Here is a 61,668-nt window from a genome sequence, read left to right as displayed (position 1 = left end):
TTGTTAGTGCTGAGTCATTAGGAAGCTTTAAGAGAAGATTAGACAAATTTCTGGATGGAGATGGTAGGTGGAAATAGATAGGTACCTATTTCATACAGGGACTGCCACGTGTAGGCCTGATGGCTTCTTGCAGCTTCACTTATTTTCTTATGTTTATATGTTCTTTTTATAGGAACAAACACATCCCTAAATGACTCAGAGAAGACTACCCCATAACCAAGGCAGCTCTGTACTCTCTACAACCGGACTTATTCACAGCTGAGCTCATTTAATTTCCAATTCCAATCACTGCTCATCCACAGAAACCCTGCTGTAAACAGATCGACGCGCCACCTTTGAATCCCCTTCCCTGCAGGTTGTGTTTACACTCTGAAGGAAACTGAAACTGAACATGAAACCATTTTTATAATTCAAGCTATAGACATTACTGAGTCATTCAATTTTTTTCTATTTATTTACTTAATTACTTCTTTATCCACTATTAATCATTTCATTTATTCATCATTTAATTGATTCGTTATTCATTGCTTAAAATATTCATTTATTTCTCTTTTGTGTGTAACATTTTCATTTTACAAAATGTCAAGTTAGCAGTGTTCCATCTCCACGAACACCTTAATTCATTCGTGACGGCATTAAGGAAAGAGAATATTGCACGTTATTCTCAGCATTCAGTATAGCTTTATTTTGCTTTCAGATCAAAAAGATTTTTTAACTAGTGGCGGTCACCGGTGGCGGCCACCAATGGTGTCATGTAAAAGGAATCTCCGGAAGGGACATAGAACCACTGCAACATCCGGATTTTACAGTTTCCGACCCAAATTTCCTTCAAGTACTTTTTTTTCTTTTTCTTTGACCAACACGAAGGGAGGATGAAAAGCTGGGTAAACTATGCACTAACTGTCCCAGCCCAGATTCTAACCGGTGTCTGGAGATTTGTAGCGAGACACGCTACATCACTGCACCGTGGAGAAACAAGTAAAGTGTTAATTGGAAGAACGATTACAACTCTTGCAGGTGGGATCTTATACTTCATATATATATATATATATATATATATATATATATATATATATATATATATATATATATATATATATATATATATATATATATATATATATATATATATATATATATATATATATATATATATATATATATATATATATATATATATATATATATATATATATATATATATATATACACACACACACACACACACACACACACACAGTGAGACATCAATTACCGAACGCCTCTTTTTCCGAACAAATCGGTTTTCGAACATAATTTTAAGCTCGTTATTGCTTCGGTTGCGATACCATAATTCGGTTTTTTAACAAGTTACTTGATTTTAAATATTAAAAACATAGCAAAAGCTGCCATTCATAACTAATTTATGGTTTCTATAAATATTTACTTCATTTTTATATATCTGGATTAGGAACACAAAGTGTAAGGCAATAATTCAATCTTTAAAATAAGGTTAATGTGATCCCGTTGAAAAGCCTCGATCTAAACAAACAGTTTTCAGCTCTCAGGAGTAATTCCGAGCCTCTTGTGGCTCTCTCAATGACCCCCCCAACGCCATCACTACTGCACAATTGCATTTTCCAGTAGTTTTTTTTTTTTTCCAGCAACAAAATATCTAAGTGTTATGATCACTTCATTTCGGCGGTGAGTAGGTTGTTCTTCTCTATGTCCCTCTGTAAGGCTTCCCTCACTAGGCTGATGAGAAAGAGAATACCTGCACGGTCTAAACAGTATCTTCAGATGAGTTCTTTGTCACTAACTTCATTCAATACAGCCTATCTGGATAAATAATTTGTGAGCTGGAGATGTTGTGAAGTAGCCATCTTGGGTGAGGGAGCGTCTGTCACAGACCATTAAGACGGGTAGGCTGATGTCTGGGTACGGATTAATTCATTTTACATTGATTGCTATAAGGAAAATAGTTTCTGTTTCGAACATTTCGGATTTCGAACGGTATTCAGAAACGAATTAAGTTCCATAACGGAGGTTCCAGTGTGTGTGTGTGTGTGTGTGTGTGTGTGTATATATATATATATATATATATATATATATATATATATATATATATATATATATATATATATATATATATATATATATATATATATATCCAAAGCAAGTATTTCCAGTTAATCTGCGTACCGCAGACTGGTCATCTTGCCACCCTTACATAATAAAATTAATAAAATATTGTCTGGATCAGTGGTTCTTAACCTAGGTTCGATCGAACCTCAGGGGTTCGGTCAGTCTCAGGCCTGAGGCTTGGTTCATTTTGTGCACTGTTTTACTTTTCTAACTACAAAGGATTTGATTAATGCATGTATGAAACTCACGGGCTTCAGTACCCCCAACAAGGTTAAGAACCACTGGCCTAGATAGAACTCAGAGCGAGCTAGAAAGCAGCATGAATCGCGCAATGCCACTTTTTTTTTTTTTCCTTGAGTTTTTCAGCCGTGTGTTGTCGCTTCTCATTGTGTCCGCAGGATTTTTTGTACGGGAAGGACTAAATAAAAGAAATTCTACATATACGTGCGACTTTATAATTTATCAAAATACACACACTTTTGCTCAACGTTTAGTGATGATATTTCAAGTTTGGAGTGGGGAGAACCTCTCCCCCTTGCTTCCTCTCCGTACGTCTACAATCGTCGTAATAACTTTAAGTGCCAGACTATCTTCTAAAAAAAAACAGCTTGTAGTAGCAAAGAAATTATCCTAGTTTCTAAACGTGTTTACTAGCCCATGCTGTAAATGGAAGCAACTTAATACATTAATCTCTCTCTCTCTCTCTCTCTCTCTCTCTCTCTCTCTCTCTCTCTCTCTCTCTCTCTCTCTCTCTCTCTCTTAGTTTATACTATTATATTAGTCTATTTCCATTTTTTTTTTATTTACCCTTTCAAAGGTTAAGATACATTGCTGTGAGCAATCTCAGCAAGTTGAAATATGTCAATAGTACTTCATTAACAGTGCTTCTTAGTCACAGATATGGAAAGATCTTGATTAATGGCAACATTATAACCATGAGTAACATTAGACAGTCGGCAGAATATAGTGTTACGAAACATTCTACTCTGTAATTTAGCGATGTATTCCTTAATGAGCCTTGTTATCATTATGACTGTGAAACCAAAAGAGAGACTATAGTAGTGATTGCTCCATTATGATCAGCAAAATATGCGTGAGTTAGCGACGAAAATAATGATGAAAACGATCTCAAACAGCTGTTCCTCATCAATCGACATTCCTGCTCTTGATCATGTGACCTATGTATTTCATTTTATTATATATATATATATATATATATATATATATATATATATATATATATATATATATATATATATATATATATATATATATATATATATATATATATATATATATATATATATATTCTCAACTTTTTCTTTTCCTTCTTCTGGTGAAACTCCTTCAGTAACCATGTCTGTTAACTTTAGTGATGGACACTATTTTGGTTAAAGCCATACAGTTACAGATGCAACAGCAACACATGTCTCGTTGTTTATATAACAAGACCCTGGCTGGAATCAGTTGAATACAAGCACCCTCTTGTAATCTGAGGTAAATGTCATGGGAGGCTGAGAAACCTTTTCCTCGAGGCATTTGGGTAACCTTCAAGAATGCGTAAGTTACGTGCTGAATGGCAGTGGCAAGTGCCGACTTGCAATGCGGGTTTCTCTCTCTTTCTGGATCCGCTTCATATATTCACGTTCTTTTCTTTGGCTTGTCTTTATAACTTTATTTTGGTTCACCAACGGATAGTAAATGGTAGTAAATGATATGCTGATTAAAAATACACCATATAATAGTGTGCCTGAAATTGAGTTTTTGTTATAAGCCAAAGAATGACTTGAAAATGTTTGTGCAATGTTTATTTTCGTATCAACTTTTATGTACCTGAACATAAAAATTAATTAATTAATTAATTTAAAAAAATACAGGTACCATCTAACAGTTCTGAATCTGGAAAAAAAAAAAATAAAAAATCTAATAATTCTGAATCTAAAAGTTTAGACTTCTGAGAAAATGGGAAGGAAGACTGGTAGTTACTTTTTAATGTCAAATTGCAGGCACTGAAAAAGGAGACTTGGATTTGCAGGCTACAATTTGGAATTAACTGATACCTACATGGCATTACAACACTTTTGTCAATTTCTCTGTAAAAGAATTCTTTCAACCAAGGACTGTCCAGCTGATCACACTAAGGAATTAATTGTTAAGTCTACAGTTGTTCACCTATACATAAATAGGTGTAAGTGTGGATGATACAAAATTATTTGACCTGAACAATAATGGAAAGAATAAATAAATAAGTAAATACAAGGTTAAAATTCAGGGAAATTAATAAAGGCCGTGAGGAGTAATGATCATGAAGTACAAGGTGTTTCATCACTGCAACATGAAAAGGAACAAAATCTCATTTCATAGAGTTGTGTCATCCAGGCTACCACTGTCTACTTTCCCAGAGTTTCTTCAACTATTTACCATTTACCTAATCTCCATCAATTAAAGATGAACCAATTAGATTATGCAAGATGTTTTCAAACCTGGCATTAAACTAAAGCAGAGGATAAAAACTTATCTGCTAAAGCCATTTCACCAGATGCACTACTAGTGTTGGAATAACAACAGTATTAACACAAATGAGATGTTATAACAGCAGTATAGCCTTTCCATAAAAAGTTACCATAATACTGGTCATCACTGTGTTCGTTTTACATTCCCACCCAACAAATATGACAGTAACAACAATCATTTTACTCCACAGCATATTCATTATCAAAAAATATCATCCCACAAAGTTAACCAACACAGTATCCTAACATAATCCCTCCCAGAACTTAACTAGACAGTGGCATGGATTTCAATTACCAATCACCCACTCACAGAGGTACCCATAGTATTATCTACATTATAATACTGAATGAGTGTCACTACAGTAAGTCACCGGAATACACAACCAAATCTAGTGCCACAAAGCAAGACTGATGTTACTGCATGAATTCTGACTGACCATATCTATATGTAATAAAAAAAAATTGGTAAATTTTTAGATTTACACCATAATCCTCTTATCCCCCTAACCTAGCTGGGGGATACTAATCTATCCTAACCTAACTTGGCCAGTGAGGGGGTGTGCCCCCCAGGAACCTCTCTCGGGGATACTAATGTAACCTAAACTAACCTAACCTAGGCACCTCCCCTAGATTCCCAATAGGGATACTTTTATTATTATTATTAAACATAACGGAGAAGGCAGAGTGGGACGAGCGCAAGCGCTATAAGTTGCCAGATGACAACCCCCACCCACCTTGACTGTAGAAAGAAGAAAGGAAAAGCAATTAGCACAATAGTAGGATGAAATCAGAGCAGGAGGAGAAAATAGGTTAAACAATTATAAAGAACGCCTCAACGAACTGAGAATTATTAAAACTCACAAAAAAATTCAACAAAAAAAATCAACAATTCTGACTTATTTAATATATGTCAGACAACACGAGTAAATGTAGTATAACTACTTAAAACTTGATGGTCTAAAATCACAGGTATAGTTACATAATTTATCACCGGTATAGCTGCAAAAGCAACCAGAGTTTAATTGACTAGACTCTTCAAGATTTTGTTCGAAGCAGACTTGAATTTTTGCACATCACTCGCAGTGCATGTGCCCTCGTCAAGCATGTTCCAAAGTCTTACAGCACAAGGAACAAAGCTTCGCTGAAACTGACTGGTGTGACACCTAACCTGCTGTAAGCAGCGCGCATGTGAATTTGACGCAAGTCAAAGTCTAATCTAACCTATCCTACAGGATCGGGTCTAGGGAGATTTTGGGAAAGTGCCCATGTCTATTTAAAAAATAACTATTGATTTCTCACGGAAACTCAAAGATAGTTTCTTAGAATCCAGTAAGGCATGCATAAATCACATTCTTTTCTTTCTTGAAATATACAAACTTACTTAAATACTAACTTTCAATTTCCATAAAAGCTACTGATCCTCAATTGCATATCACAAGGGACAACACCTTCAGTAAGAAAAGTCAAGATCCCACATTTGCATGCATAAACTCTCTCTCTCTCTCTCTCTCTCTCTCTCTCTCTCTCTCTCTCTCTCTCTCTCTCTCTCTCTCTCTCTCTCTCTCTCTCTCAATAAAATCTACCTCTATATCTATATCTGATGCCTGTTCTCAAGACCTCCCCAAAAACAGCCATGACAGAACTCCATTTAAAATCAGTTCTACTATTCCCTCCTTTTACGTTCTAATCCTCTTATTCTTCTTTTACCCCTTTCTTTTGCATACTCCATCATTTTGTCCCATTTCGCTGGAGGTTATCATCTTTTATCCTACACAACTATCTGACTCACTTTCTGCCACTCTTTCCATGTGGTCAAATAACTTATACCATAAATGAAATGGAAAAAGCTGCATTGAAAAGTATGAGCAAGAAATTCAGAATGCTTCACCATGGGCACATCAATAATTCTGGAAACATTCACTGTAAAAAATAAGTAAATAAATAAATACAACAATGAGTACATACAACACAAGAAATGTCCTTAACATCATGACATGAAAACATCATCACAGCAACATACTGTTCATCAATACAACCACATCCACCTTTAAAAAATAAATATCCTTTGATTATTGCAAGGACTGACAACATTGCTCACTACTTATCCACTACTTTGTGCTCTTAGCTCTTAGTCACTACCACTATACCTAGCTTGAACAGAAAGCTAAAGGAGATCATGCAAGCATCACAAATATGGAAACATGACTAGCTGACATAACTACAAACAAAATAAATGACAAATAGAATAAATGTATGAAACTTCACAAATGAGCAATATCAAATTTTATTTCTACTCTCACTAACACTGAACTTGAAAAATTATCCTGCCTCTAACCTAACACTCATGGTACTGAGAACAGCATGACATACTCTTAATACCTTTCACATATGGTTTGAAAAAAAAAATACATAACAAAAAATAAATAAATACATAAATAAGACATCCTATTGTCATCATAAAATTCAATGAAAATTCTTATTCGCTCAACAAGACTACCACATCATTCATGATATGCATGTAGACCAGTTACAAAGACAGAAGTGAATCTTTAAACCAACAAAAGCCAAACTTCAACATCCATTATGCCTCATGCATGCATATATATATATATATATATATATATATATATATATATATATATATATATATATATATATATATATATATATATATATATATATATATATATATATATGAGGGTAAATATGTTAGCTAATTTTACAGACTAGTTCCTTAAGAGCTACCTGTTATCCCATCCTTGTATGAGTAGAGTAAATAAACATATCATGAACACAACAACCATCAAGAAATATTACCTTTTCCTATCAGCTGTGCAAGAGCCTCCACCAGGGCCCAGCTATGTGGGAGGTGGTAACCCACAACTGACCTTGTCCAGCAGCACTTGCCTCCCTCCTTGCAAAAGTCAGATCTACATAAAAAAAGTCAGTACTACGTCTAGATTCAGTCTCACTGAAAATAAACAAAAATTATAATGGTTACACATCAGTGACAATAAAAACATTGAGACACGAATGCTTGAGTAAAAAAATATCACAAAAACACCAACATTAAAAAATTATCCAATTCATTGGCTTACTGATTGTCTGTAGTTAGTCTGTAAAGATGATGGAATGTTTGCATGTGGTTTTTACTACAGGCTATTACTTATTATTAATGCAATAATACACCATGAGATCCTTTAGATTCTCGTGAATCCTAAAAACTTACACCAGTAATAATAATGGGCAGTAATGAATGTTTTTTTTTTTTACTTTTAAACATTTGAAGCAGACTGTGCATTGTGTTTTTTTTAATATCAGCATGAAATGAAGCTTAGGAATTGTCATGTTTGTCAATTTTTCAGTAAATGGCTTACATAAAAGTATTAATTACTGCACACTTCAAAGTTGTAGTACTGAACATATTAAATTATATTAGGCCTATTTTTTTCTATATACAAGATCTCAAGCATGCCAGATGTTGCTTCTGCTCTCCGTCCCGCCAGACAAAGATCAGTGCTGGCACGTACACACTCTGGCTACTTCCAGAGAGCTTGACGTGCCTGGTTGGTGGAGGCTCGGGGATGTCAAGACATGGGAGTTGCAAGGTTCCCCAAAATTTCCTTCTTGACCTGAAAGAAGTCACATAAAGCAGAGTCAATAATGTCATAAACATATATGTATACTTTTTTTTACAATAATTTAAATATGGGTAACAGGTAAAGTAATCCCATCACTTACATATACTTTAGTTCTTCATTAACTGTTTATTAACTAGTGAGAATGAGTTTGCCTCTAGATGTCAGTGAATATTATTCATGCTTTCATTACAGGTATTTTTCTTTGTAAAGAAATGGAATCAAGATATGTGCATCTACTATGCATTTCCTGCCAATATGAGTCATGAAAGAGGCAGAAAAAATCTGCCACAGCTCTCAATTTTGTTTATTTCTTTATAAAACTTTGTCACAGAAGTTGAGGTGGACTAGAACATATGAATATTTTTAATATTTCAAATTTGGAAGAAATTTGCATGTGAACATACTTTTAAGTAATGAAATTTTCATTACCACAGCAGAGCACAAAATATGCAAACTGCAGATGAGGCATACACACCAAATGTTAAACTAATAAAAAATATGCCAACATAACTTCCACTGCTAAATTATCATAAAAACATTTATAAATAATAAATATTGTTAACTTAAAGCAATATTACACAGAAAACATTCCCTTGAGAAACATTAGCCTTCCTTTAATTTGCTAATGGATGAATTTAGCAAGGAAATCCCTGCTTAAGAAAATCATCTTTGCTTGTGCTTCCACCTCTAGGTGCAGCATTATCTTAGTTGTGACTGGAGGACCAATTGTTCCAAAAAATAACTTTGGGATCCAGCAATTGTTATGGTCACAATGTCTAAAGCACTGTTCTTCAGGTCAGGGACTGGATCATCACCAAAGGCCTCTCATGGATTATTATTCCTGCCTTTTGATATACATTTGATTATTTTTGTGATGTGATCAGGAGATGCATTAAAAAGATGGCAAGTGGTGTAAAAAAAAATGTACAGGCAAGGATTATGCCACATTCTCTTAAGATCAGCCTAAAAAGAAAATGGCATTTGTCACTGAAACAAAAGAAATTTATCTAAATAGATGGAAAAGATTTGTAGTGAGCTTGGGACCCAATGATTGTCATGGTTCCAATGTTTCAGGTGCTGTACTTTGCTCTTCAAGTCATTTTTGTCATGGTTCCAATGTCTCAGGTGCTGTAGTTTGCTCTTCAAGTCAGAGATTTATTCCCCAGCATGAGCTTCTCACAACAAAATCATCCCACCTTCAAATCAATTTCTCAATGTTTCTAGGAAATGCCCATGAGATCATTACATCTTGTGGTATTGTTTACTATAGTATTCATTTTATTCATTTATGTGACTGATCTACTGTTACTGTGCAAATGGCAACTTCAATGAAGGAGTTTTTCTTTATTTATTGAATAAGTATTCTCTTTCTCTCTCTACTAACCCTGAGGGGAGCACAGGAGAGCCAAGAACGTCCTGTTAGCATTTCTCCAACATGGGTCCAAGTGTTGGTGTCAGGGTTGTAGCACTCAATGGTGTCATGGAAGTGCTCCCATCCATCCTCACCACCAAGGATGTACAGCTTGCCATCCACAACAGCCACACCTGTGAGGGTAAAGAGCACTGTGACATTTTCTCAGTTTAATGCAACTGTTTCAATCTATGAAATACATAACAAAGTAAGTTGTTTAGAGTCACCTGATTCATATGTAAAATTACTGGCATTCCAATCAATCCTATATGTCTTACATTGCATATTACACAGGCTAATATACAATTCAAACAGATGATGCACAAAAGATATTGTCATAATGTAAGAAAAATCCATCAGCATATAAAAATAAAGACAGGACAATGAAAGTTGAGCTCAAGTCATGATACAAAGGCATAAATATACATACATCCATACAGATATAGATGGAATACTATTATGAGAAATAAGAAGTCAATTATTGTAAAATCCTGCAAAATTATTTGAGTAAGATATGTAAATGGATCAAGAAATAATAAATTGAATGTATGCAAGTGTCAAGTAATGGAAATTAGAGAGGGTTAAAAGCAACCTAAAAGAACATGTTAGACTGGAAATGGAGATAACAAAGGCGCATGAAGAGAATACCTGGGAGAAGTAATACTGGACAGTCTGCTACAAGAAAAGCACACAATGAAAATATTCAGACACATACATGATATTAAGAAATACTGGAGCTACATTTCAATACATGAACAGAAATAGACAGAAAATAATTATGAAAGATCAGAACTAATGGAATATGCTACAAATGTGAGCAAAAATACTCAAAAATGTCAACTGTCATAGCAAAATACTAGAGCTATAATAACTAATTTAAGAAAAATGTAAAGAGAAATTTTGCAACAATGAAACAATGAGAGAGAGAGAGAGAGAGAGATGATCTAGCATTGTTACATCACTCTTTGGATTGGATTTGAGTGCTCCAGTTTTGAGCCAGTTTTGAGCATTCCATTCTCAAAGCACGAACCAAAGGTGGGCAGTAGTGACACTAATCCACTAACACCTACTGACAAAGCTAACTATACTGTCACCAGCTTAGCTTTTCTGCTGGCTTTGAAAACTGTTAGCTGATCCATTAGCTGCCAATAACTTGTTCACCTAACAGCTGTTCCTCTAACAGTCTTCAACAAACACAACTAAATTGCAGTAAATAAAACTTGAATGTCCAGGAAAGTTGCAAACCTAAAAATAATGATACATATTTATTCCTGTATACTGTGTGCATGTCATGTCTGCAGCTGAGGATACTGCTTATTCAATTGATTAATTTAGTTTTATATTGTTTTTGATAAACATGTTAACTAACATTTTGCCAGTTTTCCTTCAAAATCAATCTTACCAAAATTCTGTCCATAACCATAAAATATATTTTTCACTAACTGATTTTTCAGACAAGAATGAAATCAAAATGTTGCTGTCAATCCCACCACAAATACATGAGTATGTCACCCTTTTCTTCGTACATGGCCTGAGTTCTTACTTTTTTCTTTTTAATAAGTAAAGTACTGTTTCTTTATTATGGATGAAATTGTGGGAATATTTTAATTAAGAAAATATTGAGAATGAGATGATGACAAGTCTCGATCTGTTGAGGCTTTCATCAGCCATGATGTGTTACACTCTTCATGTTACTCAAACTCTCTCTAGATAATTAAATCTCATTATATAAAGTATCTTTGTTTTTAAAAGAATTCCATATCATCATTTACATGCTTTGTAATAACCTCCTTATCATTATAATCATCCCACTGTACTTTAGTCTGGGTGCTCACTGCTCAGGCAGTTGGCTATGGTTCAATCCAGATTAATCATCAATCATTATTTTTTTGCTGGATGTGATAGTTTTCACATCTTGAAAACTTCCCATCTGAGGTATAACATTCAATGCAACTCCCTACCTCTGTTCTTAGGGATTTTGGAGCCAAAAACAAACTATCTTATAAAATAACAGTTAACCATTTGCAATTATCATTAACTTCAGCTAATTTCTTTAGCAATTTATCACATTACTGGCATCAAAGTTAAAGTTTTGTGGTGGTGGATTTATAGATGTTAAAGCTAATTTTAGTCTAGCATGCTCACCTCTCCCATAAACAGAGTAAAGTAGAGTTGGTAAAAAAAGGAGATTGATAGCCAGAAGCTTGCTCTATTAACATCTAACATCTTCCTCAACCTTCCATGAATTGGTACATGATAAGTGGTTTGGTAACAATTTACAAATTTTTGAGGAGAATATAAAAAATAAATATTGAGACTATTGTTAAAGAAGGAAGAGAATGTGAATACACACAAGATAAAAAAAATCATTAATTATTTTTTTTAAAATCTAACAAAAGGGAAATGCTTGAATAACACAAGAAAAATAGTTTCCAATAGAAATGTAGAAATTTATAAAAGTAAGAAGAGTAGGTAGCATCAGAAAAGAATATGCTTCTATTAAGTGGCTGGATAAATATTGATATGGAGATGGGATCCCATGAGTCTGTCTCAGTCTTTGTAAAATACAAGATAAACACACCACATTGAATACAAACCTGGTCTATAGCGGCGCTCACACATGCTTGCCACAGTCTCCCATGTCTTGGTTCTCGGGTCAAACTTCTCCACTTTGTTTGTGTTCTCTGTGGAGGCATGCCATCCTCCTGTGCAAACAAAAAGTTATGATGGAGAGATATTGTCATGATACAAAATGCAACAATAATGTACAGACAATAACATTACTACAATCAATTTTGACAAAAATACAGAATGGAGACTATATTCCTTAGTGTTAAACTTTTATATGAATAAGAAATCTACATAATGCCATTCTTTCAAATACATAACAAATACAGAACACAGGCTGTAATAGAGACCTACCAAATATGTTCTATATTTCTTATCATATCTATTAACCCTAAAGAACTATCTAGGGCGTGAGACACCTGGGGCTAGTGAAGTCACACTGATCACGTGATGTTCCCATGTGACAACTGCCCTGTACTTTTCAATACCTTCAGTGTTTCACAAGCTCAGACAAAGGTGAGTCACGTTTCTCTGCTGCGCGCACTGGTTTTTTCCATAAATTACCATTCACGTGCCTTAAGCCCGAGTTTACCGCTCCCGTTTTATTTACAGATCGGGTTTCTGACACCCTAGCTTAGCTGAATTAGTCTCTGAGAGTAGAGCTAATCCATCTGGAAGAAAAACTACAAAAGAAGAAGGAAATGTGCAGTTTAGTTTTTTTAATTAATATTTTTTCTAAATTTTGTCTTTTTTTTTCAATTTTCATACTTATTTTTTTTATAATTAATAGAAATTGTAATTAAGGGAAAAAGTAATAAATAATAGGTCTAGGTATTAGTTATATACTAAAAAATTAAGTGTGTTAATATCTACTTTAATAAATCTGTGTACACTTATCCCCCAGCTATAGCGGGTTTTGCTAACGCGGTCTAAAGCTATCACGGGAACAATAAAAAACACATTAAATGGGCTAACGCGAATCCTAGTGGAGCTATCGCGGCCCATGAGTCGTTATATGTCCAGGATGTTCACGTGACAGCTACGTCATATTTCTTGGCCAGATTCGCTTGCTAATTGGCTGAATTTGACTGACATATTAGGCCGTGATTGGCTTGCACACTCCCGCTTCCTTATCCAGCCACTCTCCCGCTCCCCCATCCCTCTAGTCCCTCCCGCCACAGTTGACTGAGTGGCACGTGCCGTGCTGAATTTCAAGGTCACGCGCGTGTATCTCGGGACAATGGCCTCTACTCCCCCTCCTGGCCACCCAGGGAGATCGCTACCACCCAACCCGACCCAGCGAAAGGCAACAGCGGCGCCTGGGAAAGAAATCAAGAAGAGGAAGAACCTTACATATGCTGTGAAATATGAGATAGTGAAATTGATCGAGAGTGGACAAAGTAAAAGTTCAGTGGGCGCTAAGTTCGGCATCAACGAGTCTACAGTGAGAGGTATTTACCTTAAGAAGGACCACATTAAGGCACATATGAACCTCACTAGTGATAGTGCTGGACATAATGCTGGACATAATGTGTGTTGTATGTATCTACTTCAAGGTACCAAAATGTGAATGGTATCTATAAATCATGGTGAGATGAGAGAAAAAAAAAGGTGCCAATATGTTGAATTGTGTTGCTACTCTGGCGGGCCACGAACAATTTTTTTTTTTCCTATGTATTCTTAACAATGGCTATCGCGTTTTTAGCTATCACGGCGATGTTAAGGGACCAATTTCTCGCGATAGCTGGGGGTTGAGTGTACTTGGTATGGTTTTTCAATTTTCCAAAATGCAAGTGAAAAACCTGATTTTAATGATAGTGTAACTGGGAAACAAGTTTAGTGATCTAGGGTTAATACTGAGTGAATCTCCATGAACTAGGTTCTCATCAATATGACTGTATCTTGAATCTTTCAAGTAATTTCTTTTAATTATCAGTATAAATTAAGCTACATGTTCTCCATCTTCATATATGATTATTTCTTAAAATCTATTTCATGTTTACATCAGATGTCCTTCATGTAGATTATATATATATTTCTTTTTATTTCCTTTTCATATCCATACTAAAATTTTCTCTTCAGACAATTTAATCTAAAGTTCTGATAGTCTCCTCTACATTACCATACCTCAAACCTTTCCTTTCCTTTCATTCCTACAAAGAACAAGTAATGCATTGCCCCAATCCCTGGAGAATGTAGAACAGCAGCATGACCCTAGTCCTTCCTTCAAGAGGCTCACCAATGATGTAGATAAGGCCATGGAGCACTGCTGCTGCTGACCCACTGCGGGGAATGATCATGTGGGGCAGTTGCTCCCATGTGTCTGTGTGGGGATCATACATCTGGTGGGGAGACGGCAAGACAAAAGCTGTCACATAAATACTCTAAAGGAAAACAGAAAGTAAACAGAGAGAGAGAGAGAGAGAGAGAGAGAGAGAGAGAGACCATATGAGGGTAAGGTTAAGTCCACTGATTATTTGATGTTACATAGACTGCCATCAGCAGACTTAATCAACAGATAGATCCTACAAAAATGACAGCTTCATGCAGAATTAAGATAAATTTAGACATGAACATATGACCAATATCAATTTGCCATGAACATATCCTTCCTACTGTGATTGTGGCAGGTTGCTCATCTTTTTGGTTATGTAAACATCCATTCACTGACCTACCTGGACACACTCAGTGCCATCTCCGTCTTCCAAAATGGCACCTCCACACACATATAGTTTGCCCTGGCATGCTGCAATGGCAGGGGAAGTGAGGCCAAGCTCCATGGAGGCTACAGGTCTCCAGGCATTGGTACGTGGGTCATAACGCTCCACATCAGTCAGGCGGTTGGAGCCATCCCATCCACCCACAGCATACACATAACCATCCAGTGTTGCTAGCCCTGCACAAAATGATCAAGTGATTGAAGAAAATAATTATTACTTACTGCAGGTGAAGTTGAAGTGCTATCTTCATGCTGCTACTTCCAAAATTTAACAGCAGACACTACATCATTCAATAAAAGAAAAGGCTTATTGTTATTCATAACCTTTAAAGTGGTGTCTACATTACTGCATTCAATATCTCAGTAGCCACTACCTCTCACTATCTGCAAAGTTGTCTCACTCAATCATCTATCAAAAAGAATTTCAAGGACATCCACCAGCTGAAAAATTATCCTAGCCTGTTTATAACCAGGGATTAAATGTACAAAAAACAAATGTAATAATGACATTCAAATTATAAAATAATTCAGTATAGGGACACAAACCAAAACCAATGTGGCCTTGGTGATCATCTTGGCCTGATCTATAATGCATATGGATTCACATTCACCCTGTGATTTCTATCATGATTTCAAATTGCAGCCACAATTCATCAGACATTTAGACAAATTTTTCAAGTCTTCCCATGATGTTTCATAACTGGACATGACATTCAGAGAGGTTGATGTAATGAATATACATCAAAACATTCACAAACAAACTTTTATCATATGACAGCTTGAGTTTTTGCAAACTAATCATTCATATCTTGTTTCATTTACCTATTTCTATCAAGTTACTATTTTGTTTTCCTGTAGATCTTTTTTTTTTCCTATTTTCTTTTAATTGCCAAGTTCTTGAACCAGAAACCAGTTACCAATATACAAAAACTAAAAAATATTAAGAGGTAAACATCAATTTGGAATCTTGACAACATTCTCTTTTCTCTACTGACACCATCCATGTCCTACAGCAGGACTTCTTACCCAATTCAGACCTAGGCCGGGACATGGGAGCCAAGTCATGCCATTCATCCAGCACAGGGTCATAACGACACAGGCAGCGAGTCACAGTGCCATCAGGAAACTCTCCTCCCGCCAGGTAGAGAACATTCTCTCCAGACACTACCAATCCATGTTTGCTGTAGGGATAAGAAGTGAATGAGAGAGAGAGAGAGAGAGAGAGAGAGAGAGAGAGAGAGAGAGAGAGAGAGAGAGAGAGAGAGAGAGAGAGAGAGAGAGAGAGAGAGAGAGAGAGAGAGAGAGAGAGAGAGAGAGAGAGAGAGAGAGAGAGAGTGCAAGTGGGAGGGCATATTTACCCATTTATATTTACATAACTGACTTACACTAAAAAGCAATGCACATACTGTTCTGTCTTCATATCTTCAAGATATCCATTAATATCCTGGTTGGCTTTAAATTTTTTTCTGTACTCCTGGCATTGACTATTTTTGCATCTAAATTGCTCAAGGCTTTAATATTTCTCTGAGCAGAAGTGTAGCTCCTGACATTTCTATAAACAGGGACTCTCAATTTCTTGCCAAGTTATCTTGAGTCTCAAACAAATTATCTCTATCAATCTTCTCCAATTCTTTTATATTCTTTAAATTGCTATAAAATCTCTTTCTTTTTTCTAATGCTGGAAGCTTCAGTCTTGATAATCTTTCCTCATATGAAACACCTCTCAGGCTTGTGACCATCTTGGTTGCTGTTCTTTCTACTTTTTAATGTTCCTTATTTTCTACTTTGTGTCCATCATACAATTTTGAACAAATCACTGAAACAAAGTTTTCTAGTTACCTTATCTAACCAAGTGAATGCCATTTTCACTGATCTCAGTAGGTTGTAAGTCTCCCTGGTGATCCTATTTAAATATTTCTTGGGTAATTCTTCCACTTTGCCTTCATATTCCACTGATTTCTTTTCATATAACGTTAGTTTTTTATGCAGATCGTCATATTCACCTTTCCACACCCCCTTCTCAGTGATCAAAGTTTCAACCACACCCCCTTCTCGGTGATCAAAGTTTCAATCGTCTTCTCCATCTTGTCAAATCTATCCTTCATTTCCTTCATTTCGGTCTCCAGTGTGATAATTCTCATCATTGCTTCCCCAAACCTTCAGTCCTCTTCCCCCAAATCCTGAGAAGTCTCTCTGTCTCGCCTTCGGGACAGTCCCCATTGGTGTAAACAACATAGTGGGGACTGAAGTAGCCCCCTCTTCACCGCTCATTATAACAATTTAACTGCTTTCTACAAAACACTTTTGAAGACGGGACAGCATCGAGTAAAACCAGTGTGAACTCTCACCTCTGTATTTCCATTAGGGCAGCTCTCAGCGACATAGATGGCTGGATTTTTATGAGCACCTGTTTGTGCTGACTTCTCTGTCTGCCATGACAGTGTGTGTGTGTGTGTGTGTGTGTGTGTGTGTGTGTGTGTGTGTGTGTGTGTGTGTGTGTGTGTGTGTGTGTGTGTGTGTGTGTGTGTTTACCAAGTTGTGTTTTATGGGAGGGGAGCAATCTCATAGTATCCCATCTCTATATCTACCCAGTTTGGTCTTAAACACATGGACAGTTACAGCACTGACAACATCTTCACTGAGTTCATTCCATTTGTTCACACTTCTGTGAGGAAAACTATACTTCTTGATGTCTCTTCTACAGTTAACTTTCTTCAACTTCTTACTGTGTCCCCTTGTACTCTGTGTGTCTAAAGTTATAAAACATTCTTTGTCCACATTTTCCATACCACTTATCATTCTATAGACGTCTATTAAATACCCTCTCTCTCTCCTATTTTCAAGGGTAGGAATTTCCAACATTCTTAATCTCTTCATAGGTCAACTTACTCAACTCCAGAAGCATCTTAGTGACTGCTCTTTTTACTCTTTCTAATTTTATAATATTTCTCTTTGTATGAGACAACACCACTGCTGCATTTTCCAATCTTGGTCTTATCATGGAAATCAAAAACTTTTTTATCATTCCTTCATCCAAATATGAGAATGCCATTCTTACTCTTTTTAACAAATTCATCATCTCTCCAGTAATTTTATGAATGTGTCTGTCTGGAGTCAAATTTTCAGTAACTGTTACTCCCAAATCCACTTCCTCTTTTGATTTCTATAACTCCACACCATCCATCTCATAATGATATTGTATTCTTTTCTTACTCTTACCAAACTCCATTACTTTACATTTACTTAAATTGAATTCCATTTGCCAAGATTTACTCGATCTCTTTATCTCATTTAAATCATCTTGCAGTACCATACAGTCATTTACATTTTCTACCCTTCTCATCAGCTAAGCATCATCTGCAAGTAAGTTCATATAACTATCTATTTCTTCATTCATGTCATTCACATATATTACAAACATTATCGGTCCCGACTAGTAACTATTGGTGCTGTGGGATACCACTAGTTACTTTCAGCCAAGATGAATTTTGGTCTTGTATTACAGTTCTCATCTCTCTATCATCCATCCACTCCAGCAGTCTTCCTCCAATTTTTCCATAATTTTTTATCTTCCATAGCAATCTTCAGTGTGGTACTTTATCAAACGCTTTCTTCAAGTCTAAGTAGACACCATCCACCTATCTGTCTCCCTCCTGAATAATATCGACTACCCTTGAATAAAAGGACAGTAAGTTCATGGAGGATTATCTTCCCCTCCTAAATTAAATTCAAATTGACAATTTACCAAAACTTTATCTCTTTCCAAATGTTCCATCCATCTTTCCTTTATTGTTCTTTCACATAGTTTTCCTACAACACTAGTCAAGGACACTGGTCTATGATTTAGTGGGTTTTCCTTATTTCCTCCTTTGAATATTGGTGTAATATTTGCTCTCTTCCAATCTTTTGGTACTCTACCCTGTGATAGTGGTCACCACTAGACTGAATTTTATCAGCCAGTTGTTCTCTACATTCCTTCAATATCCAGTTTGATACTCAATCTGGACCAGATGCTTTATTTATATCAAGTTCTTCCATCATCTTAAATATTTCCTCATAACTGAATGGAACTGTACTTAGTATATTTCTCACCAACTTATCCCTTCCATCATCAAACTCCCCTTCCACAGTAAATACCAATCTGAAACTACTGTTAATAACCTCTGCCATGTCCTGTGCATCCTCATAGATTTTTCCTCCAACTTTCAATCTTGATACACTTTCCTCTCTTTTTCACCTTCCCATTAATATGTCTAAAGAACAGTTTGGGTTCATTTATACACTTATCTATTATATCTCTTTCACAGTTTCTTCTCTCCATTCTTATTATCTCAACATACTTGTTTCTAGCATCAATATATTCCTCCCACCTGCTCTCAGTTTTCATAAGGAAGCTTTGTTATTCAAGAAAAAATAATATTCTTTAATCTAAACAATAAACAGGAGAAAATGGGAAGCTTGGTGACCCACCTGACAGCAAAGGGAAGGCATGAGAGGCTCCTCCAGCTATGGGCGAGTGGATCAAAACATTCCACTGAACGAAGGACTAGTTTATTGTCCTCCCCACCCACTGCCACAATCACCTCCAACAAAAACACAAGTTAATACAAATGAAAACAAAGACACACTACTACCCTGCAGTAATTCTTTTCCCTATCTTTGCAAAAGATCAGTCAATAACAATTACATTGCATTTTTTGTAAAATTTATCTTTAGTTTCTCATATTCTCCATTTATTACCAACAGATGGTGGACAGAGATTATGGGAGGAACTCATACTGTGGTGGTGTTAGTGTTTCGTCGATGGCGTGTCCTTGGTGAGATGAGTTGGTGGCGGCGGTCTGGAAGGAGATGGTAGAGCCGAGCTTCCTCCACAATGATTCTGCACTCGGGGGATGTCCGCACTGCAGTCTCTCCTTCCACAACATCCACTAAAAAATAAGGGCTTACCAATGCCAGCCGAACACACTCCAGGATCTGCAGGGAATATGCAAAGGGTATATTTCTATTCTGCATTCATCTCCTGAAAGCCATCCCCCCTCCTGCAGTGAGCATCAGTGAACATTGTTTACAATATGCAATTTATCTTCAGTCTCAACTCAGAATCCTACAAAAATAGGTAACACAGTCTTTAAGCTATGAAAATTAGCATTTTTTCTGGAATATGGGAAAAATTAATCTTATAAATACAAAGGAATGAATGATAAGCTAAACACAGAAAATAATCAACTCCATGAAGACAAAATGAAAAATAAGCTTATACACTGGAAGGAAATAGGACAAAAAATCAAAGAAAATCACAAATGACAAGATTCAAGCACATTCAATAGTCACATCAAGAAATTCCAAGACACTTTCAAAAATAAAAACTGATCCTGCCCTGCATGACTTTCCCAGTTGTGTTTATGGTGCATCACTATCAGACATGCTTATTTTATTTCTCCATGAATGTTCACTTCTTGACCAATGTTTTTCCAAGGAAAATTAAAGTTACCTTGTGAAAGATGGAGGAGCGAGTGGCATAGGAGTGGTGGAGCCATGTGGTGGCAGCATCATACACATACTCTTCCCTCTCCACTTCCAGCTCATCTGATGACAAGATCTCAACCACCTTCTCTATAGGCAGACTGAGCCACTCTTCCCCAGTCATGACTTGGGTGAAGTTCCTGATGGAAAATACAAAATCACATTCTCAGTAACAAGGCAACTTAGCATCTCTTTGACCAGAAGAAATTTCTAAGCAATGATGCTGATACAATAGCCTATGAAGTGATTTTGGTGATCAAGATCCCTTTCCCAATGGATGAATTTACTTATTCATTATTAATACAATTATTTCTCAAACAGTATAGTGGTACTGACAAGCATCCATAGGGATGCAGCTAATCCCTCTAAGGAAAACATGAAAAAGAGACATGATTATGTTAAGTAGGTATTTATGCATTATTAAAAAGAGGATAGGGAATGTGCATCATGTAGCACACAGGTGCATTAAATCAGTAAAACAAATTAAATATGCTATGAGAGGTATGAACTCAATGCTCAATTGAGTTTCTTTAGCCTCTCATCCTGTGGCAGGTCATTCATGTACTACCTACTATATCTTCATTATTCCCAATTTTATCTACACTGATAATAAAAAAAGAATACTACAAATAGCAGGAAAAGCAGAGCTGGTATAACCTTAAAGTATAAGCTTTGGCCTTCTTTGTTAAGTCATGGCAAGCATGGGCCTCAGCAAAGCAGTGGATGCCCACACAGTTAGTGGCATCAATGTGGCGTTCAAGGAACCTGCAGCAAGCATCCCTCACTGCCACCACCTCCAACAAATTGGAGGCACTCAAAAGGGCCTGTGAGGAAAGAAGAAAGTTTTCTTCTTGAAGCACTTATTTATCACATCTGAAGCATGATACAGACCATCACTGACATTACACATACATGTAAATTCAATACACACCCGCACCTGCACCTAACACATATTTAAGGATCTTCAGGATGAAAAGAAACAGGCCTAAATAGTATCTAATTGTCTTGATACTAAAGAAACACATACATTTCCAACTCTAAAGAAATATGTACTCTCACAGCAATTATTTCTTTTACTTCAGTTTTTTTTTTTTTTTTTCTGCTGTGATCCTAAGTAAAAGGGCCTAAAAACTTATCTTAGGATTTCACAATTACTTGGTCTCAATGTCTAAGGTACTGTACTTTATACCTCTATATCAGAGGTTCAGTCCCTGGTAAATGCACCTCTCATGGCTAAAAAATCTATCCCATCTTCAGATCATTTCTTAGTGTTCCTATAACACTGTAAATCATGATACTCTAATCATCTATTTCGTAGCACAACTCATATATATCTTCAATGTCCTCTCATTACACTGGATGACTGAATAAAGGGAAATCAAGACATGAGAATAAAGAGAAGGAGGGTAAGTTTTCCACTCACCTGTACATTGGCCTCAGTAATGGTGATGGTGGAGGTGTATGCATAGTCAAGCAGCAGTGCCACCATGCCTGCCTCCACACCACTCAGAGTGATGTGTTCCTGCTGAGACTCAGCAAGGTTGCTCAAGAACATTGCCTGGGTGGAATGAAAGGGGTAAAGACACATGTAGTGATATGTCTATGAATCTGACTAACATACTTGTACACCTTAACAGGAGTAGCAGAGACATGACAAATGCATTCATAAATTCACAAGCATTGCCTTATGTCTTAGCAATATCTGACACATAGTTATAGTATATGGTGTACTGTGAAGGTGTTGATAAATGTGCATCTCTCACACAATGCTGAAAACTGGCATTCTGTGATTTATCAGGTATAAATGTCACAAATCAAGGTGCTAACGCAAAACACACTCACAACAAACAATAAATGGCATCAACTATCCTCCCATAGAAATTTGTCTGTTAGCTGCAGCCCAGTAATGCAGTAAAAGAAAAAAAAGAAAAAAATAATAAATAAATAAATAAACAAATAAATAAATAAATAATAAAATAAATAAATGATAAACTGATAGAAGAAATTTTTTTCTCCTGACTTCTAATCTTGGTCTTAAGGGATCAAGATGAGTGATGACAGTACTATATTTGTAAATATGACAGCTGGGTTAAATTTAAGATGTAAATAAATTAATGGAGTGATATTATATATTGTATCACATGAAATTTAGATTGACCAATAGCAATACAACCATAGGTATTACAATGTCAGATAAATTCATCATCCTACTTCAACTCATTTGACTACCAAACTACCTTACCATTATAAACTGATTAGTTTACCTCTTGTTACAACTGCTTACAATACAATCAAGCATTATTTGATTACCATTGAAGACCATTTGACCATGGAAGAAGCCTCTTTCACATCATTTAAACTAAGGACAGGCAAAGCTAGCAACCTAGAGAATGCTTTGGAATTGATAAGAGATTAATAAGTCTTCAGCACTACTGACTTCAAAAAGGTAGATCCAGCACAGTTTTGTGGCTTTTAGGTAAAACTTGAGTATGCTTTACAAATTAATTTTCAACTTGAGATCACAACTTTATTTTAATTCCCACAGCAATCAAACATGAATTCAATGGAGTATATTCACACTTGTTCAAGAGATTACAGCAAAAATGTCATTCTGCATCTCACTGATCAGTACATTTCACTGAAAAATTAAAGGATCACGACAAATGTAACATGGTATACTTACTTCACTATCATCCTTTCACTTCACAGGAAATATCCATCACCACAAATAATACATTACTCATAAAACTGTTAAAAATCACAAAGCATTACCACAAAGTATAACTGCAACAGTCAGAAACCTATACAAGAACTTACTAATGAACTACAAATGTGTTTTCAATCTGAGAGGTGCTAAAAATTGTGTTCAGTCAGCTTCACATATGCGAACTAATACTATATCCTGCTTACCCTGAAGTAAAGGCTGAAGGAAGCTAGAACAGAGCGATGGACAGGGAAGGTTTGTCCATCCACACACAACGTTACATCACAAAAATGCCCACTCTTGCGGAATTCATTAAGACCACTCAAGACCTGCAAAGAGCATGAATGAGTCTTCTGTTGTTTAATATACAGGTAAAGGGTGACCAGCAACTTGTCCATCTATACCTATCACATGAATAAAATAAATATGTACTACAGCAGCCTTAAACCGAGTATCAAAATGAGGCAGCAAGCATACACTTCTTCATACTGGTTGCTTGCCCTCCCCCTGCCCTCAAAGACTCATTTCAAACAGTAAACTATTCAATTTAGTACAAAATTTCTTATAAATAAATATGATATTATATAAACAAAATGAGTTAATGGACTGTCACTTATGGTTTACTGGAAATAAAATAAAATTGAAAATAGAGCAAAAATTACCATCCTTACAAAAAAACTATTTTTCACTGCAAGAGTGGCACTGGCCAAAAAAAAAAAGCCCATAAATGTCAGTCCCTAAAGCAAAGTAAAAAAGACAATCATCAAATATTGGAGGAAAAGTGGCTTGAAACTTCTCTCTTGAAACAGTTCAAGTCATAGGAAGAAGGATATACAGAAGCAGGCAGTGAGTTCCTGAGTTTTATCAGAATATGGGATAAATGATGCTGAAGAAAGTGAGTTAGAGGAGAGGAGTTGTTAAGATGAAATGGTTTTGATTCCACCCCATCTAAAAGAGCAGTGTGAATGGAAACCCTAGACTCTATTACATGTGAAGAGTACTAAATACATGGACTGATAAGGCTGCTGTACTAAAATGGGACAAGAAATTGTCAAAATAAATCAGATCAACTTTAAGAATAGGAATTTACAATGAGTTAAAAGTACTTTCAAGCCACAAACTGTGAAGTAATGCTAGATTAAAATAATCTAATTAGGTAATTAATATTTGAAATTTTGTGAAATGTGAGAAGATACACACATCCCACATAAACAGGAGAGTTGAAGAGTTTTAAGTAGCATATGAAAGAAAAGAAAAAAAAAGGAACATGTTGTGAAACACACTCAAAGAAACATAATGGAAAGAAACCATTTACCACCCATAAGAAATGAAGCCCATGAGGAATGTCATAAAAGATATCATAAATAAATGTAAGGATCAATCTTGATCATTCTATAGCTAAATCACCAGAAATATCAAAGTGAAAGATAAAATCCAACATATAACAGATGAAGGATAAAGTTGTACAAATGAAGGAGAGATTTGTGAAAATTCTGAGGAGAAATTACACTTTATATTCACAAAAGAAAATATAAATGATCTCATATATGTATGATCTCATACACATAAAGTGAGTAATTTCACAATAAGCAATAAATAAATAAATAAATAAATAAATAAATAAATAATGAAAAGCTATGAGTAAAAGTACAGCAAGTGGACCACATGAGATCTTTTAACTGGTACAGAAAGAATATGCTAAGAAACCAAGTCACTACACATATTTCATAAACCAATTCTGTTTAAGTACAAGACTGCACCAAGTTTGGCAACACCAAAATTGTTGAATTCCAGTTCAGTGATAGCTTTATAATATTCCCAAGGTTTGGGAATCATAAAGAAAATATACTTTGGAGATTCATCCCCAGACACACACAGATAATAAATGTAATAAGACATCAAATATCTCAAAGGCAGGAGTAACTAGTGGAGTGCCACAGGGGTCAGTATTAGTGCCACTGATGTTCCTGGCATACATAAGTTACATGGTAAATGAAGTAAGTAGCTATGGAAGCCTTTATGCTGATGATGCAAAGATGTTAAGAAAGATAGGAGACACAGATGTGTCAAGAGCTACTGCTAAAATTTATGAATAGAGCATAGTGTGGGAAATTGTATTTAACACCAAATAACATAAAGTTAAGGAGATGGGGAGAGGTCCTAAACATCCAAGCTGGATTATAAAATGGAAAATGAAAAAAAAAATAAATAAATTGGAAGAGGAAAGGTATTAAATTGCGGTGGTGATTCTAAGTGACATTCCCTGAGAAGCTTTTAACACAATCACAAGAAAACATAAATAAATTACCAACATCTGGGTAGCATTGCATTATAATGACAAGAACATGAAAAACTTACTATGGTAGTAATTCAATCCAGATTAGAATATACTACTGTAGTTTGGAATCCCCACAAGATGAAATACATTAAAAGAATTGACAGGATATAAAGAGAATTTAAAAACATGGTAATATGCCTGAAGGATCTGACACATGAGGAAAGGCTGAATAGACTAAACCATCCATCCTTGGAGGAAGGACAAGAAAGGGGACTTGATAAAGATATATAGAGCAATGAACAGATTAGAGTCATTTGACAGAAATTACTTGTTTGTGTGGGACACTAAGGAATTATGAGAGCATAGAAAAAAATAAAGACAAGATTCAAGATGGATATAAAAAGTTCAACTTCTCATCCAGATATACTGAAATATGAAATAATCTTGACTGAGTAGTAGTTCAAGCTAGAAACATTCATGAATTCAAGGGGAAACTTGATAACACAGGATATGGAAACAGAACCCTACGACCCCACCTCACTTATTGGGAAAACACAAACAAACACATTTGAATTTTGCAACTGCCACCATCACAAGTTTCAGATTTCACCAGCACAAAGTGAAGTAGAGGTAAGTTTGTTACCCTGCACAAGTATTCAATATGCACAGGAAGTTTAGTGTTTCATTAAATCATGTCCTGGATTTATAGGAGGAATTATACCATCTACTTGTGTAAGTGGAGCTGGAAGTGGACCAGGTGATAGCAGAAGTGGAGAGAGATGATGTGAACCTGAAAAGCGAAATGGTAAAATCAAAGGGAACCCTGAATACCATAAGGGTGTGGCAAAACAAAAGTATAGTGACAAACTGAATATGAATGTTGGTGGTGAGGAGAGAAAGCCTTGGATATCCTTGCTGCCCATTAAGCCATTCACATTGGTGAATTTTATATTTGAATGAAGGGAGTGTGTATATTACATGTCAATAAATTTTTTTTTTCTTTTTTTTTAATACAAACTAATGCATTTTCAGTATTTTTTTTTTTTTTAGTTTTACAAGTGTTACATTAGGGACATTTTTTTTCTCTCTCTCTTTTACAAGCCCTCATTATTAGTTTATTTCTACTTTGCTGATATCAACTTTGCCATTACTTCTCAGACCCCCAGTTAAGCACCAAACTTCGTGCAGTACTGTACAATTAGGTAGGCTACCCACGGATTCTGGATGAGCAGAGTTAACAAACTTGCAGTCTTCACTGGGGGTGGAGGGCTGGGACTCCTGCAAGCCCTCGCCTCCCGCCGCCCCCCGCTGACACCCCGCGTCCCGCCGCAGCATGGCCCACACCACGCCCCCCACGGGCGCCCAGCGCCGCGCCTCACTCCCTGTGGTTAGCGTCACTGTTACAACCTATTCACTAAGACATTAAACACGCCGGGCACAGAGGCACACGGCCGCTCCTCCAGCGCCTAATACATTCCATCATAACAACACCGGCACCACACTTGTCATAACCTATGAGCCACAACAGTGCAGCGGCAAAGGCCTCACCGGGCTCATCCTCTACCTGACACTCTGCTGGCCGCGCCTCGGCTGTCCTGCTAGGCTGTCTCCCATCCTTCTCAAAGTAGAATGAAACACGCTACTAAGGCCCCCGGATAATTTTCTCATGACGTCACAGGAAGAATTGTCACCATTGATTACTATGAGATGTGAGGCGTCCGCCCCGCCCGCGCTGTTTACTGCTACCGTTGCATCTGCTGCAACTCATCAATCACCCCCACGGCACCCCAACCCCACCCCTGCCAGCCTAGCTTGTACAGTACAGTGCTCACGGTGTATACTCACCATATACATTGCTCGTCTGGATGAAAAAGAAGAAAAAGACTAATTTGGGCTAGATTAGGTTAGGTTTGATTCAGATTAATCAAATAATGAATTTCATTAGTTTCACTGCTGATTCATTCAGTGTGTAGGTCACGACTTGAACAGCGTAATCGAGAAATAAAGTCTGATTAGCAGGTTAAGGTTATTTCCACGGCTTAAGCTTTATTTATTTATTCATTTTTAAATACACATGTATACGTACTATGTACAGTACGTGCCACTTACGTCAAACATCTCGTTGTTGTTGTTGTTGCTGCTGCTGCTGTTTAGGGACCGCGAAGATGTGTACTGGAAGCGTCCTGTCTGCTGTCATTCTTTTTCCTTTTCTTCTTCTTCTTCTTCTTATTATTATTATTATTATTATTATTATTATTATTATTATTATTATCATTATGAACGTTACTTTTTCATTCATCTCAAGCTTCACGAGATTGATTTTTGAAACTTTATCCACAGCATGCCTGTATAATAGTAATAATAATAATAATAATGATAATAATAATAATAATAATAATAATAATAATAATAATAATAATAATAATTATTATTATTATTATTATTATTATTATTATTATTATTATTATTATTATTATTATTATTATTATTATTATTATTATTATCATCATCATTATTATTGCCACTATTATTATTATTATTATTATTATTATTATTATTATTATTATTATTATTATTGCAGCAGCAGCAACAGCAGCAGCAGTAGTAGTAGTAGTAATAGTAACACTATCCTTACATGTGTACTTCCTTATCACTCCCTCAGGTGATCGGCAGGCGGCCGATCCATTTCATCTCATACAAAACATGTTATACAATCTTTTATGTATCATTGATAGTTGGTTATCATTCTTTTCCTTTTTTTTTTTTTTCTATTAATTCTCACCAGAGAGAGAAAACTTTTCGTTGTTATTTGTTACTAGGTAGAAGATAAGAGCTCTTTTATAAATCTTCAATTCCTCACCCGTACTGCCACTTACACAGCAGTTATGAATTATGAAACATTACAGTAAGATGTGTAACTTACCAGTAGGATTAATCAAATAAGCCAGAGCTTTAATCCAGATTACGTTATTGATAAAACAATTGTCATATATTTAGAGCTGCATTGAGCTTTAGCTTTATTAATAAATGACTGTGCATATTTGAAATTTATAAATCAAAGTTTGTGTAAATAACAAGACTTAGTAGAAAAATAAGGAGAAGACAGGCTGGCGTGACACGGATATAAGTCCAGGTGGGCCGGGGCTGAGGAGCTGATGTGAGGCGACTGGTGGATATTGGCCTATTTCACCGTCTGTACCTGTGCAAGCAACTCCTACTCCTAATTTTCCGTAAGTATAGGGTTTCTGGTTGTGTCCTAAGCTAATTAGAGTGTTTCCCTCGGAGGAGTGAGTGGGTGCAACGTCACGGTGACTGATGCAATGTGCTGCTATGACTTGTGTTCTTTCTGTGAGCAGGGCAGTGTGTGGACGTCTCGCTCTGAAGGGGGAACTGGTGGGAGTAATACCCATGCTACGTGTCTGAGTGTCTGGTAAGAAAGGATTGAAGAAGGCATGTTCATAACGAGAGTAAATTTTTATATTATTTTGGTAAACAGCATTACCCAGATAGCATGTTAATCCTTGCCTGCATCACGCTGTAGACGTCATCAGTGTTTTGATAGTTGGCCTAGGTCAGCAAAAGTTAAGTAAAGTATATCGCATATATTTGTTGAGGGCATCTGTGGGGTAGAAGCCCCTAGTGAGAACATTTGTAAGGCTTCATTTTATTTTAGAATACAGATAACCCCAACCTATGAATAAGCTCCATTCCGAGAGGCCGTTTGTAAATTGTTCATAAGTCTGTCATTTATACTACAGCTTATATTGTTGTGACGTATTTTGGCTGCAATAGATTTGGACATGTCAATATAAACAGTTTTTTGTGGTTTTAAATGTGCTTTGAACAATTTTCAAGTACATGAACTAAAGTTCATAATTGTAACATAAGTAAGATCTTAAGTCTTAACTTGATAAGGAGATACAGCAGGCATATGTGGATTGTGTTATGGCAAAACAAGTTGCTGACAGGAAGTGGAGGCAGTGGGGATGGTGAGGCATTAGAAACACAAGAACAATGGTGCTTCAACAGTAGGAAAGAATAGGTCATCACCACTGCTCTTTTGTTTAACACCTGACATGTTTGAATGATTCAAAGGGCAAAAAAGGAGCACACATCACATTCTAAGGATCTTTCATGGGTACATAGAGTGTGTTACATAGGGCTGGCATTAAAAAAAAGCCTGTCTTTTTTTTTTTCTTTTTTTTTTAATTATGAAAATTTAGTTTTATAATGATAATAAGGTCTATATATGTACATATAGTTGAGAAATGTAAAATCCATAAAGATCTTCCTAGAAGAATTATAAATAACATAAAACGGGTCTTCTTTTAATCTCGAGCGAAAGTTCCTGGCCTTATAGTTGTTACAACAAAACAAGTGTCTGGCCTTCAGATAAAACTTCAAACCTTTTGTCGGTCATTCGATTCTCTCTCTCTCTCTCTCTCTCTCTCTCTCTCTCTCTCTCTCTCTCTCTCTCTCTCTCTCTCTCTCTCTCTCTCTCTCTCTCTCTCTCTCTCTCAAGAAAAAAGTGCATCTATTGAGCCAGCAAATACAGTAGTTCCTGATCAGAAACATGTGCTGTAATTGGGCTCTATCAAACTAGAACCAGCAAACAGCATAATCTAGATGGAAAAAAATTGTAGTTATTTAATTGTATATAGTATATATATTTGTAATTGATTATAGTATATTTAATTGTATATATAGTATATCATAGAGAGCTGGCCCACAAAAAGTACTTGAGCCTTCCATCATCTGAATCTCGCGTGCTTTATATTTCTGCCCGGAATCATGCCAAGTCTGTTCTTCAACTAGCCAAAAACTCATTCATTTGTAAAATGTGTCAAAATCTTTCAAGATCTAACTCCCCTCTTTACTTCTGGCACCTAGCCAAAAACATCTCCAATAACTTTGCTTCTTCATCTTTCCCTCCTTTATTTCAAGCTGATGGCACCACTGCCATCCCATCTATTTCTAAAGCTGAACTCTTTGCTTAAACCTTTGTTAAAAAAAAAAAAAAAACTACCTTGGATGATCAAGGGCTTGTTCCTCCCTCTCCTCCACCCTCTGACAACTTCATGTTACCCATTAAGATCCTTCGCAGTGATGTTTTCCATGCCTTCGCTGGGCTAAACCCTCAGAAGGCTTATGGACCTGATGGGGTCCCTCCTATTGTTTTCTGAAAATGTGCCCCTGTGCTTGCACCTTGCCTAGTCAAATTCTTTCAATACTATCTATCAACATCTACCTTTCCTTGTTGCTGGAAGTCTGCCTACGTTCAGCCTGTTCCTAAAAGGGGTGATCGTTCTTATTCCTCAAGCTACTGTCCTATTGCTTTGATTTCCTGCCTATCTAAAATTTTTAAGTCTATCCTCAGCAGAAAGATTCTTAAACATCTATCACTTCACAAACTCCTATCCGATTGACAGTATGGGTTCCGTCAAGGTTGCTCTACTGGTGATCTTCTGGCTTTCCATACTGTGTCTTGGTCATCTTTTAGAGATTTTGGTGAAAATTTTGCTGTTATCTTAGACATATCAAAAGCTTTTGATAGAGTCTGGCACAAAGCTTTGATTTCCAAACTACCTTCCTACGGCTTCTATCCTTTTCTCTGTAACTTCATCTGAAGTCTCCTTTCTGACCATTCTATTGTTGCTGTGGTAGACGGTCACTGTTCTCTCTCCTGAATCTATTAACAGTAGTGTTCCTTAAGATTCTGCCCTATCACCACCCTCATTATTTATCAATGATCTTCTAAACCAAACTTCTTGTCCTATCCACTCCTACACTGTTGATATGACCCTGCACTTTTCCACATCTTTTCATAGATGTCCAACCCTTCAGGAAGTAGACAGTTCATGCAGGGAAGCCACAGAACGCCTGACTTCTGATCTCTCTAAAATTTCTGATTGGGGCAGAGCAAACTTCGAATGTACAACCCAACTAGCATATGTAATTAATAATAATAATAATAATAAACGGTTTATTCTTTTGGCAGTTAACAAACTGAAAATGTACAGAGGGGGTGGAGAAATACTTAACATTTATCCTAAAGCTAAGTCTAATCTAGAAAGGAAATACTATTGATTGATTGATGGCTCGCGCCATGGTGGGAATCACGCTGAGTCTGTACCAGTCCATGCGCGGTGCCTTTAGGGGCATTATCTTGTTGCGGTGTTTGGTGGCATGGACCGGGCGTGGCGCATCAGGCGGCAGCATGTGTCTGAGACATGGATGATGCAGCAGTCCCCTTGCAAACTTTTCCAGAGCCTCTCAGTGCCTGTTGGATAGTCTGGACAGACTATTCAACAGGCACTATCAGGGTGGTCAGGGCTTCATCGTAGGTGGTGTAGGCAGGGCCAAGGATGACCCTGCACGCCCTTTTCTGCACACTCTCCAGCTGTAGCTGTTGAGTGTGTGTGAGGGAGGAGGACCACGCTGGGGAGGATGAAGTTGAGGTACACCCCCCCTTAACTCGTCTGTCAGCGTCCCCAGCGACCTGAGTCTGCGCAGCATGTACAGCCTGTAGGTAGCGGATCTTATGGTGCTGGCGACATGCTGCTTCCAGATCAGAATGTGAATGTGAATGTGTGTGTGTGTGTGTGTGTGTGTGTGTGTGTGTGTATGTGTGTGTGTGCGCACGTGCGCGTGCACAGCAAATGCATTGTTCAATATACACTTTTAAAGCAGGAGGACTGTAAACATTTAAACAAACGGGTCTGAAAGTTAAAAATACTCTATACCTATATGGTCATTTTTTCTTCATTTTGCAAAAAATTCAGTGTGTTGTGGGTACAGCTGCTGCACCAGACAGGGTGGGATGGCTTTACTCTATTTGTACAAAGTGCACACTCCTATCATTGCAAGAGATATTCATGAATTGACAAATCAAACTGCATTTCTCTTCTATATTATCATTATTATCATTATTTTATTTTATTTATTTATTTATTTATTTTGTTTTATTTATTTTTTTTATGTAGGAGGGACAACAGCCAAGGGCATCAAAAATCCAATAAGAAAAAAAAGCCCACTGAGATGCCGATCTCCGAATAGGTATATTATACATACCAGAGTAATAAAAATAAACATAACAAAGGGAATTTAGAATGATATATATTATTAGAATTTACTGGTAGGTTTTACTCCTTCATGATATTATAGTCACTAACATTATGGGTAAATCTGAAGTTAAAGATATGTCAGTAGTGTAGTAAGGTTACTACTGTACTGCAGAAGAGACAGATAGGTGGGGGGAGAAGGCAGAGTCAGAGTTGGGCTCTTGAAATTTCCTGGAATCAGACTCAGACTCTTGAAATTTCCTGGAATTGGACTCAGACTCTTGAAATTTCCTGGAGTCAGACTCAGACTCTTGAAATTTCTAGGAGTCAGAGTCAAATTTTTTAAAGCTCTGACTCCACACCTCTGTCCTCTGTTGTAAGAAAGGTAACTAACCAACATGGACAATTTGTAATTTAAACACAGCAAGAAATCTCTGGTGTACCCTATGTTTACTGGTGATTAGGATAGTAAATAAATTGATTTTAATCTTAATCTTCTCATAGGAATTTTTTTGTTTTTTTTTTTTTTCTCTCTCTCTCTCTCCAAGTTATACCTTCCCTTCCACACAAAGTGTGGAAGTGTGGGAGATCACTTTTCTTTGGATGACCATTAGAAGTACTTCCAGGATGAAGGATGAACCAGTCAGAAAGGAGAAAGACCAAGTCTTTCCAGTATTGAAAAATCATGCCTATACACAGCATACAGCATGATGTCTAGCAGAATTTCCTAGTCAGAGGTCTATAACCCACTTTGTTCAATACTGAAGACACTTAATTTCAGAAAGAAAAAAAATAAGAAAGCTCTGTAATCCTAACATGACCAGTATATATTTTCCCAACCAGAAAGGTACCACAAGCAGTAGCCATGCCTGAGGAGCAGAGCCAAAGTGAGCGGCAGCAGGAGGGCGCCTCCGGGGACCAAACACAGCAGGCCCGGGGAATGGAGGCACTCAAAACACACATTTTGGAGCACAAGGTGGAGACTCTACTCTGGGCCACCCGTGCCCTCACTCTCATCTTCTGCATATCCTACCTCATCCCTGTATTCGGGTGAGTAACTGTAGGGCTTGAGCTTTGCCTTAATTCCCTCATAGAGCACAGAATACTGCTCATGTATATGTCTGATTAAAATTCCACCTCAGCTATAAATCTAAGTGTTAAGGATAACATTATTATGTCCATTTCATATTGCCATAACAAATATCCATTGGATTTTTGTATCACAGGAACCCATACAGCAGTTACCAGAAGGTATTAATGAGCAATGCTGCCACGTCTGCCCTTCGCCTCACCCAGCGCATCCCCTCTGTTCAGTTCTCAAGAGAATTCTTTGCTCATCTGCTGATGGAAGACTCAGCCCACTACCTCCTTTACTCTATCATCTTCATGTATACTTCACCCATGACAATGGTCCTTGCTCCCATCTTCCTGTTTGCTCTTCTCCACTTTGCAAGCTATTCCCTTGGCCTTCTAGATGTAAGTACAGAATATACTGTTCTCTGGAAATATCTTTCAAAATGTAGCTTATCCTGTAGTGAGAAAAGAAAATAGTAATGAAAGAATTGTAGTCATGTCACTGATATTTGGGTGATATTACCTACAATCCAGCACAGTTGATTTTTTTTATATAATAAAAGGCAGTTTTGTAAGAATAGTACCTGGACTTGAGTGGATGGAAATCTTGTGTATTAGTGTTGTTCCCTAAATTTTCATTCCTAAAGATAAAACAACACAAGCTGAGTGAATGTCAATCAGTTGAAATTTACAAGTTAATCAGTAATATAAATAATTTATCAGATGTTCCTCTCTTTCAACAGGTCATAGGGCAAAATAATGCTCTAGGTTCAAGGTTCCTGATTTCTCTCATAGAATACCACCACAGAAACATTTTACGAGGAGCAGCCTTTGTTGAAATCTTCCTCATGCCTCATTGTGTTCTCTCTCTCCTTATGTAAGTAACCAACCTGAATCTTCTTTTCTGAATGCCAGACAAGTGAAAAAATAATATTTAGTGAAAGCATCAGTCTGGCCATAATATTTTTGAATGCAAAATATTGTAGTCAGTGGTAACTTACTTAAAACAAAACTTGCATTACAGGGGCAGGGGCAGCCTCATAACACCGTTTGCATACTACCGTTTTCTGACCCTGAGGTATTCCTCCCGTCGTAACCCGTATACCCGCAACATGTTCCACGAGCTGCGGGTGGCATGTGAACACCTGGCCAATTCCCCCAATACCCCAACCTTCCTGCGCAATGCTCTTTACCGGAGCATCACGTTCGTGTCTGGTCTGGCTCCTATGGTGACCCAGTAGCCTTACTCTACCACCAGGGATTTATCTAGCCATAGGGAACACAGGAATATATTATTATGTGAAAGGAAGGAATGCCTATGTTCTTCTCATTCACACAAGGGAACAGAGCTTTACCATAGACTTCTCCAAGTGAATAATATTGCTTAGTGTCATGTTTAGACTACTCTTGAGGATGAGAGGCCCAACAGAGAGATCGAACACAATGTCATATCAAAGATAAAAGAGTAAAAGATGTACAGTATCTTGGCAGGGTTTCTTTTCGTAAAAAGTTAAATTTTGACTACATTATACTTTATGTGTATGGAATCATAATGATATATATGACTATAAATAGAATAAGATACTTGAAATAAGTATATATATTTTCTAGTGAGTAGCTTCCATTATATTTTGGTGATGTAGTGCTATTGATAAAGCAATTCACCACAGATGGATGAAACTTTATTCATGAATTACTGTGAAGCAACTAAACGTCAGCTGCAGCGGTCACAGTTTTGCTTGGTGTATTTTCTCAACAGTGTAATAACATCTCATAGCATTGCAGGATCTCTGCCAAGAGTGATCACATGAAAAATTGTTTATTCTCATTCTCAGCATCTTTGTTCTACTTGGCCTTAAGACCTTAACACAGTGGTTTGTTCCACCTATGGTATCCTTGTATCCATCTAGCCCATCATGTCCTCCAGGCAGTCAGCTGTGTCACACCTTTGGGAAGTTTATGCGGAGTGTCATACCTTTTTTCCTGTCTTCACATGTTTGAAATTAATTATAAGACAAACTTGCATCAATATTCATTCCAATTTCATTCTCTCTCTCTCTCTCTCTCTCTCTCTCTCTCTCTCTCTCTCTCTCTCTCTCTCTCTCTCTCTCTCTCTCTCTCTCTCTCTCTCTCTCTCTCTTATAGTATTTTTATGAAGGTATGTTTTGATGTTCATTTACTTTTCAGTTATTCCAGAAGCGTACAAATAGAAGCACACCATAATGTGTTAGGGGAAGAATGAAATAAAATGAATTGATTTTGAACATTTGAAGATGTGACCTACAAAAATGACTTTCATAGTTACGCCTTATTATTCATAGCAGTTTAAAATAAATGAAATGAAGGTGTGAATATATGATTATTTTTGAGAATTACCTCAGTCTGATTATACATTTGATTTTGCATAAAGCTGGGATGTTCAAGTACAATGGTGAAAAAATATGTTTTACCTTAAAGTAGATTGTGATGTAATTTCCATTACTAGTCTGTGGTGCATTTATAAAATTAGTTCTGGACTTGTATATTATGTTGAGCATGTCACAAATTTGGAAGATGGTCATTAAATAATACATTTTTTCACATTGTAAGTTGCATGTAAAATCTTATATTGTGTTGGTCCTTTGTTCATTAGTGTTGGAAAAATATTTATTCTAAAAATCAGTGCATGCCATGAGTTTGATTTAAAGAGGTGATTTGTCTCCTAGAATGGCTTATAAATGTGGTTTGTCTTTTGCCAGTATTGTTTGTGGATGAAGTTTGTCTTCTGGCAGTAGGTATTGTTTGAAAATTAGTTTTACTTCCAGCAGATAAACATACATGAAAATTTGCTAATTCTTAATTTTCACCATTAACTTGGTTAGAGCATCAATTGCATGGTAGCATTATTATAAAACTCCTGAAATAAATCTAAATTAAGATTTAGTTCTGTTATTCAGTTAATACTAAAAAGATGTTCAAACCCATAGATGTCAAATAACACCTCATAAATTTTGTTAATGATAGGATATATTATTATTATTTATTAATTTATTTCACATTTTTCCTCCCTTCACAGCAACTTTGCAATTGTGGTCATACAAGTAGTGCATCTGCAGGAGAGAATGTGATATTTATATTTTTTGGTAATGAATAGCTCTTCCTTCCCTTTCTTGACTAGTCAAGTAAGATATCCCTTTAGACTTCTGGAAACATGGTCAGATTACCCTTAAAATTAGCAAACTAAATAGAACATTCATAAGTATTGCAAGTTATCATGGGGTGGCCACAGAGAGTGGAGAGTACCACTTCTCTTGTGCTAGTGCACTATTCTTATGTAGTTGAATTTTATAGAGAAAAAATTATATAATTGGTAAAACATACAAACTGATTCCTGAAGCATTTAGCATTCTGTTGTTTGTTTCCTTCTGGTCAAGTCTGGGCAGATTTGATAACGATGTGTGTGTGTAAGCATTCATGTGTGCACTGGCAGGAATTACATTTTCTGTGCATGGATGTATCTTGTGTGAGAGCACTTACCCTGGAGCAAAATATTAATTGTGGTGGAGGCAGTCACTTGATACAAGCTGTATGTAGAAACATGAGTAACATGTCTAAAATTCATTTGTATTTTTTTTTTTTTTTTACTTTATTTTGTTAAACTACTAATATATTTACATTGTCTTCAGTAAGCTTCAAAATTTGTTGGCCATTTTTTTTTTATCATCTAAGTCTACTTCAGCTGCTTTGTGTTGAAAGTCATTATTATAACCTTTGACCAGCATGCCGAGTTGCAAATTCTGTGGTACTTCACCTTCAGATAAATGTTCTCCAGCCTGTCCTATAACTACAGCCAAGAGCTTAACACTGAGGGTTGTATCTCCAGATATGCAAAAAGCATTTGCCTTCTGTCATTATACAGAGTATATTTCCTATAAAATCCAAAATCATTTTGTACAGATATGTGTTGTGTAATAAAAGATTAATGTAATGAAGTTTTTTCCCATTTACTGCTGATGTTTTTGTGTTTGGATGTGACAGTCACATTGGTTAGAGATTAAAAAGAATTATAAGCCACTTTTCAAATCCCCAAAACACTCACCACATTCCTATCCCAGGAGATAGGAAAAGTGAAGTGAAAGAAGAGACTGAAATAAGATGCAAGCCAATTCATGATTGGATATATGATAGAACTTAAGGGGTAAAATTAGTGGTACCTCATTCTCCTTTCTCAAGACACAATTGGCTAAGTGTTGATTAATAGGGCTAAACAAATATTCATTATGCAACTGTTTTATACCTACAAGGCCTAGATCTGATAACTTATGTTCATGATGCTATCCTGTCCTGGTTAGGGGTTCCATTCCCAATCCTAGTTAAAGATTTATCCTACCTTCAGCTCAATTTTTCAGTATTTCAATGAACAGCCCAAGCAGAGGCATGAAATTTGAAGGCAGTTTTAAAGATCTTCAGTTAACACACAGCAAACGCCAATCTTGTGTCACAGTGGCATTCACTACTCGGGGAGTATGTTTTACTTAAGGCCTCACAGCAAGTATAAAAAATGGGTAGGGACAAATTGACTTAATGGCATCTCAAGTGCATTGCCCATAGTAGCAATGACCAGTATTAAGCAGGTTACCAATGTCAGTGTTCATTGTGTCTTTGGTGACACATGATCAGTTTTGTTCTCGAGGTGAAACATTTTTTTTCTGTTCATGTTGTGGTATTTGTAGTGATGAGGGAGAGGCGGACAAGTCACGGTGATAACATTAAATCATGGATCTTTAAATGTCTGGCTTGAATAATGTTGATACAGCAAAACACAAAAGACAAAACTTGTGGAATATTCATTAAAAAATTCACATCTACAGTGGTGGCATCCCTTTATCTTTATCCCCATGACTTCTAGCTTCTCTATGAAGGCAGTTGGACTCTAATCCAACTCTTACAGCAAGGCGCAGGTGAAAGAAAGCAGTGGGGATGCCACCACTGGCTATGAAAAGATAATTCCTCTCTGCCTCCCTTGATGAATTTTTGTATGAGGTTCTAGAAGTTTTGCATTTTCTAATTCATATGTTTTGCTATATTGACATCATTCAAGCCTGACCTGTGAAAATCTATGACAATGATATCACCATGACTTGTCTGCCTCACACTCATCACTACAAACACCACAAAATGAACAGAACGAAATGCATTTCAACCTGAAAAAAGCTGGTTATGCATCACCAAAGATGCAATGAATATTGACTGATAATTAATGCTGGTCATTGTTACTATGGGCATGAGTGAGGAGGAGAGATGCACTTCATATGCCAATAAGTCAATTTGTCCCTGCCCATTTCTTCTGCTTGTCGAGAGGACTTAAGTAAAATGTGCTCCCCAAGTAGCATGTGCCACCATGATGCAAGATCACTTTTTTTACTGTGGTGTATGAATGTCTCTGGGCAGGGATTCTCCTGTAAAAGTTATTTCTGAAGTAAATGGTTTAATAGTAAAAGAGAAGTATAACAACTGGTATAGGGAAGACTAAAATCCCAGAAATTGATCTAAATGAAGGGAGAAAACTATAGTGACCAGGAGTAGAAATCCCAAAAAATTATTATCATGATTTTTCCTCCTGTTCTGGACAGGGGTTCAGTTCCTATCCTTGGTGAGAGCCTCTCATGGCTAAAGATTTATCCTGCCTTAACACAAATTTCTCATTGTTTCAATGCATACCCAAGGACATGCATAAAAATCAGTTTTCAAAAATAATAAAAAAAGTAAAAGGACAAAAATTGCTAGAGCTGGTGTGCTGTTTTAGCCCTTCCCAAAATTAAAGTTACAAGAAAAGCTTGTCAAAATTCCTTGTGTTATCAGTTCCTGTCTTCCTCAGCTTTATTATTGCTGGTTTTAATGAACCACCTCCACCTGTCTTGCCTACTAGGTTGGTAGTCAGACCATTCTTCTTTATGTCCTCTACTATGCCAGCTTTCCACTTTGTATTGGGTCCTCCTATCTTTTCTTGAGGTTCTTGTACTTTTCTTTTACTAGTGTTACATATTTTACTGGTATCTTCCACTCTCAAAACATCTCTACAGTTCCTGTCTTGGCATCCTATCACAGGACTTCCCCAGATAAATAAATACAATGTTGAGTTCTTTCACTTTTTTTTCTGTACTTTTCTGCCATTTGCCTCAATATGAAAATTAGGCTCATTGTTTCTCTTGCAGACATGAATCCTAACTGTCCCCTTGATACATTCATCTCCAGGATCATCTTTGCAGTATCCTTTACTGGACTTTCATAGTGTGTGATATTCTTTTAATTCCATAATAGTTCTCACACTTGTACATTTCCTTTCTCCTTGAAGATGGGTACCAACACTCTCTCCACTCATCAGATATATCCATTTTCTCCTACATTATGCATATTAGATTAAAAAACAAATCCACTCCTACTTCTTCCAGGCCCCTTCATGCCTCCACCATTCCAAAAATCTTATTTTTCATTTTTCATCTTGTGAGACCTGAATATGGCATTCCATCACAATAATTCTGTGAATTCTCATTCAGCTGGTGCTTCAAACATTTTTTCTATCTCATATACCTTCTCTTCAGATAGGACTACACCACTCACCTCATTCATCTGGTTCATAGGGTCTACATCAGTGGTTCCCAAACTGAGGGGGGTCATGTAGCAGAATGTAGGCGGCCATTATCTGAGGATATGTATATATAAAAACAAAGGAGTTTAGTGGGTAGGCAGCCAGTGGAGGGAACTTACAGGTTCAGTATATTTTTTTTTTTTTTTTTTATGTAGGAGGGACACCAGCCAAGGACAACAAAAATCTAATAAAAAAATAAATTAAAAAAAAGCCCACTTGAGATGCCAGTCCCCAAATAGAGTCTAAAGCAGTGGTCAAAAATTGAAGGATAAGTGTCTTGAAACCTTCCTCTTGAAGTAGTTCAAGTCATAGGAAGGTGGAAATACAGAAGCAGACAGGGAGTTCCAGAGTTTACAAGAGAAAGGGATGAACGACTGAGAATATTGGTTAACTCTTGCATTGGAGAGGTGGACAATAGGGGTTAGAGAGAGAAGAGTCTTGTGCAGCGAGGCCACGGGAGGAGTTGAGGCATGCAGTTAGCAAGATCAAAAGAGCAGTTAGTATGAAAATAGCAGTAGAAGATAGCAAGAGATGCAACACTGCTGCGATGAGAAAAAGGCTGAAGACAGTCAATTAGAGTAGAGGAGTTGATGAGACAAAAAGCTTTTGATTCCACCCTGTCTAAGACAAAAGAAAAGTATGAGTGAAACCCCCCCAGACATGTGAAGCATACTCCATACATGGAAGGATAAGGCCCCTGTACAGAGTTAGCAGCTGGAAGGATGAGAAAACTGGTGGAAACGTCTCAGAAAACCTACCTTCATAGAAGCTGTTTTAGCTAGAGATGAGATGTGAAGTTTCCAGTTTAGATTTTAAGAAAAGAACAGACCAAGGATGTTCAATGTAGAAGAGTGGGACAGTTGAGTGTCATTGAAGAAGAGGGGATAGTTGTCTGGAAGGTTGTGTTGAGTTGATAGATGGAGGAATTGAGTTTTTGAGGCATTGAACAATACCAAGTTTGCTCTGCCCCAATCAAAAATTTTAGAGAGATCAGAAGTCAGACGTTTTGTGGGTTCCCTGAATGAGCTGTTTACTTCCTCAAGGGTTGGACGTCTATGAAAAGACATGGGAAAGCACAGGGTGGTATCATCAGCATACAAGTGGATAGGACAAGAAGTCTGGGTCATTGATGAATAATAGGAAGAGAGCTGGTGACAAGACAGAACCCTGACAAACACCACTGTTAATAGATTTAGGAGAAGAACAGTGACTGTCTACCAAAGCAGCAATAGAATGATCAGAAAGGAAACTTGAGATAAAGTTACAGATAGAAGGATAGAAGCCATAGGAGGGTAGTTTGGAAATCAAAGTTTTGTGCCAGACTCTATCAAAAGCTTTTGATATGTCTAAGATAACAGCAAAATTTTCACCAAAATCTCTAAAAGATGACCAAGACACTGTATGGAAAGCCAGAAGATCACCAGTAGAACAGCCTTGACGAAACCCATACTGGCAATCAGATAGGAGGTTGTGAAGTGATAGATGTTTAAGAATCTTCCTGTTGAGGATGGATTCAAAAACTTTTGATAGGCAGGAAATTAAAGCAATAGGACAGTAGTTTGAGAGATTAGAATGGTCACCCTTTTAAGGAACAAGCTGAACGGAGGAAAACTTCCAGCAAAAAGGAAAGGTAGATGTTGACAGACAGAGTTTGACAGACAGAGTTGAAAGAGTTTGACAAGGCAAGGTGCAAGCACGGAGGAGCAGTTTCTGAGAACAATAGGAGGGACCCCATCAGGTCCATAAGCCTTCCAAGGGTTTAGACCAGTGAGGGCATGGAAAACATCATTGCGAAGAATTTTAATAGGTAGCATGAAGTAGTCAGAGGGTGGAGGAGAGGGAGAAACAAACCCTGAATCGTCCAAGGTAGAGTTTTAACAAAGGTTTGAACAAAGAGAGTTTGAACTTTAGAGATAGATGTGATAGCAGTGGTACCATCTGATTGAAATAAAGAAGGGAAAGAAAAAGAAGCAAAGTTATTGGAGATGTTTTTGGCTAAATGCCAGAAGTCACAAGGGGTTAGATTTTGAAAGATTTTGACGCTTTCTATTAATGAAGGAGTTTTTGGCTAGCTGGAGAACAGACTCGGCATGGTTCTGAGTAGAAATATAAAGTGCATGAGATTCTGGTGATGGAAGGCCACCTCTCTATTATGTATAGCACAAAAACAGGCTGTGTTAAACCAAGGTTTGGAAGGTTTAGGTCGAGGGAAAGAGTGAGGAATGTATGCCTCCATGCCAGACACTATCATCTCTGTTATGTGCTCAGTACACAGAGACAGGTCTCTGTCACAGAAGCAGTGGTCATTCCAAGGAAAATCAGCAAAATATCTCCTCAGGTTCCCCCAACTAGCAGAGGCAAAACGCCAGAACCACCTCCGCTTAGGGGGATCCTGAGGGATTGGAGTGATAGGATAAGAAACAGATAAGAGATTGTGATCAGAGAAGCCCAATGGAGAAGATATGGTAACAGCATAAGCAGGATTAGAGGTTAGGAAAAGGTCAAGAATGTTGAGTGCATCTCCAAGGCAGTCAGGAATACAAGTAAGGTGTTGCACCAGTTGCTCTAGGTCGTGGAGGGTAGCAAAGTTGAAGGCTAGTTCACCAGGATGGTCAGTGAAGGGAGAGGAAAGCCAAAGCTGGTGGTGAACACTGAAGTCTCCAAGGATGGAGATCTCCACAAAAGGGAAGAGAGTCAGGAAGTGCTCCACTTTGGAAGATAAGTAGCCAAAGAATTTCTTATAGTCAGAGGAGTTTGGTGAGAGATATAGAGCACAGATAAATCTAGTCTGAAAGTGACTCTGTAACTGTAGCCAGATGGTGGAAAACTTTAAAGATTCAAGAGCGAGGGCAAGAGAGCAGGTTAAGTCATTGTGCATATAAATGCAACATCCAACTTTGGATTGAAAATGAAAATAGAGAAAGTAGGAGGGAACAGAAAAGGGGTTACTGTCAGTTGCCTCAGACACCTGTGTTTCAGTGAGGAAAAGATGAGATTTAGTAAAAGAGAGGTGGTGTTCTACAGATTGAAAATTATATCTAAGACAGTGAATGTTGCAAAAGTTAATGAAAAAAAAAGTTGAGGGGGGGTGTCAAAACACTTAGGGTCAGTACCAGAAGAGCAGTCCAACCTGGGGACATTTGTGGTCCCCTTTCCCGATGGGGACTCTGAGGCTGGTGTAGGAGTTGCCATGATAATTCTGAATTATGAGTGAGGGGTATGTGTGTAATTAAGTACTTTTGTGTGAATATAGTAGGTAAATTTCTCAAAATCAATTGCTCAAAAGTAAATTGCTTGAAACCAACTGCTCAAAAAATAGTTTCTCAGAGTATCAATTGCTTGACAGTAAATTGCTCAAAATCAATTATTTAACGGTTGAATACTGTAGCAGTTTGAAGCTTGAAACACCAAGTCAGCCGAGCACTGTGCCTGCGCCATCTAACGACACATCAATGTAGCAGGTTATTTGGAGCCACAACACTTACCTTAGCAGCCAGTCTTCTAGAGCTTTCTCTCTGGGCTGACTTACCACATGGTGGCAGGGCTACTCTCTGTACGTGTGGTTCTCCCTTTTTTCTTATAGCAACCTTATTTATTGTTATTAGACTTGCCTTACAGTCTTCCCTTAATTTTTAATACTTGTCACTGGATTGTCTATTGTTGATATTGTACATTTTCTGGATTTGCAAAAAGCAATTAAAGAATGTTGTATTAAACTATGATAAAACAAACAATGTACAAGAATATTTAAGGAGTGTTGCATACAATATTTCATACTAATATATTGGCAATAATACATTTTTTTAAATATAAAGAACAACAAAAATAATAAAAATGTACCCATTCTTATTTTAGACTATGATGAAACAAACAATGTAGAAGAATATTTAAGAGCTGTTGTATGAAAGAAAAGTACCCGTTCTTGATTTTAACTGTCCAATCAACAATAATAAAGTTGTACTTTTTTATCTTATTTTTGGATATTCTTACTTAAACCACTATTTTCAAGCAATTGATAGTTCGAGAAATTGTTTTTCAAGCAATTGGTTGTGACCAATTTACTGTTGACCAATTGATTTTGAGAAATTTACCAGATACCATCCTGTTTTGGGCATCTTTAAGCACTCTGCAACACAAAAATTGAAGATAACTAGCAAACATATGAAAATTGAAAGATCACATGTGTCTTCTTCTACAACTGACTAGACACTAACACAAGCCCTGAATTAGCATACAGCAGAAGACTGTTTTTATATAAATACCATATATTTCAGTATTTAAAGCTTAAAAAAATACAAAAGAAAAAAAAGCACAATACACAAAATAAATATGGTTTATATATCACAGAAAAGATAAATCTACATTGAAAAATGTCTTTATCCCAAAAATACAAGATAAAATTTGTAAAAATCACCAGATAACTAAAGCTTTATGAGGGTGTCCACAATGCTTTATGCTACTTTTCAGCAAACTTTGGATTTTTTCTTTCTTTTCTTTTAGGTAATAAATGACTCCCAGCCTATGAAAGAGTGAACTGCTGGCAGGAGAGGGAAACATTCCCTAACACCTGCTCCCCTACAAGAGAGAGGCACCTCATCTTCAGGTGAAGGGTGCAGCAACAATCAGTCAATCTCTCTCTCTCTCTCTCTCTCTCTCTCTCTCTCTCTCTCTCTCTCTCTCTCTCTTATACATACACACCGGAAGAGGCACAGAATCTACATTTCAAGAATCATATTAAAACACACACACACACACACACACACACACACACACACACACACACACACACACACACACACACACACACAGAGAAAGAGAGCAACAAAATTAGAGCTAATTTCAGACATCTAAGGTGTGCAGAAAGGTATCAGAAGTTACATCAACCCAAACTAAAAGAAAGATAAAAATATGGTAGATGTGGAAGACTTGCACCAACCAGGAAACTCAAGATCATGAGTACAAAATGAAACACTTACCAGGGCACAAGCATATAAAAATCTATAAAAATAGTTTCAAATAGAGCTATAGATTAATTGGAACCAGAGGGTTAGGTCTGCACAAAACAATAAATACATCATTAAAGGAAATACAATTTTCCTTAACATTCCTATTTTCCTTTAACCCTCTAAATCCAGTGGCTATCTTATACTCTTATTTTAGCTGCTAAGATTTCATGATTTTACAAAGTTCCATAGGTGCTGTCTTAAAATCAGTGAGCTGTGTGTTGTGTCTAGTAAAATTCTCAGTCTAAAAATAGTTTTGTACAATTTTGAGTTAAAATGAACTAATTTACTATGTACCAAGAAGCCATCCATATTTTAAGGGTTAAATGGTTGTATAGTTCATGAGGTTCTTTACTTTTTGAAGTCATGTCACTGATGATTTCTTCTCATGTCATGTCCCACACATCAGTATTCTTCATTTCTCCTCTGGATTCCTTTCAAGTACCTCCAAGTCTAATGCTCTTTGGTGTGCATGGCACTTATCCCTCCTGCTGACATACTCAGGAGGAGCAAGGCCATGAGTGAAACAAGACAATTGACAATTTCTTCACTATGATGACTAACACCTGACAAATCAGGTGATTATGATCTGGATCCTTCATATAGCAGATGTCAGTGTGTATTTATCAATTTGTATTTTTACAGAATCAAGGCAAACTCAACAAGTCCTGCTTTTTTAAAACAAAATTATCATATTTTTAAAGACTTACACAAGCTTGACTCAACCTCAGGTGTGAGATGTCAGTCACCATGGTGAGGAAACTATCAATTTACTTGCTTCACTCATCCTCTCATGCAGTTTTATTCCTTACCAAATTTCATTACTTTTAGTTTAGTTTACCTATGTATTTATTTATCATTATATTTTTCATTATTGGTGAGAATAGTAATTTAAGATGGGGGTAGTACATCTCAAAGAAACAACTTGGTATTTAGAGAAATGATAAATATGATTGATGGAGGCACTTCTATTTCTTTCTTATTGCCCAGGGAATTCTGAGGGCACAAAAAATTAATGTAGACAGATTTATTTCCTCATTATTGCCCTGAAATCCATTCACCTTAATGGAAGATGACTATAGTATGTCACAAGAACATGTGTGTGTGTGTGTGTGTGTGTGTGTGTGTGTGTGTGTGTGTGTGTGTGTGTGTGTGTGTGTGTGTGTGTGTGTGTGTGTGTGTGTGTGTGTGTGTGTGTCTGTGTGTGTGTGTGTGTGTGTGTGTGTGTGTGTGTGTGTGTGTGTGTGTGTGTGTGTGTGTGTGTGTGTGTGTCTGTGTGTGTGTGTGTATGCACATGCATACACATTAGTGCATCAACTAATAAAACCTTACCTGTTTCTACCAGAGGAAGATTCCATCTGAGGTATCAATCCTATTCCATTTCTCCAAAACATTTGAGTTCACTGCTAGTGTTCCTTGATTACTGAAACTAGCCAGGCAGCAGTATAAGTGAATTGGAATAATTATTTGGAAAATGTGGACATAAACTTATGGCTCATTTCACCAGGTAAGTCAGTTTACTTCAGTAATATTTCCTTTGCACTCAAACAGGATTCCTGCATTCTGCTTTTCATTCAGGTATTAGCCCAGGTTGATATGCATCTGAAGACATATGTCAGACATATGTCTGATTTCTCTTCCTGAGAACTTCCCGAAGGGGGCAGGATGACCATGATAAAAGTCTCCATTCATGATATATTATTTTCTGGTAATACTTTGACAACATTGATAAGTGAAGATATATGAATAAAATGAAGATTACATGTACATAACTATAATCAACACTAGTTTAAACTAAAGTCTGCTTTGATCAACTGATGCATAAATTTTCCATTTCACTTCTTCTTTGACACTTTATTCCCTCTGGGACCATCTCGCAAGGGGACAGCCACAGCAGAAGATATTCTACTTTCTTCCACTTTCTGCATTATTATGAACAATTATTGCACCTCTTGAGCACTCCAAATACACAAAACTATTGATAATTATACTTGTATGCTGCTGCATAATAAATATGAAGTTTATCAACACAGCTAAGACAGTGTTTAAAAATACAGTTTAGTCTCAAAACACTTGGAGATTCAACTCAAGTTTTGTTTCAGTGGATTACTTTCAGTATGAGATGCTTCTTTCTAAGGTGTAGGTTGTACCACATCTACACACAAACAAGACTTATATGTGTAATGAGCATTTTGGAAACAATATTACCAAAAGTATACAAAAATCTATATTTATATATCTTCAACAGTAAGAGCAAACATTAAATTATTAAAAAAAATTATACAGTGGAGAGCAGTTTCACATGTTGCCATCCATCTCTTAATAATATGCACACTATGTTACCAGTATATAAAAATATTTGTGTAGATTGGTGAGACTATATGGGAATGTAGACATATAAAAATGGAAGGCACAAATAATACCATCAAAGCTCAATATTTCTAGTCACAATACAACAGAATGCTCTTAAGGCTACTAACATTTGTGACTTCTCACGAGGCCCCCAACTTCTGCAGGCTTTACAATTTGGTCAAAGCCCTTGGTTTCAGTGCAAAAGCCAAGCCTCATCTGATGAAATAATGGATGGGTTAACCAATGTCTTCACTCATGGAAAGTATTTAATGGGAATAAGCTCTTTGAGTGATAAACATCTAACACAAAGAATATTAATGTCTGAAACAGTTTATCACTGCAGTGGTCTCAAGTACACTAAAGCTGTCCTTCAAGTGTAATATCCAGCTACATCTGTTCCTCGATATGTGTGACAGTTTGGAAGATGGAAATCCAGTGTATCCAGCATTCTTAAGATGAAATGTTTGAAAATGTTTCAATTAAAGAAACATTTCCAGTGATATACCACATGGAACTTAAAAGCTTCAATTTCCTCTATGTGGTCATTGCTCTATATATTTACAAAACACAAAAGAATATCAACTGACACATCTTGAATTAACATGATTTCTGCAGGAGCCACAGGCCTTTTGTATTCAGATGCTTTCTCGGTCAAAATCATCAACACCAATCTTCACAAACATAAAAATGTATAAACTATGATTTCACATATTGGGGTGAGATACAATAAATACAAAAACTCAGCTTAATTACGTAACACTGACAACTCACGTATCATATGCAAGGCACAGCAGGACACATGGAAGGACTTGATCATGGGCCAAGGATCACTCCACACAGGAGGCAAAGCACTTTTTGGCTGCATCCCGTGCATAGGGAATGTACGAGAGGGAGTACCATGTCATGGCCAGGAACTGTATGATCACCATAAGCAGTGCCAGGGCCTTCTTGTGGATCTAGAACAGTGAGTAAATGGTGTTAGATATCTTTGTATACCTAGACCAATGAGATCTGGGGATGAGATGATATAAGATGCTTTGAATAAAAGAAACAGATGAGATGATATAAGATGCTTTGAATAAAAGAAACAATCTCCACAACATGATTTCTCCTATAGAGGCAATGTGTTATCCTATAACTCCAACATTTCATAACAGGACTAGTGACCTACACCAACACATCCCTTATGCATGATTTTTTTTTTTTTTTTTAAGTTTGTGCCATAAAGTTTCATGAGGGACCAAAGACAAAAATTCTATGGCATATCAAACTAATACAAGTATCTCACCCACATTCTGAAAACTTTATGGCACAAACTAAAAAAAGAAAAAAAAAAAATCATGCATAAGGGATGTGTTGGTGTAGGTCACTAGTCCTGTTATGAAATGTTGGAGTTATAGGATAACACATTGCCTCTATAGGAGAAATCATGTTGTGGAGATTGTTTCTTTTATTCAAAGCATCTTATATCATCTCATCTGTTTCTTTTATTCAAAGCATCTTACATTCTGAAAACTCTCTCTCTCTCTCTCTCTCTCTCTCTCTCTCTCTCTCTCTCTCTCTCTCTCTCTCTCTCTCTCTCTCTCTCTCTTTCTCTCTCTCTCTCTCTCTCTCTCTCTTAATCCCCTCCTGTGGTTTTCTCCCTTCTCTCTCTCTCTCTCTCTCTCTCTCTCTCTCTCTCTCTCTCTCTCTCTCTCTCTCTCTCTCTCTCTCCCTCTCTCTCTCTTAATCCCCTCCCGTGGTTTTCTCCCCCCCCCTCTCTCTCTCTCTCTGACAACTTACCACAAAAGCAGCAATGAGGGTCATGAAGAGTGCCAAAAACATGACAATGGTGGCAATAATGCGGGTCTTGGCAAACATCTTCTTGCATTGGTTGACAGGCCCCATGAGGAAGCATGTACTGCAAAGTTAAACAATGAGTCTACATAATGCAACAATATCTCCAAAAGAATTAGTCATTTGTTGTAATTAATCAAAAGACTTGATAGTGAAGCTGGCTTGTATGTTAGAACACTGCTGAGGATTGGCTAGGTAATTATTAGTGATGAAACTGTTTTAAGGACTTCACACGCTATAAATAAGCAAGATTTGTGCTCTTGCATCAGAGTTCTTGAAATGATGCTTATTTTGTTCATGCATGCTTGTCTGTTTGCAATCAATCTTTGGTCTAGGAAAGAGCAAGTCCTAAGGTTCTGAGGCCCTATGCAGAATTATATTTTTGGCATCAATGTACTCTCAACTGAAATCTTCCTAGCAATAATTTGACTTGTACATGCATCATAAACCAATATTAATAACATTCATACAGAATACAAATGGGTAGAAAAGGAAAAACAAGGAATGTAAGAAAGAGAGGGACACTGCAAGAAGCCAGTAGGCCTACATGTAGCAGCCCTTGTACAAAACATAGCTATCTATATCCACCTATTATCTCTGTCCATAAATTTATTAAATCCCCTTTTGAAGTTCCCTATAGAATCAGTACAATACTGAAAACCTGATTACAGAGTCTATTCTAGTCACCTACCACTCTATTTCAAAACCAATTTCTGCTTATCTCTATAAAATCTAACTTTATTTAGCTTGAATCTGTTATTTTTAGTCATATCCAGATTACTATCCCAAAGGATTCTGTTTGCATTATCCTTGTCATATTCCTAAGGCCACTTAAATACAGAGTTTGCATAAAAAATAAATAAATAAAAAAAAACACTCAAAACAAACCTGCTCCCCCCCCAAAAAAAAAATCTTTTTTTATTTTATGTATCAAAATTTAGCTTTATATCATGTCAAAGATGTTTATCATATGCAGTTCAATCATGTCCACACTATGAAAGTAGTGAAGCTATGTAAATGGTGCAGCTTCTGCCAAAAAAGTATATCGTATGTAGTTCAATCATGTCCACACTGTAAAAGCGGTGAAGCTGTTGCCATGTAAATATATATACCATATATATATGTAAATATGTATACCATGTAAATCAAGACCCCTTCAGCGACTATCACTGTATTGTCTGCTGCCTCTTGATAAATAAACCAGATATTATTATTATTATTATTATTATATTGATAAATAAGGTCTATATATGTACGTACATATACATAAAAAATGTAAAAGTAATCAAGCCTGACCTTATCATTTCCTATACAGTACAAGTTAACACAGGCTTTGTCCAACCAGACCAACCTGTATCAGCATGACCTAAACAAGTGTTTGTTCTTCATTATACAATAGAAAGAGTCAAAAATTTTCAAGATCTAATTCTCCTCGTGACTTCTAGCAGCTAGCCGAAAACATCTCCAATAACTTTTTCTTCATCTTTCCCTCCTTTATTTCAACTTGATGGCACCACCATCATCTCATCTATTTCTAAAGCTGAACTCTTCACTCAAACCTTTGTTAAAAACTCTACCTTGAATGATTCAGGGCTTGTTCCTCCCTCTCCTTCACCCTCTGATAACTTCATGCTACCCATTAAAATCCTTTGCAGTGATGTTTTCCATTCCTTCATTAGTCTAAACCCTCAGAAAGCTTCTTTTTTATTTTTAGGTGGGACACTGGGTAACAGCATAAGCAGGATTAGAGGTTAGGAAAAGGTCAAGAATGTTGGGCGTATCTCCAAGACAGTCAAGAATAAGAATAGGATGTTGCACCAATTGCTCTAGGTCATGGAGGATAGCAAAGTTGAAGGGTAGTTCACCAGGATGGTCAGTGAAGGGAGAGGAAAGCCAAAGCTGGTGGTGAACATTGAAATCTCCAAGAATGGAGATCTCTGCAAAAAGGAAAGAGAAATCAGAATGTGCTCCACTCTGGAAGTTAAGTAGTCAAAGAATTTCTTATAGTCAGAGGAGTTAGATGAGATGTATACAGCACAAACAAATTTAGTTTGAGAATGACTCTATAGTCATAGCCAGATGGTGGAAAACTCAGAAGATTCAAGAGCATGGGCACGAGAACAGGTTAAGTTACTGCACACATAAATGTAACATCCAGCTTTGGACTGAAAATGAGGATAGAGAAAGGAGAGAACAGAAAACGGGCTACTGTTAGTTGCCTCAGACACCTGTGTTTCTGTGAGGAAAAGAAAATAAAGTTTAGTAGAGGAGAGGTGGTGTTCTACTGATTGAAAATTAGATCTAAGACTGCGAATGCTGCAGAAATTAATGAAGAAAATGTTGAGGGGGATGTCAAGACACTTAGGGTCAATACCAGAAGAGCAGTCTGACCTGGGAACATTTGTGGTCCCTTCCCCAGATGGTGATTCCAAGGCTGATGTAGGAGTCACCATGATAATTTTGAATTTTGAGTGAAGGGTGTGTGTGTAATTAGGTGATTGTAGTTTTGTGTCAAGGAAGAGAGTTGTCTTTAGAAGACAGGCTGCCCCCTTGTGTTGTGAGTCACAAAGGGATATGTTCAGTGAGGTCACAGCTGAGTTTAATGATAAGTTCACAGCACCCCATGATCCAGTGCTTTAGACCTCACTGTAAGTAATTACCATTTCGGCAGGTGCCTACTGCCTCATCCTCCTGATGGGGTCCCTCCTATAGTTCTCTGAAACTGTGCCTCTGTGTTTGCACCTTGCCTAGTCAAACACTTCCAACTCTAACAATTAACATCTACCTTTCCTTCTTGCTTGAAGTATGTCTTCATTCAGCCTGTTCCTAAAAAGGGTGGCTGTCCTAATCACTCAAACTATTGTCCTATTGCTTTAATTTCCTACCTACCTAAAGTTTTGAATCTATCCTCTACAGCAGGGGTCGGCAACCTTTTGAACATAGTGTGCCAGTTTATAATTCATGCCACTTTTTTACTACCTTGCGTGCCAAATGTTATTTTTTCAGCCCTATATGTAGCCTACGAAAATGAAAATCATAATTATACACTATGACTGAGTATGTAGTGACCATTGTAATTAAAGTAAAATGTATTTTTCTCCATATACATAACATAAATGTGACATTTTTTGTAGCATTTATTATTCTTAGTAACTAAAAATATACTTCTTTATTTTAAAATTGTACTCACATTATTAATGCGATCCTTGCCCTTGCTTCCCTTTGGCCAAAGTTGAAATTTCAGGTGAATATCTGGACACCTTGAGCTTTACACAACCCTCAGAATGATCCGTTGTAAGGTTGCTGCGATGGGGATTGAGGATGTGCTTCATGTGTGAAAATATCTGCTCGCACTGATATGTAGATCCAAATGCTGATAGCAATGCAAAAGCTACTTTCTTCATGCAACTGAATTTATCAGGCAGTGATGTCCAGGAACTTAATATGGAGGCTGCATGATCAGTCGTACTAGTTTCCAATATTTCTCGAAGATCCTTAAATTTAGCTGACCACAATGATGATGCCTGAAAGTCAATTAACTGCATTTGCAACTCCTCAGTTTCCATCCACTCAAAAAGAGATGCGTCCAACTCACTGTATCTAAACGTGTCTGGTCTGATTAAAAAGGAAAACACTGGGCCGATGTTTTGGAAATCTTTAAATCTGATTGAGAACTCAGATTTCAATTCTTGCATGTACACCTGAAGATCAGTAGTGTTGATAGGATGAGTTGCAGATAAGTTTTTCAAGTTTTTGAAGTAACGGAAAGAACCATTTTTAATATCTGATGAGTAAACTGCAAGCTTTGCAACAAATGCCTTCCAAGTATCATACAAGTCCATCACTGTTTTTCCTGCACCTTGCAAGAGAAGACTGAGGTCATTTAGATGTTTGGTGATGTCTGAGAGAAACATAAGTTTCACAATCCAGTCTCTGTCCTCCAGCTCAGGGTAGCCTTGGCCTTTTTCTGTTAAGAAAAGCTTGACTTCATCAAAGCATTCCACAAATCTCTCCAATACCTTCCCACAGCTTAGCCACCTAACACTGCTGTGCAAGGGTATATCTTTGTAAGCACTGTCCACCTCTTCAAGGAAAGCTTGAAACTGCCTGTGCGTAAGAGAAGAGTGTGCAACAACAAAATTCACTACTTTTGTTACAGTAGCCATCACCTTGTTGAGATCAGAGTTCGAGATTTTGGCACATAAATTTTCTTGATGAATTATGCAGTGCAATTTCAAAATGGGGTGTCCAATTTTATCCTCAACAAGCTTGGTAAAACCCTTGTTTTTTCCTACCATAGCAGGGGCACCATCTGTTGTAACTGCAAAAATCTTTCTTATGTCAACCCCTCTCTCCTCAAAATGGTCAGTGAATGTCTTCAGTATGTCCTCCCCCTTGGTAGTGCCATACATAGGTTGAAGACAGCACAGCTCCTCGTGTATCTCTGTGTCACTGTACCTGGCAAAAACAGCCAGGCGGGGAATGTCATTTATATCCACGCTTTCATCCAGGGCCACACTGAACACAGGTGTAGTTGTTAAAGCAACAGTTTGTTGCTCACCTACATTAGCAGCCATTTCAGAAATACGTCTCTCCACGGTCCTAGCTGAGGCAGGAATATCTTTTATCCTTGAGATGATCATGTGTTTGTTTGATATGCCATCAAAAAGCACCTCAGAGCACTCTAGGAAAGCTGCTTTTATGAAATCTCCATCAGTAAAAGGCTTTCCATGCTTGGCAATACACAGAGCTAGTTTGTAACTGGCCTCAGTTGCATTGATTTTGCTAGCACTCAGATTCTTAAACACATTACTTTGTTTCTCATAGCGGGATACTGCTTTCTTAATCGCTTCAGTCTTGTCTGCACTGTCCTTGAAAGTCTTCTCGTGTTTTGTTTCAAAGTGTCTTTTAACACTAGATGTGCGGCACACGACATTTTCGCAGCAGAGAGCACATACAGCACGATCATTCTGTTGAATAAATCCAAAGTCATTTGTCCATGATGACTGAAATGATCGGACATCAAGTTTGACTTTTTTCGCAGTAGCCATGGTGAGAGTAACTAGCAAGAGCGTCACTCAGGGCAGCTAAATAGTCACTGAAATAGCAGCGCTGCTTGACTGATGCGTCACCAGCGGCGGGGGCCAACGTGTCTCATACTCGTCTACATCTCGCTGTGCTCACGTACACCTCATCGCGGGTACAAAACATTTTCGTTTTAATTTAATCATTTTAATATATCAAAAGAAAGAATTATTTAGAATCATACGAAAATTTAAATCATAATTGTAAGGATGTACAATACACATTCTCTCTCTCTCTCTCTCTCTCTCTCTCTCTCTCTCTCTCTCTCTCTCTCTCTCTCTCTCTCTCTCTCTCTCTCTCATTATTTCGTTGCTTTACTTTTTTTTTTTTGCTCCATATCACGTGGCGTGCCATAGGCAAGCACTCTGCGTGCCAAGTCTGGCACGCGTGCCATAGGTTGCCGACCCCTGCTCTACAGAAAGATTCTTAAACATCTATCACTTCACAACCTTCTATCTGATCACCAGTATGGGTTGTGTCTAGACTGCTCAATTAGTGATCTTCTGGCTTTCCTTACGGAGTCTTGGTCATCCTCTTTTAGGGTTTTGGTGAAATTTTTGCTATAGGCTTAGGCATATCAAAAGCTTTTGATAGAATCTGGCACAAAGCTTTGAGTTCCAAACTGCTCTCCTATGGCTTCTATCCTTCTCTCTGTAACTTCACCTGAAGTTTCTTTTCTGACCATTTTATTGCTGCTGTGGTTGACAGTCACTGTTCTTCTTCTAAATTTATTAACAGTGTTCAGGGTTCTGTCCTGTCACCCACTCTCTTCCTATTATTCATCAAAGATCTTCTAAACCAAACTTCTTGTCCTATCCACTTCTATGCTGATGATATCACCCTGAACTTTTCCACATCTTTTCATAGACGTTCAACCCTTCAGGAAGTAAACAGTTCTTGCAGGGAAGTAACAGAATGCCTGACTTCCAATCTCTCTAAAATTTATGACTGGGACAGAGCAAACTTAGTATTGTTCAATACCTCCAAAACTCAATTCCTCCATCTATCAACTTGACACAGCCTTCCAGGTAACTATCCCCTCTTCTTCAATGACACTCAGCTGTCCCCCTCTTCTACACTGAACATCCTCAGTCTGTCCTTTACTTATAATCTAAACAGGAAACTTCACATTTCATCTCTAGCTAAAACAGTTTCTATGAAGTTAGGCATTCTGACTCGTCTCAACCAGTTTTTCTCACCTCCCCTTAGCTGCTAACTCTGTACAGGGGCCTTATGTGTCCGTGTATGGAGTATGCTACACATGTGTGGAAGGGTTCCACTCATACCGCTCTTTTAGACAGGATGGAATCAAAAGCATTTCATCTTATCAACTCCTCTCCTCTAAGTAACTGACTGTCTTCAGCCTCTCTTTCTCATCATCACTACATTACATCTCTTGCTATCTTCTACCGCAATTTTCATGCTAACTTCTCTTCTGAACTTGCTAACTGCATGCCTCTCCTCATCCCACAGCCTTGCTGCACAACACTTTTTTCTTTCTCTCATCCCTGTTCTGTCCACCTCTCTAATGCAGAGTTAACCAGTATTCTCAATCCTTCATCCCTTTCTCTGGTAAACTCTGGAACTCCCTTCCTGTTTTTGTATTTCCTCCTTCCTATGACTTGAACTCTCTCATGAGAGAGGTTTTAAGACACTTATCCTTTAATTTTTGACGACCGCTTCTGACTCTATTCGGGGACTGGCACCTCAGTGGGTCTTTTTTTATTTTTATTTTTGTTGCTGTTGGTCAGTGTCCCTCCTACATGGAGAGAGAGAGAGAGAGAGAGAGAGAGAGAGAGAGAGAGAGAGAGAGAGAGAGAGAGAGAGAGAGAGAGAGAGAGAGAGAGAGAGAGAGAGAGAGAGAGAGAGAGAGAGAGAGAGAGAGAGAGAGAGAGAGAGAGAGAGAGAGAGAGAGAGAGAGAGAGAGAGAGAGAGAGAGAGAGAGAGAGAGAGAGAGAGAGAGAGAGAGAGAGAGAGAAACATTTAAAACCTTTTGTTTCACTCTAGATTACTTAATTGCTTATTTAAATTGATTTATATATAAATATGGAAAATAAACAAAGATAAATAAAACCACCAAAAATAACAACAAACCCTCCAAAAAAAAAAACAATAAATAAAACTCCTGTGGGGTTGGGTTTTCTAAACCCAAGTTTTTTCCAAGCCTGCTTAGATATCTTGAATAATAAAATTTTGCTGTCAGATTACATTGCAGAAAAATTAAGGTAAATTACAGAAGTCATCACAAACAATATTATCTTTATTTACGGAACTCTTGAGACAGAAGATTATCCAAGCAGTTTGTTACACCGCATGTAGCTAAAACTGGCCATCTCTGACACATTGTGCCATAATGGAGATATCTCTCAACTGTCTAGTGTGACTACTACTGATACTGCAAATAACACAAGTTAACTGATAGCAGTTTCCTATGGCTACTACCACCCAGCTTCTAGATAGCAACAGTCCCTAAAGTGATCAGGTACTTCCTGTGGTTCTTATCAATTACCCATCCTGTTCAGTGCATGACATAGATTACAGGTGAAAGGAATTAAAGTCATAATCTAATTCTAAATAAATTCATAAAAGTATCAAATATTCAACATAAAAGACAACTTAAGAATGTAAGTAAAAACTAATATGCTGGGACTTACAGTTACTAACATGTATATCTGCCAGCATTAAAAGATATACCACAATTGCATACCCTGCATAACAAGACAATCTAAGCCCTCCCACAGCCACTCTCTGAATGGCTGTCAGGTAAGGACAGAAAGAGTTGCACTGCAGTACATCATTTACATAAAATTCAGTATCCAATGATGTCTAGATATGAACACTTAATTTTGCTTCACCACATTCTATTTATTCTATTTTGTGAACATATAATGCACTCACCTGGAAAGAGCAAGACAATTCCCAATGGTGTAAAAGACAGCAAACAAGATGAGTCCTTTGGGAAGGAACAACAGTGCTGAGCCAAGGAAGGACATTACAAAACCAAGGACGAAGCAAATTGCAAACCCCTTCACTCTGGTGTTCCAGCTGAGACTGTTGTTATCAATCACCTGAGGGAGGAAACACAGGTATAGGTGATGAGAATCAGCACTTAGCACTGGGCTATTAGTTGGTAAAGTTCACTCTAAGAAAACAAATTTCTTCTTTCCCCTAGGATATGGAGATAAAATAACATTTACAAAATTAATACAAAACATTTACTAAATAATGTTAAATAAGATGGCCATACATTTGCATATATATATATATATATATATATATATATATATGTATATATATATATATATGTATATATATATATATATATATATATATATATATATATATATATATATATATATATATATATATATATATATATATATATATATATATATATATATATGTATATATATATATATATATATATATATATATATATATATATATATATATATATATATATATATATATATATATATATATATATATATAACTTCTGCAAGTATCAAAAAATATTTCTCACTGGCTTGTCGGAGGCTGAGAGGATCAAATGTAATGAAATTTATTCAGCAATATCTTATACTGAATACTAGAACTAGGTACAATGCAAGTATGACAATGTCAATGGTTATGAACTTATGCAAACAATATAAATTGTGGAAATGCATAATAATAAGCAGTTACAAAAGCAACAATAATTGTATACTGAAGCAGCAAATCAAGCGAACATACAGCACACCACATATACATACATACTTGTGTACCAGTCTGTCTTGATGTTACACTATCACTCCTTTGTTTTTCCAGTAAATATAATGGAATATTATGGCCTCATACTTTCTATGTACTACTTACATCACTCATAATGCAATACATACAGTTTTTTGCAATGTGGTGGGAACAAACTGCAATGATTATCTTTTTGCACTTCATAATATCACACACTATTTACTATAAAAAGTGATGTATCATTGTTATTATTATTATCTTTTTTTTTCAAACAGTAAAAAAGAATTCATGGCTGACAGTTTTTTTTTGGCATAATAATGATCATTCAGAACATTACAATCATGCATCAAAAGTGCACTGTACCTTTTTTACAATATGTAGTTTTGACATAAGTACTCAATCAATTTACTTATATCTCTGGTCCCTGATCCTTGCAATTTTGCCAGATTAGGTTTTAAAACTTTATCAACAGACCTCTGGTCTGGTCACTGTCAAAGATCTGAGACAATTGCAAACTGGTAACCAAAACAACTTGCAGCCGACAAAAGTTCATACACACTACTCTATCAAAATGTCTGGAGGTTGCTACATTATATTTACTTTGGAAATCTAGTTTTCCATGATGTTTTGAGAGTGGGCTGAGAGATGACACTGGCTTACATGCTGCTGTTACTTTGCCTACTGGTCTGTGAGCCCTATCTATCAAACCTAAGTTCTTGTGAGCACCCACAGTAGGTAGGGGGAGTGCATAAATTTGTGAAAGGCTGTTTAAGGTACTATACTGAATGACATACAAGAAAATGACTCAAAAATTGACCTTCAAATTTAAACTTCTCAAAAACTAGTTTAGTCTAAGATGCTCACTATTGTAGCTGATTACATATTAGTGTTTCTAAACTGAGATATTTTTTCTAAGAGCACCCAACAGATCTTCACAATCAAGCAGTGATGATTTTTTATCCCTGCAAGTATTATATGTATTTTCTATTTATGTTATATTTGCAACAGTTTTCATTTATCTGAGACATTCCTCAGATTCCTTTTCCCTTTCTGTGTGTATGTGTGTGGTTTATGGGTGGAGGAGTCTAAGCTCATGTTGTCCCGTCTCGATATCTACTCTTATCCAGTTTTTCCTAAAAATCATGTATAATTATTGGATTTACTACTTCTTTTTGCAGCTCATTCCAGATTCCTGCAATCCTTTGCAGGAAACTGTTCTTCTTAATATCCCTTCTACACACACCCTTCTTCACCTTCTTCTCGTGCCCTCTTGTGCTTCTAAAGTCTCTCACCATCAAAATCACTCCAGTCTAATTTTTCATAGCCCAATAAAATTCAAAATAAGGCAATCAGGTCACCTCTCTCTCTTCTCTCTTCCAAGGTGGGCAGGTTTAGTTTTTTTAGTCTCTCTTCATACAATAAGTCTGATAGGGTCGAAAGCAACTTTGTCGCTGCTCGTTGTATTCTCTCTAATTCTTTTATGTCCCTTTTAGTGCTGAGAGACCATATCACTGCCACATATTCCAAACAAAGTCTTATCACTGTCACAATTAAATTCCTAATGATCCCTTTATCCAGATAGTTAAACACTGCTGTTACATTTCTCACCAGATTATATATATTCATTTCCCCCATCTTCCTTCTTACATGTACCTCTGGGAACAGCTTATCAGTGATAACAATTCCAAGGTCTTTCTCTTCCCTCTTCACTTTTATTTCCTCATTACCAATTTATAACTGAAGACTGGCCTCAAATAACTATGCCCAAACTTCAATACTCCACATTTTTTACATTAAACTCCATTTTCCAAGTGCCACTTCAATCCCAGATCACATTCAGATCTTCCTGTAGAGCCTCACAGTCTTCTGTCCTCTCCACTTTTCTCATCAATTTTGCATCATCAGCAAATAGAATCATGTTACTATTCACCCCTTCCATCATATCATTCACATAGATTAGTGTGTGTGTGTGTGTGTGTGTGTGTGTGTGTGTGTACGAGTATTTACCTAGTTGTGGTTTACAGGAGGGGAGTAATCTCATAGTATCCCATCTCTATATCCATCCAGTTTGGTCTTAAAAGCATGTGTGTGCGTGTGTGTGTGTGTGTGTGTGTGTGTGTGTGGGGTGGAGAGAGAGAGAGAGAGAGAGAGAGAGAGAGAGAGAGAGAGAGAGAGAGAGAGAGAGAGAGAGAGAGAGAGAGAGAGAGAGAGAGAGAGAGAGAGAGAGAGAGAGAGAGAGAGAGAGAGAGAGAGAGAGAGAGAGAGAGAGAGAGAGAGAGAGAGAGAGAGAGAAACACACACACACACACACACACACACACACACACACACACACACACACACACACACACACACACACACACACACGTGAACAGAGATGATGAACTAATAACCTAAAGTCAAGTCCTCTTGGACAGCAGCTCTTTACCTGTAATTATTGAGTAGCAGAAGACTACCCACAAGTTGTTGTCAACTGTGTCTTTGATTGTGAATTCCTCATAAATCATTGGGAGGTGATATAACCCAATTTAGGAACAACTTTAAAAATCCTTTCTATCCAACCATGAGTGGAGGATGGTAATCCATCTGATAAATAAATCAACAAGCTCCAGAAACAATACCTTACATGTACTATGCATTCAAGATGTTGAAAAAAAAGGGAAAAATATTCCATCTACCTATTTATCTCTGTGGTATCTTACTCCCACCAGGAACATCACCCAGGGAAGTGGTCACAACAGAGTCTCCACCTCTCTCCATCCAAACATTCCCTTCTTGCTTGCTCAAATGCTTTGCCTCTACTATTGCCTCTTTCACACACATATTCTTTATCTTATCGCCTCTTTCACACATGTATTCTTTATCTTATCCTTCTATTTTAAATGTGGTCTTCTTCTCCTATTAGCACCTTCAAATTACTAGTGTGTTTTTTCCCATTCCACCACTGCACAATTTACACCACCTACATAGTGCACGTACCACATCCTCCACACACACTTCCCTTGCTATCACCTTCCCATCTACTCATTCCTTATGCTCCACTAAGACAACTCATTTCCACAGTACACTCTCTTGATTGTTGTGCCTTATTCCTTGTTCATGTCTCTGATCCACATGTCAACATCACTATTCCTTAGACATTTCTTTACATTTACTGACACATTTCTCCCTCTCATGACTCTTGCAAATGCTCCTATAGCATGCTTACCTTTCAAAGCCCTCTCTCTTATCTCTCCATCCATTTAATTATGTTTATCTAGCACTGTTTCCATATACTTAAACTCACCTCCATTCTCTCTCCTTCCATAAAAACCTCACTCTCATCCTATAAGGTATTCTAGTCCCACACTTCCACTTCTCTTCTTCCAACTTTCTTTTCCCAATATTCATCTTCAGTTTCCATCTCACACATACTC

The 61,668-nt window shown here is 37.0% G+C and overlaps 3 protein-coding genes and 1 long non-coding RNA gene across 17 annotated transcripts in view; 2 read left to right on the top strand and 2 right to left on the bottom strand.

Annotated features, from left to right (window-relative positions):
* Positions 1–2,556: 2,556 nt before the first annotated feature.
* LOC135104484 (kelch-like protein 5) lies at positions 2,557–27,688 on the bottom strand. 6 transcript variants are annotated; one of them, XM_064012014.1, is made up of 14 exons: positions 27,594–27,671; positions 26,206–26,274; positions 23,413–23,535; positions 21,926–22,060; positions 21,160–21,326; positions 20,471–20,642; positions 19,756–19,953; positions 19,447–19,559; positions 16,003–16,157; positions 14,933–15,153; positions 14,497–14,599; positions 12,287–12,394; positions 9,663–9,823; positions 2,557–8,269 (listed from the first exon to the last, which is right to left on the bottom strand). In XM_064012014.1, exons 2-14 carry the CDS (start codon positions 26,206–26,208, stop codon positions 8,225–8,227), a joined length of 1,704 nt encoding a protein of 567 aa, XP_063868084.1. In that variant the 5' UTR covers positions 26,209–26,274; positions 27,594–27,671; the 3' UTR covers positions 2,557–8,224. The 6 variants fall into 6 exon arrangements, with proteins under 6 accessions (XP_063868084.1, XP_063868080.1, XP_063868079.1 ...); XM_064012010.1 differs by lacking the exon at positions 26,206–26,274 and adding an exon at positions 26,700–26,866 and having other exon boundaries at positions 27,594–27,613; XM_064012009.1 differs by lacking the exons at positions 26,206–26,274; positions 27,594–27,671 and adding exons at positions 26,700–26,866; positions 27,049–27,283.
* LOC135104485 (uncharacterized) lies at positions 12,755–19,859 on the top strand. The gene is made up of 3 exons (XR_010270456.1): positions 12,755–12,773; positions 15,990–16,117; positions 19,723–19,859. It is a non-coding gene; the product is annotated as an uncharacterized LOC135104485 (long non-coding RNA).
* Positions 27,689–28,555: 867 nt separating the features above from the next.
* On the top strand, positions 28,556–37,586 carry LOC135104481 (Krueppel homolog 2-like). Of its 3 annotated transcripts, none has more exons than XM_064011999.1 (5): positions 28,556–28,714; positions 33,389–33,595; positions 33,772–34,021; positions 34,363–34,496; positions 34,644–37,586. In XM_064011999.1, the coding sequence occupies exons 2-5, from the start codon at positions 33,411–33,413 to the stop codon at positions 34,858–34,860; spliced, it is 786 nt and encodes a 261-aa protein (XP_063868069.1). In that variant the 5' UTR covers positions 28,556–28,714; positions 33,389–33,410; the 3' UTR covers positions 34,861–37,586. The 3 variants fall into 3 exon arrangements, with proteins under 3 accessions (XP_063868069.1, XP_063868071.1, XP_063868070.1); XM_064012001.1 differs by having other exon boundaries at positions 28,573–28,714; positions 33,393–33,595; XM_064012000.1 differs by lacking the exon at positions 28,556–28,714 and adding an exon at positions 28,777–28,914.
* A 9,877-nt stretch (positions 37,587–47,463) lies between these two features.
* The window catches only part of LOC135104482 (vesicle transport protein SFT2A-like), a 28,364-nt gene continuing 14,159 nt past the window's right edge, over positions 47,464–61,668 (bottom strand). For all 7 annotated transcript variants that reach the window (XM_064012004.1, XM_064012006.1, XM_064012005.1 and 4 more), the window contains 3 exons: positions 57,422–57,591; positions 49,385–49,502; positions 47,464–48,558 (listed from right to left, as the gene is read on the bottom strand). In XM_064012004.1, the coding sequence (XP_063868074.1) occupies positions 48,430–48,558; positions 49,385–49,502; positions 57,422–57,591 (417 nt within the window). In that variant the 3' untranslated portion in view covers positions 47,464–48,429. The remainder of the gene's footprint in view (positions 48,559–49,384; positions 49,503–57,421; positions 57,592–61,668) is intronic.

Source organism: Scylla paramamosain, chromosome 10 (assembly GCF_035594125.1).
Source record: "Scylla paramamosain isolate STU-SP2022 chromosome 10, ASM3559412v1, whole genome shotgun sequence".
NCBI classification, from domain to species: Eukaryota; Metazoa; Arthropoda; class Malacostraca; order Decapoda; family Portunidae; genus Scylla; species Scylla paramamosain.
The sequence above is the reverse complement of the archived record's forward strand: the minus strand, read 5'-3'. Positions and strand labels throughout refer to the sequence as shown.

Bases quoted from the DNA above. Each gene is read 5' to 3' on its own strand.
- LOC135104481 (XM_064011999.1), top strand. From the start codon at position 33,411: ATGCCTGAGGAGCAGAGCCAAAGTGAGCGGCAGCAGGAGGGCGCCTCC. The intron at 34,022-34,362 runs GTAAGTACAGAA...CTCTTTCAACAG, and splicing joins ATTCCCTTGGCCTTCTAGAT to GTCATAGGGCAAAATAATGC. The intron at 34,497-34,643 runs GTAAGTAACCAA...CTTGCATTACAG, and splicing joins TGTGTTCTCTCTCTCCTTAT to GGGCAGGGGCAGCCTCATAA.
- LOC135104484 (XM_064012010.1), bottom strand. From the start codon at position 26,819: ATGCTGCGGCGGGACGCGGGGTGTCAGCGGGGGGCGGCGGGAGGCGAG. The intron at 21,327-21,925 runs GTGAGTGGAAAA...CTTTCCTCACAG, and splicing joins TTACTGAGGCCAATGTACAG to GCCCTTTTGAGTGCCTCCAA. The intron at 15,154-16,002 runs GTAAGAAGTCCT...CATTTTGTGCAG, and splicing joins CCGGCCTAGGTCTGAATTGG to GGCTAGCAACACTGGATGGT.